The 72,089-nt window shown below is 34.5% G+C and overlaps 1 protein-coding gene across 2 annotated transcripts; it reads left to right on the forward strand.

Annotated features, from left to right (window-relative positions):
• The first annotated feature begins 13,369 nt into the window (after positions 1-13,369).
• PARP11 (poly(ADP-ribose) polymerase family member 11) lies at positions 13,370-46,504 on the forward strand. Of its 2 annotated transcripts, none has more exons than XM_052000221.1 (8): positions 13,370-14,203; positions 27,336-27,467; positions 28,008-28,128; positions 30,700-30,775; positions 34,323-34,395; positions 34,488-34,618; positions 39,053-39,204; positions 43,706-46,504. In XM_052000221.1, exons 1-8 carry the CDS (start codon positions 14,039-14,041, stop codon positions 44,020-44,022), a joined length of 1,167 nt encoding a protein of 388 aa, XP_051856181.1. In that variant the 5' UTR covers positions 13,370-14,038; the 3' UTR covers positions 44,023-46,504. The 2 variants fall into 2 exon arrangements, with proteins under 2 accessions (XP_051856181.1, XP_051856182.1); XM_052000222.1 differs by lacking the exon at positions 13,370-14,203 and adding an exon at positions 14,555-15,278.
• The last annotated feature ends 25,585 nt before the right edge of the window (positions 46,505-72,089 follow it).

The following is a 72,089-nucleotide window of genomic DNA, read 5'->3' on the forward strand; positions in this document are numbered from 1 at the left end:
ACCCTGATTAAAGTGTCTTAAAAGATAAAAACCTTATTTTTGCAGTTTTAGACACAGTGCCCTGATGTCAGATATGTTGGGGGGAAGGGCAAAGACAGTTCTCTAGATTTAATTTAAATTATAATCCAAGTGTATTTAAGTGGCTCATTAATTAACCTCACTTGAGATGATGGACTTACTCCTAAGAATTATCCCTTGCAGGCTACAGCCAAGCTATGAGTTGCTTGGTTTGAGATGATATCAGCTTGGAGTGTCTGTTAAAACTCTACCAAAGCAAAATTTGACATTTTTACTGGGGGCGGAGGGGGGCAGGGAGGGAGATTGAGAGACAGAGAGAGAGAGAAAGAGAGAGAGAGAGAGAGAGAGAGAGAGAGAGAGAGAGAGAGAGAGAGAGAGAGAGAGAGAGAGAGAAAGAGAGAGAGAGAGAAAGAGAGAGAGAGAGAGAGAAAGAGAGAGAGAGAGAGAGAGAGAAGAGAGAGAGAGAGAGGAGAGAGAGAGAGAGAGAGAGAGAGAGAGAGAGAGAGAGAGAGAGAGAAAGAGGCGGGGGGAGAGGTAGAGAAAAAGAAGGAGAAGGAGAGGGAGAGGGAGAAGGAGAAGGAGAGAAATAGAGAATGTTTTTCTGATTCCACCTCCCAAACTAACTTCTAGGAGATTCTCACTCTGCTTTTTCAATTCTCCCCACTTAATATAGGTCATATCCTAAAGACAAAACAGAGTACTTTCACAATTGCCTTAGTTCCAAAATCAAGCCCTCTTAAAGAGCCCCCCAAACTCTCTTTAACAGAACACTGTATCTCTTGCTAGAAATCTAGTGCTCTTTATTAAAAATCTTCCTGTAATCAACTTTGGATCACACTTGCTTAATAAAAGCAAGACTAAAATTGTTCAGGTCCCTATTTCAAAATGAATCCAAATTTCTCAAGTGGCACTTGAAGAATTTGTGTACAATATGTCTCTGAAACCTGTGTTAAGGAGACCCCTTCACTATTAAGAATAATAATTTAGACAGCTATAATTCACATCCTTAGAATAGACATATATACTCCTAGATAAATACCCAAAGATGATTGAAGGTTAATTTTAGATGTTTCAGATTGAGAAAGGAGTCAAAATATCAACTTAACAATTTCTCAGGAAAGGCCCTCATTCTCACCATGACAATTGAAAGGAAGAGAGGGTTTCCTGAGAAATTTTAAGTCAGATTTGTCTCTTTTCCTCAACTATCCCTTCATGGTTTGTCAAAACTGTGAGGATTAAAAAAATTAGTGGTAATTTTATAATTTTAATAATAAAGCCAGAACATTATTACTAAAAGGTTGCTCATTTGGTTATCTCTTTTAGAACAAAGACAATCATGGTGGTAGGCTCAGAGTTCATGGATTCTTTTGAAAGAGGAGAGGCAATCAAATCTGATTTTTAACACAATGGGATATAGACTATGTTAAAATGAGGGGCTAAGAGTGACCTCATGTCACCCTTGGACAGAGAAACTATCTCTTCTCCCTTCTCTCCTCTCCCCCTCCTCAGTCTTAGGCCATCTAGTTAAAGATTATATACCCCATCCAGGTCTGAGCAGAACACAAAGGCTTTTTCACCAGGGTGGGGCCTTGAATAAGAAAGTTAGTCCAATATCTTTATTATCAACGTCCTTCAAAAGATAGAAAATTTTAAAATCAAGACTTTAGAAGAAGGGGTATATTCCCTAGAGATATAAGGAAATTTCTCCTTGGACTCTCTTTTACTTGAGCTAATATATCTTATTCTAGTGGGAGAGGTCACTCTGTGTTTTATCTAATATAATCTTATTGATATAATTTCTTGGATTTTTATTTACTATCTGTGTGGATAATGGATTTATCTGTTATTAATTATCTATGATCTTTGTAAAACTGACATTTGTTGGGAAAGAAGTCAAGATTTCGATATATAGCTTGGAGCACTCCTCTATTAAGGGATAACAATTAAGAGTACAGCTTGAATCTAAAAATTATTTTCCATAGACTAATGATATTATTTCCTCCTATTTTCCTTCTTAGCTGAAATCTTAGACTCCTGTGGAGAAAGGTAGGCAAAGAAGATTCTAGCTATATCTATTCTAAAGATTTGTAGTATCTCCTTTCTAGTCATATCTAAAGAGACACTCATATACACCTATCACATACAAGGGCAACATTCACACTCACACCCTCATATTACCTTTACTTTCAGCTTGAAGGTATTCATTTTAGATAAAAAAAATTCTGAATTCATTCATAATTACTCTGAGTCTTCAGTTAGGAAAATTCTTGGCACCTAGGTAGAGCATTTTGGCTTTATATGAAACTATCTATCTTTCTATCTGTTTATATATCTATTTGTACAGTTTATATCTACCATCTATCTCTATCTGTATATAGTTATATAATTAAATATACAATTACATATGCATGTATATGTATGTCTATATTACAGTTATACATTTAAAATTGTATATATAGTGTTACATATACATATAAATGATTACATATATATAGTTATGTTTACAATTACAGTAATCTCTTCCTCTTTGTGGGGTTGAGGCTAAATTGCTTACTAGAAATGCTGAGTAACAAAATAGCAGGTATTATTGGATGTGTGCATATAGAAACTTTAGGAAGGGAAGTTGGCCATAGAGATAACCTTTTCTTGGGACTTCTCTCAGCCTGGGTCCTCTCCTCTGAGATGACTGTAGGACAAATGACATGTCTTGTTATCTCTTCTCTGCCAGAGTTTAGTCTGCCCTTTGTTCACAATGTAATAGTACAAATATTCAACCTTGACACTAATTTTTTTGAAAGGTTCTTCCCCATTGTAAATACTATCTTGATTTGAGATAGATACCACTTACCATATTAAAGAAAGATCCTTTTATTTGAATACTTTTCTAATGTTTTTCACTGAAAAACTTTATCAAAAGTTACTTTATCAAAAACTTTATTGATATAATCACATAATTTGTGTTGTTTATGTTACTGATATGATAAATTGTTTCTAATTTTCCTAATACTGAATCAATTTTGCATTCTTAGTATGAATCCAATCTGGTCATAGTATGCTATCTTTTTGATGAGTTGCTACAATAACCTTGTTAATATTTTATTAAAAAATTTTGAGTCAATATTCTATAATTTTCCTCTTCTTTTTTTTTTTACCCTCTCTGGTTTAGGTATCAATACCACAGTTATATAATAAAATTTGGTAGGATCCTTTCTTTTATTATTTTTGAAACATTTGTATGCTATTTGAATTAATTGGTTTTTGAATGTTCAATAGAATTAATTGGTAAATCTATCTAGACCTTGAATTTTTCCTTTGGGGGGGATTTGTTTATAGCTTGTTCTGTTTATTTTTCTGGGATAGAATTATTTAAATTCCCAATTTTTGTTTTATTAATCTGGGCATTCTATGTTTTTGTAAATATTATCCATTTCATTAAGGGTAGATAGATTCTAAAACTTTCACTCTTGATTGGCATATACATGGACAAAATAGTTTCTAAGACTTTCTTTTACTTCTCTTTTTTTGTTGTGCATTCTCATCATTTTTGATAATAGTGAATGACTTTATTTTTTCTCTTAAAATTTAACTAGCTAATTTAATTTTTTCCAAAAACATCTTGATTAATTCAATTTTTTTAGCTTTTAGTTTTATTATTCTTTTCTCTGATTTTCAGTATTTCTCTTTTGGTGATTTACTGAGATAATGTAATTTACTGGGGTTTTTAAAAGTTACATAGTGGATTCATTAATCTCTTTTATTGATAAAACTGTTTTAGAGATATAGAATTTCATCCAAAGACTGCTTTGTCAGCATCATCATGAAAATTTTGATATTATCCCATTGTTGTCATTATTATTAATGTAATTATCTACTATGTTTATAATTATAATTCTTTTGGATGAAGTCATTTCGTTTCCCGTTGAAGCTAATCTTTTTCTTAGTAGCTTTTTGAAGAATGAAAATGTTATTGCATTATGGTTTATAAAGAATATATTTAGTGTTTCTGCTTTTCTGAATTTTTGTGAAGTTTTTATGCCTGAGTACTAGAGTAAGCTTAGTAAATATCCCAGTCAGTGCTGGAAAAAAGGTACTCTTTTCTATTTCCATTCAGATCTCACCAGAGATCTAGCATATCAAACTTTTCTAAAATCTTATTTAGCTTCATTATTTGTCTGAGTGTTTTGGGTTTTTTTTAGGGGGGAGGATAAAATTAGCCTTGGCTTGAAAAGAGTAAATGAAGATACCCTATTATAGTTTTACTGTTTATCTTTCCCTATAAATCATTTAGCTTTTCCTTTAAATATTTATACATACATATGTGTTAAAAATTCATATTAATTCATCATCTATAATATTTGAAACAGTGTAATTTTTCTGGTCTCTTTTGAAATCAAATCTATTTTTTTGTTGCTTTATCTGAGATCATAATTGCTAGTGCTGAGTTCAGTTAAAGCATAATAGTTTGCTCCAGCCTTTTATTTTAATTCTGTGTAAATTTTTATATTTCAGGTGATTCTTACAAGCTACATATTGCTTTCGTCTCTTTACTTTTTTCTTCTCACCAAAAAAAGAGAGGTGATAAGAGGAATGTGTTGCATACTAGTGTTCTATCTTTGATATTATAAAACCTTAGCTAACCCAATTAAAAATAAATACCACTAAGTGATAATCAGTATCAAAAGTTGGTTTTTCCAAAGGACTAAAAATTTGACAAAACTTTAGCCAAGCTAATTAAAAAGAATAAAGTAAATAAGGTACTTCCTCAGTCTCATTTTATGAAACAAATATGGTAGTAATATATCATTTAATTTCAAAAATTCAGGTAAAATCTTGACAAAAACACTACTGCAATCTAAAAAACCACTAGTCATGATAAAGTTGTATTTAGAACAGAAATGCTAGAGCAGTTCAAGATAGGATTGGGAAAGATAGAGAGTAGGAAGAAGTAGTATAGCTTATTACTTTCTCACAACTACTTCAACAAAAACTTAGGAACAGTGACAAAAGTAGCTATTGGGAAAGGAGAGAAAATTAGTGGGTCTTTTTTATAGCTCAAGATCATGAATTTAACTCATAGGTACGTATCCAGGTCCAGATCAGGGGTAGATCTGCATTGCCATCACTTGGTTCCTGATATAGTATTTCACATTCATTCTGTAAGTATAAATTAGATGTATGCTTATTGTTGCTCTTAATGTAGAACAGGATCATAGACTTAAGATTAAGTGACTAACCATAACAATGATTGTGTATGGTGAGGCTCAGAGTACTATAGCCCTATTATTCTAAACTTGTAGGGCCTTTTAGTACCAGTTACCAGGAGGTAGGGCTAGCAGTTGCTTACTAGAACTCCATCTAGAAACAAGTCCATATCCAAGTTCAAGTACAATTGTGTTTCCCAGAATCAAGAGAAAGACAGAGAGACACAGACAGACAGACACAGAGAAAGAAAGAGAGAAAGAGACAGAGACACAGAGAAAGAGAGAGACAGACAGAGAGACAGAGAGACTGAGAGACAGAGACAGAGACAGACATACAGAGAAAGAGAGAGAGAGTGAGAGACAGAGACAGAGACAGCACTTGGTGTAGAAATGTATTTCTAAAACGAAATAAATAACGAAAAGAAAGGACAAGAACTTTTGTTTGGGATCTGTGTAAGGAGAAGAACACAGAGATAGGTACACTAATAACGTATTCAGTACTGAACACACTTCTTTCTCATCTCCCTCTTTGTAATAAGGCAGTCAGAGAAGAGGGAGAAGAAAATATATATGAATAAGGTAGAGGAAAATACACATTTAGTGATTATAACAGTGAATGGGAATAAAAGGAATATTCACATAAAATAAAAAAAAATAGCAGAATATATTACAATCCTATGTTTGAAGATTCTTGTTTGCAAGAATTATACCTGAAACAATGATTTGCACAGCATTTAAAAAGAGACATGGCAGTCATGATTTTATCCAAGACAACAGCAGTTTTATTTAATAAAAAAAAGTTAAACAAAAAAATCTACATAGGTAACAGGGAAAGATGCCACAGACAATTACACCATATTTATACTTATCAAAAATGCTTTGCATAGCATCTAAAAACTCAGAGGAAAAAAAACTAAGGAAGTTACAAGGAAAAATAGATAGTAAAACTATAACAGTGTACTCTAATGTATTCTTTTCAGACCTAGACAAATTTAACAAAATAAACAGATGAAACAGAAATCAAACAGAATTTTAGAAAAGTTGGATATGACAGCTCTTTTGCTGCAACTACTATTTGGGAATACATGTTGTTTTTTCCCCACTAAACGGCACATTTACAAAAATTTTAAAAATGTGACATTAAAAATCTCATACGCAAATGCAGAAAGACAAAAATGTTAAACAACTAGCCAGTACAATAAAAATTCTATTATATAAAGGTCCATTGAAGAAAGAATTAAAAATTAATTGGAAACTAAATAACTTAATTCTAGGAAATTGGTGAGTCAAAAAACAAATAATAGAAACAATATATAATTTAATCAAAAACAATGATGAAAATTATATACTAAAATTTAAGGGATAAAGTAAAAGCACCCAACAATTAGTGGGAAAATATTCATATCTAAATACTTTCATTAACAAAATAAAGAACAGATCCATAATTAATAATCCCAAGGAATGAAAACACCTCAAACTAAACCTCCAAAGTAGAAATTCCAAGAACAAAGAGATTAAAATAATTGAGATATTAAAATTTGGATTAAAAAATTAAATAAAAACTAAAAAGTAACATCATAGGAAATCACTAATTTGCTTTTTCAAACATCAAAATCAAATTGCTAATCAAAAATGAAAAAGAAAAATTCTCAACAAAAAATAAGAAAATAAAGCAGAAATAATTTTGCCCAACTATATGCCAAAATAACAAATAAAGCAATGATTCCTTTTCTGTCTCTTATAATTTAGTGAAGTAGAAATGTAAGCAATTCCTGCATATGTTTAACATATAGTGGATTACTTGCCATCTAGGGAGGAGGGCGGAGAAAAAAGGGAGGAAAAAAAAATGAAACACAAGATTTTACAAGGGTAAATGTTGACAATTATCTATGCATGTCTTTTGAAAATAAAAAACTTTATATATATATGTATATGTATACATACATATATATGTAAGCAATACCAATATGGCAAGATAAATAAGTGGTGGAAATATAGGCAGAAAAAAGATTAATCTTTCCCTATTTTCTATTGATATTAGAAAACTAGAGAATTGACAACAACAATAACAAATTGAAACAATACTTTTAGCAAACTTGTAGGCTACAGAATACATCACAAAAATCAACAGCATTTCTCAAAATTAAGAAGGCAATAGTAGAAAGAGGCACCTTATTCAAAATAGTTACAACATATATTTTGTAATCAATCTTTCAAAGTTTACTCAAAACAAAATTCTCCTTAGAGATAGGACAAATAATTTGGATGAGTAGATCATGGACATGATCATAGCCAGATCATACTATGACAACAATTATGTTACCAAGATTCTATACCAAGAATATATGAGATATTCAGGGAGAACTAGCATCTCTGGTGTGAGAGTTGCCAATCCCTTTCCAGGACTGCTCATATACCGTTGGTATTCATCTCTTATCTAGCTGTCACTTGTAGCTCCCAAAACTACAGCAGTCACACCTCAGCAAAACCACTTCAATTGAAGGGCTAACTCAGGTTGAGGGTAACCAACAGACCTCAGATTTGTTGGTGAACTAGGGAGATATTTACCTCAAGCAAATGAAACAATGCAACAAGTGAGTAAGAATAACTTGTTCCAGTGGCCATAAATGTAGCTAATGGTGCTGTGGAATGCTTAGAGCTTGATCAGATTTTGAAAACACCAAAGTTATGCTCTGTATCCTAGGACATTGGCACTGTTCTTACTTTTGTTTTGCTAATAGACTTTGATGATTCTGGAAAAAAGAGTTGAGGTTGTTGACTCTGTGCAATTGTGCCTCACTTAAATGCATTTCATGAATAACTCAAAAATCCCTCATGAAATCATTAGGTCTCTTCAAAAAGGAAGAATGAACAATCACCAAAGTTAATTTATAGATTTAATGCTATACCAATCAACCCACCAGAGATACTTTACAGAGCTGAATAAAATAACAAAATTTATTTCAAGAAACAAAAAGCCTAGAAAGTCAAGAGAAATGATAAAAAAATATCAGAATGAAGAAGGGAAAACACTTCTTGATCTCAAAATATATTATAAAGCATCAATCATAAAGATCATTTGATACTAGTTAAAAATACAAAAGTAGGTCAGTGGTTTAGTTGTTAGGGTTCCCCCCCCCCCTTTCAGGCTTTTAAAGATGCATGGCCAATTCATTTGTCTTTTTTCATTTATATAAACATTCAAATTTACCTGTATACCAAAAATATTGGTAGGCTTTTTTTATTTCTTTAATCTGACTACTGTTTCTATGATTTGTTCTTTGACTCACTTTTTAGTATAACATTATTAGTTTCTATTTGAATTCTATGTCCTTTTATATTTTCCTTATTGATTGCAATTTATATTGCATAAAGTTCTGCAAAGTTTGTATTTGAAACTTGTCTTACCAATTTTTAGAGGTGCTAAAAAGTTAATTTTAAAAATTCCTAATTAATAATCAGTAAGAATCTATTATGCTACTCTCCTAATATGATTTTCAGATTCTTAATGTTTTTTACTTCTTTTTGTGTTGTTTAACTTAGAAAGTTGTATATTGAAGTCTTCAATAATTATCTTACTAGTAAGTCTTCCTGTAATTAAACTAATGATTCACTTCAGTACTTTTAGTTTCAGTGATATTTGATGCAAACATATTAATTTTAATATTATTTTATACTTTTTAGACTTAATGCTTTTTTTACATGCATCTATTTTTCCTAACATCTTATGTGAAGTCTAGAATATAGTAAAATAGATTTAGATTTGAAGGTGGCCTTTGGGATTAGTCCAACTATCCTTATTTTGTTATTCTCATACTCACTACATTGAAGTACTACAATTTCTTTGATCTTTTATAATCAATAGGCATCTACTTGGTTTCCAGTTCTTTGCTACTACAAAAAGTGATTCTATGAACACTTTTGTTTATACAGGTCGTGAGTGCATAGTTTATATTTGACAAGTTTGGTTTTTATACACTACATATATATACATATATATATACACACACACACTATATATATATATATATAATGTGTGTGTGTATAAGAACATATACATGTATGTGCATATATATATATATATATATATATATATATATATATATATATATATATATATATATAAGTCGGATCTTGGATATGGGGATTTTAATCTCTTTTTAAAGTTTAATATAAAATTGCTTTCCAGAATTGTTTTATGAATATTTAAGTCCTTACTATGTATAAAGCACTGGGAATAAATAAAAATATTAAGATATTGCTTCTCTCAACTAACTCACATTCTAATGGAAGAGACAATATGCATAAAAGGTTTCACCTAGGAGTTAGATAGAAAGGTCCCATTGTCCATAGGGTTCAGGGGCAATGTAGCCTTTTTTTTAATATCATTTGCACTGATAAAATCATTATCAGATTTGACAGCATCGAGATCTTTAGTCACAAAAACCTTTTTTTTTGCTCTTTACTATTATTTATTCAGTCATTTCAGATCCATGAGATTCTATTTGGGGTTTTCTTGGCAAAGATACTGGAGAGGCTTGTCATTTCCTTCTCCAATTCATTTTACAGATAAACTGACACAACTAGTGTCCGAAGCTAGATTTGAACTCATGAAAACGAGCATTTCTGATTCCAAATCCAGTCATCTGTTCCTTGAGTCACCTATTTGATTCTCCTCTTTAGCAGCAGCAGCTAAAGAATCTACAGAAATAATTGCCATGCCTCACCCTCATTAACTCATCCCTGAATGATGGTTGTAGGACCTAGGCTGAAAGCACTATTACTCTCAAAGCTCTTGCATTCATGGTCCTGGGCTATTTCTACTGGGGTCTGAAGTGAGGGTGTAACTGAGGTATGGTTTTTCCAGTAGCAATGTATGGCTGAGTGTTGGACTATAAGAAAAAAACTGAATGCTGCAGAATTGTAGTGCTAGCAAAGAATTTTGAAAGTCCTTGGACAATTAGATCAAGTTCAGGCTATTCACTGGAAGGTCAGATATTGAAGCTTAAATATTTTGTCTGTGAACATCAGACTTATTGAAAAAGATTTTTATGTTGGAAAAGATTGAAAGCAAAAGGAAAAAAAGGACGGCAGAGGATGAGATGGATATTAAAGAAACAATGAACCTAGTAGATTGGCTAAAATGATAGAAGGGACAAATGACCCGTATTGGACTGGATGTTTAAAAACAGGAATGCTAATTCATTGCTGGTGGAATTGTGAACTGATCCACTCATTTTGGAAAGCAATCTGGAATAAAACCTATACCCTATTAAGCTAGCTATACCCTTTGACCCAACAATACAACTACTTGATCTGTTTCCAACGATGACTAGGGGAAAAAGAGGTGAATTTATATGTTCTAAAATGTTTATAGCAGTTCTCTTTGTGTTGCCAAAAAACTTGAAATTACAGGGATACCTATCAATTGGGACATAGTTGTGGTACATAATTGTGATGAAAAAAATGCTGTGCTATAAAAAATGATGAACTCAATGTTTTAAAAAATGGAAAGATTTGTATGAAATAATGAAGAGCAAAATCAGCAGAACCAAGAGAACATTATATACAATATAGCAAAATTGCTTCAAGAACAACTTTAGTGAATACATTATTTTGATTATTATAAATATCCAAATTAACTCATAAAGGACATATGAAGAAATACACTATCTGTATTCAGAGAAAGAACTTATAAATAGAAGTGTACATAGAATAATTTCACACATACACAGAAGCATACATATCTATTTGTGTCTAATGGTAGCCATGGGGGAGGAAGGGAAGAAAAAAGAAATTTACATGATAATTTTGTTGTATATTTGAAAGGAATAGCAAGTTGGGTATGTATATTGTGCAAGTTCTATATACATTTAAAAAATTGTTATGGAAATGCTTGTTTTATTTTATAAATTAAAAATAAAAAGAAACAATGAACATGAACTTGAATTTGGCATAAACTTAGAGATAATGAATAGAAGAACCTGGTAAGCTATGGTCCACTGCATCACAGAGAGTCAGGCTCAGTTGAATGGTTGAGCAAACTGAGGTAGTTTGTCATTTCCAACTTGCATGATAGAGGTTTCCTCCCATGTCTTTCTCAGGATGCCTTAATGCTTTAGCTAGACTGATTTGCATGCCTTGTAGGTGTCAGTTGGTAAGTAGTTGGTAGAAATGACTGGCCCTCTCTGGATAGGAATTGCCATCCCAATAATAGCTACAGAAACTAAAATAGGACAGGTGGTCAGAATGCTGCAATTTCCAGGACTCATGGGAGTACTTGCCTATCTGTGGAATTGGTGTTGGTTGTAGTAAGGAAGGTATGACCCTTTTCTACAATGATTGTTCCCTTCAGTGATTGTTGTAGGGATCAGACTGGGAGTTGGGAGTATGGGAACATTGTTAATTGTCAAGGTTTTGGGATTCAGAGTCCTAGATCATCTCCACAGTGGTCCAAAAGAAGGTGGTAGTAGTGGGCAGACTTGGTCAGCACATCCTGCCTCCTGTCTTTCCTTAGTGTGCCCAATTACCCCATAAGTGACAGTTGGTTGGTAGTGGATGGAGATGACTTGATTTTTCTCCACCCACAGCATTAATGTGTTTGTTTCTGTAGCCCTTTTAACTTCAAGCTTTCTCATCTTTTGTTATCTTCCCAAATTTGCTATGTATGAAGCAAAACCTCAATTTGCTTTAATTTGAATTTCCCTTTCATATGGTTTTTCATATTTTTCTGTTCTCTTTAACTATTCACATCCTTTGAGCATATGCATTGTGAACTGCTTTTGGTCTTTTATATGTTAATTTGCTTTGTATCTTATATATCAGAGATATTGAATGCAAAGATATATTTTTCCTTCTAATCCACAGTTTATCTATTTTTTTAGCTTCTTTGAGTTTGGTCATGGATAGACTGAGGTGAGAGTGGGAATGATAAATGGAAATTTTAAGTGTTAAAATTCTGTGGATCAAACATACTATTGTCACCTTTTTTTGGCGTTGTTTCTTTCTTATGTTCCCGCCTCCCCCATTTTGATCTGATTTTTTAATGCAGAATAATGAATATGGAAATATGCTTAGAAGAATTGCACATGTTTAACTTACAGTGGATTGCTTGCTGTCTAGGGAAGGAAGGGGGGAAGAGAAGGAGAAAAATCGGAACACAAAATTTTACAAAGATGAATGTTGAAAATTTTCTATGTGTGTATTTGAAAAAATAAAAAGCTATCAAAAATAAAATTTCTGAAATCATTTGATATTTTAATTGCTTATTTAGCATTTAAGGTAAATTATGCAGGATTATGCCTTCTGATCTTATGTTTTCAATTGGAATTATTCTTTATCTGGTAACATGGTAACATGCTCATTTTTTTGAGTTTTCAGGTTGCTATGTTTGGTAAACATACCTACTCTGTCATTTTGCTAGTCATGTGATTTCATTTTTTTTTTTTAAAAAAGCATCTAACTTAATAGACCAAAACACACCCTTAAAGGTACTATTTCAATAAGACTTCTACCATGCACATAAGCTTCCTTGTTACAAATACAGAGAAAATTGTATTCAATGACCTTCTGATATCAACATCAATTGAGGCATAAAATAGGGAAATGTTTCCTAAAATTGCTTATGACCTGTGAAGAGCTCAAATGGAATAGATATTTCCTGTACATGGTGAAGTCCCCAGATAATCAATAGATAGAATCAACAGATAGAATCAAGTACCAGTATTCTAGAATCTTCTCAATGAGATATAGGAGAAGAGAGACAAGAGGTTTTCTTCATTTATTTGGAAAACCAAAAGAATGAAGAAAGCCTATTTTCCAAATTGTGACATGCATTTAGATGAGCAGCCCACTGAATTAGACATATTAGCACATATATCTCGGATAGGCAATATAGTAAGACAATGAACTAGATACAAAATTCAGTTGGAGTGAGCTGCATTACATCTGGCAAATTCTGCAGCACTCTTAACAATCTCAGACTGATTGTTCCACGATACAAAAACTCATCCTTTTAACACCAATCTGAAGACAAAATAATATAAGCCTTCTTTGTGAGACTCAGATTTTTTTTGAATTCAGTATGCTTAAAGTGAGCCTTAATGCAATCAGGTTTTGTGTTGGTGATTTTGCCCTTTTTTTTTTTTTTTAACCACATGACCCACCTGGAACATGTAATTCAAAGATTCTCCCCCAAAATAAGCCTCTCTCTTGGCCTCAAGTATTGTGACAACGTGAAGCTCACAAATATTCCTTTACATGGTCATCATAAAAAAAAAATCCGTTAAAAAAAACAAACAAACCTTAAATTGTCAATTAAGCAGATGAGAAAATAAATTTTCTGTTATTTCTTTAGTACGTGTCAGGTAGAAATAAAGAAGGGGAGGGGGAAATCACCCCCTCAATTTAATTCAACGTATATTAAGTGCTTGCTTTGTATAGAGACTTATTAGGTGCTAGAAATCACCTAAAAATCAGAGGAGACATGAACCCTGCCTTCTTGGACATTGCAGCATAAAAAGAAGGGGGGAAAAACACAAATAACCGCAATACACACTATGACATCTCCCTTTCCCCCTCCTTTCCCCACATAACTGGGAAAATAAAATGTCAGCATCCCCAAAGGGATAGTCATGGCGATGAGTGGGGATGGTGACTTGTTGAGATTAAAGACGTGAGGAAGGTCGGTGGGCAGAGGCGATCCAATGAAAACCCTGGAAACAGCGTAGAGAGATCGAAGAAGCCTATAGATTTGCCCGTCTGGTTGGAGAACCTGGGGGGGATCGGATCGCGTAAGCTATTCGAAAAGGACCTGAGGAATGACAGGAAGGAGGAGGGGGGTGGGGAGAGGGAAAGGGAGGGAACGGGAGAGAGAAAGGCGCCACCACACTTCCCTGCTCCAGGCAGCAGGTAGCAAGAGACCCAGATCGGAGCGGGGTGAGGCGCCTTCCACACATCATCCGGGAGCCCTCCGACCTGGGACAGTAAGTGACCCCGGGGATGGACAGATTTCTTTGAAATGAAGGCTTGTCATTCTAGAATTTCCAGGCTTTTGTTTCCCTGCGTCTAACTTTCCTCAGGGACGTCGTGAAAGAGCCGTCAGCCTGCCTGGGCTAGATAGATTAAGGGTCTCCCAGATTGCACAATTCCCCAGAAACGGAGATGGAGGTGGGAAGGTAACGGGGGAGCTCAAACGCCCCTCCCGCGCTCTCCCCAAATTCATCCTCTGTAAAAATGAGGTGTTGCATTGGCTTGATGGCCTCGGAGACGTTTCTCTCGACTGCAAACCTCGATCCTAAAATGTAAACCCCAAATCCCATCAGTGAGAGCGGATCGCTTGGGTTGTGAGAGGATCTGACCTGAGGATCCCGCAGAGGGGACGTGGGGGGCGGGGAGGGAGATTCCCGGTCCCCCAGAGCTGGGAGGCCCAGATAGCAAGGTCTTCTCCAATCCGGGAAGGATCCTCCGAGACAGTGGGGTTAGAAATCGGCTTTTTACTGGACGAGATGGAATTCCTCTGAAGGGGGAAATGATTTGGGGAGTTTTACTTGAGGCGTCTTTCCCATCCTCCCCGGACCAAATTATTCATTATTGAAGGTTGCGGCCTCGGGCGGCCTTCTGGGATCTGAGGGCCTACCTCTCCCCCGGCCTGTCCTAAGCTGCCTGAGGGCAGGGATTGCTACCCTTCTGGAGGGTAGGAGGTGTCTGCAGAGGCCGGGCGGGCAGCCCGGCCGGGCGGGGCGGGGCGGCTGGGGTGAGGAGGCTCCCCGGGTCACCTCCCTCTCCTGCCCCGCCCCGCGGCCGCCCCCGGCAGGCGGGTGGGTTGGTGGAGGGGGGGCGTGGCTCTGGGGTGGCCGGAAGTCGGAAGTGTGGCCGGTAGGCGAAAGTGGTTGCCGTTGCCGCCGGGGTTAGCTGCAGTCGCGGGGGTGGGTTACCCCAGACCAGTCGCCTATCGATCCCTCCAAGGGCTCTCCGGAAAGCCGCCGCCGGCGTCCCTACCACGCTCCCCCTGGGGGCGGCTCTCCCGCTCTTGCCTCCATCATGTGGGAGGCGAATCCGGTGAGTGGCAGGGCGGGGCAGGGCGGGGCGGGGCGGGGCGGCGCTGTGACTGGGTACGAGAGGGGCGGGGGAGCCTTCGAATTCCCGCCCCCCCTCCTCTCCGAGCCGGGCTTCGAGTTCCGCGTGCGAAGGGCCCGAGCCCCCGGAGCGTCGCCAGCCGCGCCCCGCCAAGCGCTGTCACTGTCCTTGTCCCTCCGGCCCTGCAGCGTCGGGGTCAGTGAGGGGGGGTGGTGGTGGGGGTGGGAGAGGCGGGCTCGGGCTCCTCCTCTAGTGGCGATCTGTCGCAGAGGGGCTTCTTTCTCCCTTTGTTGTACCCGCTCCCCCAAACCCTCAGAGGCTCGGACCCTGAAAAAATCTGGGATGACATCCCGAATCTGCCTTTTTTTTTTTTTTTTTTTTTTGGCTGGCTACCGTGGGCGAGACGTGTTATCCCTGTGGGCTTCTATTTTTTCTCGTGTGTAAAGTGAGGTGTTGCGCTAAGTGGCTTTTAAAGAGGCCCTTTCTTGCTCTAAATTGGTGATTTAACCTCTGGTCTGTCTCCATCCTGAAGAAGGGACCCTCCCACAGCTGGTTTGAATCCACTTAGTTTCATCCACAGCTGAATTTGCAATTCCTGATCTTTTATCTGAATTTGTTACCTCTCTTCTCACTGCGGGTTTACAATCCAATTTGTTCCTCCCACAGTTGAATTTGCAATCCCCCTCCCCTCACTGCGGGATTTGCAGTCTCCCTCCTCTCACTGCTGAATTTGCAATCCCCCTCCTCTCACTGCGGGATTTGCTATCCACCTTGTTCCTCTCAGAGTTGAATTTGCAATCCCCCTTTCACTGCAGGATTTGCAGTCCCCCTTTTCTCACTGCTAGATTTACGATCCACCTCCTCTCTCAGCTGAATTTGCAAATTTACCCCCCCATACACTGCAGGATTTGCAATCCACCTTGTTCCTTCCACAGTTGAATTTGCAATCCCCTTTCTCTCACTGCAGGATTTACAGCCCCCCCCCCCCTTCTCTCACTGCTGCATTTGCAATCCCCCTCCTCTTACTGCTGCATTTGCAATCTCCCTCTTATCACTGCTGGATTTGCAATCCTCCCTCCCCCTTCCTGCTGAAGGATTTTCAATCCGCCTTGTTTCTTTCATAGTTGAATTTCCTATCTCCTCCCCGCCTCCTCAACACCGCCTCCCCCCCTACTCAAAAGCTCACGCAGTTCTTGTTCATTCGTTCCGTCTTCTAGACACTACAGACCATACCATCCTAGGCACGTAAGGAAAGCTAACACTCGCTTTACCAAGGAGGAAATGGGCTTCAAGAGATAAAGTCAGCTAGTGTTCTATTAAATGCCTACTGTGTGCCAGGTACTGTTTAAGTGACGATTTACCCAAGGTTACACATTAAGTAGCAAAATCAGGTCTGTCCACTCAGCCTAAGGCCCCCGAAAAGCCATTGCTCATCTCCACAATCAGTGACCTGAAAAAAAAAATTCCATTCGGATGTAATAAGATTTTTATTTGGTAGTAAAGAGAGACCATAAATTTGCTTTAAGGGAAAAAAAAATTTTTTTTGCAACAATTTTTATGGCACCCGAGGGAAATAATGGGAGAAAGGGAGAAGATACTTTTTATCTTTTAGATGAATTATTTCTGGGCTTTTTCTTATCTCATAGAAGACCTGCAAAGTACCATTTGCAAGTATCCTATTCTGGTCCTCTTGGTTTGGTTTATATGTCTTATACCTCCTGTATTTTTCTATAATTTTCTTTTCTTTTAACAATTATTTGAAGTGCTCTATTCAAAAAACAGATTTCCATAGGCTAAAAAAATTAAATAAAAAATGCAGTAATCTGTTATTCGTATAGAAATATGACATGACCAAAGTCAAGAAATACTGCTTCCTATGACAAGGCACCCTTAATTAAAATAAAATAAAAAAAAAGACTCACTAATAGGTATTTACTTTGATACTCTTGTTTATACACTATCATTAGCTTCTCCCGTACAACCTATTATATTTCCTCACACACCCACCCCCAGGTTTATATGATGTTTCTATTAAAGTGAGACAGCTGTATCAAGAAGTTCCACCTCCTTGTTAGCTTTATCAAATAGAGAATATCTTATGTGGTGGACAAGATTTGTAGATTTATTATTATGGCTCTAAATCACTGTGTTATCCTACTAGTCATTTTCTCAAATATTTTTAGCAATGTACTTATAATTCTGTTATAGCAAACCTTTTGTTATGCTATTTGTATGCTATTTTTATCAGTTATTATACCAATTAGATAAACTGCAGTAGATAGGCTAATCATGTATTCAGTTGTTCAGTAGTCACAATATATCTAAACCTGGCATTCTTATTTTTTTTATTATATACTTTCAATAATTGTAGTCAACAGTATCCAGACCTTCCATAAATCCTTCCTTCTCTAACAACATGCCTTCCTTTAGCCATTAATCAGACCTAGTTTTATCTTCATAATCTCTGCTTACTGATTTAAAATTGTGTCGGCTTTTCCTTTTCCAAATCTTAATTTTCCATAGGTAATTTTTATATTTCAGTATTTATAAAAACCCAGTGAATATCATATACATACACATACACATACACACACACACACACACACACACACAGAGATGCATATAACAGTTTTAGCCATTTATCCAGATTTTTAAAAACATCATTCTTTAGCAAATTCAATACCTGAAATCTTTGGTCTTCATCAGAAAAGTAATTATCTGGCCTTTTAATCTATTTTGTAGGCTGATCAGTCCTCTTTATTTATAATTCATGTAGTTTAAATTGACTTAAAAGGGGAACAATCATGCATAAATGCTCACATACCAACAATACAAAACAAAATCCGCCATTTTTTAAAAGCAGGGTCTCTATCTTGTAGCTCTAACCAGATTGCCAGATAGAATATGAAGTTGGCATTAACTCATGAAAAAAAATCATTAAGATATTGTTGGAGAAATGGGAAAAGGTGCAAAGAACTATAATTTGGGTGATGTTTTCAGTGTATTCAAAAGAAGAAAATCAAATAATTTGGGCAGGTTAGCAGTCATCAACTAATGTGTGCAACAATATAAAAATAATTCTCTACATCCCGTTTCTGATTTCAATGGCTTTAAAAAAAAGTAACTTAGGTTAATCTTAACTATTTGTGAAGCAAATCAGAATTGCAATATTGTCTCTTTTTCTACTCAGAATGTATGGTAGGGATGGGAGAGAGAAATGGGGAAAGAATGGAGGTTTTTAGTACATTTAAAATAAGAAATTTATCTGGATGTTTTGAAAGTCACCAGAAGAATAAGTGTTACTCTTTCTTCTTTACAAAGTGAAACTTTTGTAAGTGAATTGGAAGGCTAATAAGACTTTGCATTCTATTTGGTTTCTGTCAGGTATACTCAGAATAGTCCTACAGCATGAATGATGCTTGGTTATATAGCCTCTTCGTGGAGCTTTTTCTCCCTGCATATGTGGAACCAATGGTTTTCTCTAGTTCTTCAATGATAGCTAGGAATACCTTTTAAAGATATTTTATTTTCCCCTAAACACATAAAACAATTTAAATTGTTTTCTATAAAATAATTTTAATATTCATTTTTTAAAGTTTTGAGATTTCTTTCTCCCCTTCACTCCTACCCCCTTCCCCCAAGTAATCTGGCATAAATATACGTGTGCAATCTTGTAAAACATATTTCCTTATTAGTCATTTTGTGAAAGAAAACTCAAAAAGAAAGTGAAAAAAAATTTCTTTCTATATCCAGAATCTATTAGTTCTTTCTTTAAAGTGGATAGCATTTTTGTTTTTTTTTTTTCATCATGAGTCCTTGGTATTGTCTTAGATCACTATGTTGCTTAGGAAAGTTAAGCCATTCACAGTTGCTCTCATACAATTTTACTGTTCCTGTATACCATGATTTCTCAATTCTGCTCACTTCACTCAGCATCTATTCATGTAAGCCTTTCCAGGTTCTTCTGAAATCATCATGCTCTCATTTGTTCATAGCACACGAATATTCCATTATAAGAAAATATCACTCATTCAGCCGTTCCCCGGTTGATGGGGATACCCTCACTTAGCCATCACGAAGAGTTTCTAGAAACATTTTGGTACAAATGGATCCTTTGGAATACAGATCGAGTAGTAGTGTTGCTAGATCAGTAAATATATACAATTTTATAGCTTTTGGCATAGTTCCAAATTGCTCTCAACAATGGTTGGCTTAGTTCACAACTCTTACTAATACTAGGCTTTAGTATCGCAGCTTTCCCACATTCCCTCCAACATTTGCCATTTTCCTTTTCTTTTGTATTTGGTAACAAGACATTCTTCATATTTGCTTTGGGGGCACTGGCTGCTCCTTTACCCTAGGTCCATAGCCATTGATTAGCTGCCAATATTAGGTAGATCCCTAGTGCTTTCGTAAGGAGAATGTACAGTCCCTGCTCAGTTCCTGGGATTAGCGAGGCATATGGGTATTCAAGCTGGGTTTTTAAGATCTACCCTTGGAGCTGAGTGGATCTCGGGAAGCCGGTAATCTGCTAGCTCGCTTTTAAGACATATACCTAGAAGTGAGCCGATCCTGTGGAGCCTGTTGCCTGCTTGTCAGACATTCCGTGGAAGGTGAGTAAATTCTGGAGCCTGTGGACCTTACTGACCTTGCGGACCCTGCGAACCCCGCGAACCCCGGATCCTGCACATTGCGCGGATCCCGCGGATTCGGCGGATCGGGAGGATCTCGGAGCAAGAGTAGGTTGCCTGAAGAGGTGGAGAGCCGCTGTGCCTTGGCTTTTCGCTCACTTTTTAGTTTACCACTCCACTGGCACTGGCAAATATAACCATCACTTTTAACACCCACAATGCAATATAACTTCCGTAATGGGGAAGGGGGAAGAAGTGTGGAATTCAGTTGCCCTCTGAGACCCTACCTTGCACCCATCCGATCACTTTTAAAGATCCCTGTGAGAAAGCTACCTACATTTTCATCAATTAAACAAATATTTTCTTGCTATCTGTTGATTTCAAAATAAGTGCTTTATTAATGGTAGTGTTCCATCTTCAGACATATATTAATGTCTATTTCAGCATTACTGTAAAATCTGAATAATATGATTTAATGATTTCTGGCAGACTTAGATGTTTCTTCCTAAAAATTATACAAATATTCAAAACAAACATTAGATTTTATATTAAGTTATCCACATTTGTATTATCTATGATAAAACTTAAACGTTGAATTGCCCTTAACATATGGAGTTATACTTCTAGGCTGCTCCCTCTCTTCTACTTCAAGAATGCAACTTACTGTTCATATTAACCTAAGCCTAAGATAACATTTATTATTAAACAAAAAACAAAAAAAATAAACCAACACTACCCTAGAATATACAGTTGTCCTTCACAGTTCAGGGCACAGGACCCTGTGAATGTGAAAAACTACAAATAACTAGATAAATCTTTATTTTTAATAATTTTGATCATATTGAACACACAAAACAAAACATATAAACAAGTGAACGAATAAGTAAAACATTCATGAAAGTTGCAATTTCTATGAGAAATTAGTATCTTGCATAAAAAAATCTACTTCAAGAATTTCTTTTAGGAAAAGTGCAACATACAAAAGATCACTGCAGAGAAAATTGCCAGACTGAATCTGGATGGTAGATAAGGTTGGGTGTCCAAAGAGAGTATCTATTGCACTAAAACTTTTAATAAAATTTAACTGTTTATAATAAATTTATGTATGCATATTAATGGTAGTAAATGATAAAATAATAATATGCAGTATTTATGACTTTTTTTTTTACATACTCATATCACCGTTATTTTCTCAGTTCATTGCAAATCTCCAAAAATTTCAATTTAATTATCCATGGCCAGCCTGCAAATAACCAAAACCACAAATGTTAAGTCCACAAATGTCAAGGGATGGCTGTAATATATTCTAAAACCAAATAGAAATTCTGATTTGTGTTAGCTTTTCTACTAATCCAGATCATTGAGAGTTAAATATTTGCAAAATTTCACTTGTTCTTGGAACATTATATACACATAATTTAAGGATTCTCTTAGTTCTGTATTTGCCTCTTTAGTCCCAATAGTATGCATATACAATGTTGATTTAATATCAGTTGTGCTAATGTTACTTTAACCCTATCCATAGTTCCTGGTCTATGTTAAAAAGTCTTTGGAATAACTTTATGTGTGAAATCAAAATAGTTAAAGAGCAATCATTCAATTTTATTTTTTCACATTATTTTCTTTTATGAAATCTGTTGAGATTTTACAGTCATAAGGTGTTTTCAAATAAGCATAAGGCTAGGAATAAAAGAGTTACTAAGCTGTCCAAAGCAGCTAACATCACCAATTCTAAGGTGGGCATTTAGCTCCTTTCAAAATAGCTTAGGGACGGAAAAAAGCAGTCCTTACCTAACTGTGGCCAGTGTTCCTGCCATTAAATTAAAAAAAAAAAAAAAAAAAAAGCTAAATTTTCCGGGAAAAGCAAAAGCAGTTGCAATCTCTGATTTACTTGGCTTGGAGAAAGTAACGTCTTTTCATCTTGGCAATCATTCTCTTGTAGGGGTTGAAAGGAGAATAACAAAATCTCTGTTATCAGTGAAAGAAGATGCTATCCTTTTCTAAGAGGAGCCAATACTGCTATCTTTTTTGTAAATTAAATTTTATTTTAATTTTGAGCAGCCATGTAAGTATTCAGATATATGATGAACAAGAACAAAAATGAAAAGATACAAAAAGAAAACATATAAGTATAAACATTTTATTTGCATACTTCATTTATTGATGAAGTCATTCAACAAGCATTTATTAATGCTTGGTACTTTCTGTGCCAAGCAATGTTTTAAATGTTTGAAAATACACAATGAAATAGTCTCTATACTCAAATTTTACATTTTATTGTTTTCCTGTTCTTTCATAGATGTCTTTCAAAGGTTTTTTTTTTAATCTTCATAGTCATCATTTCTTATGACATAGTAATATTCTATTAATGTGCCACACTTTATTTTAACCATTCCTCAAATAAAAATTTAATACTTCACTATTACAAAAAATGGTGATATGAATATATTGAGGTATATAGAAACTTTCTGTCTTTAATCTCAGTATGTGCCTAGAATTGAAATCTCTGGGTCAAAGTATTTGAAGTTATTAGGCATATACCAGACATATTGAATGACATCACACAAAAAAGAATTATATTTTCTGTTGCAAATATTATTCCTGAATAGATTACCTATGTAATGTGAGATGAGAGATACGTTAGAGCAATTAATAAAAATTAGAAGAATGGATATGGAGAAAAAATGTGTGCAATTAAAACAAATCAAACCTGATCTATTTAAACAATTTATTGACTTAACCTGGAGGAAAAGACATCAGTACTGATTATAACAACTTCATAAGAAATTTGAACCATGCAAATAATTTGTCATGAGGGGGCCAAAAGAGTTCTAAAAGGTAAATTTGACTTCCTTTCTAAGGGGAAAATGACATTAGCCAAAAGCAACAAGCACCATTTAAAAGTACAAATTCATATGGGAAATTGTATACAGAAAGATGGTAGAAGATTAGGATCAGTACTACAACACTCTTCTCCCTCAAAACAAAAAAACAAAAAACCCAACCCAACAATAACAAAACTCAATCCTCCAGCAAGAAGCAATAGAGGGAAAAATTAATTTAAAGAAAAATTGGCATGATCAAATAAGATAAAATGTAATTAATGCTTTGCAAACTTTGAAGGCATTTACTTAAAGGATAGTTATTGTTATTATTGCTATGTCCTAATAAAGCAAAATTTTAACAAAGCCATTCACAGATAAAATTGAAAGGACAATAAATACAGAAATGATGGAAAAATCTCTTTAAGGATTTTTTAAATAACGAACTTCACTCTCAAAGACAATGGAGCTTATATTTGAACTCTTAATATCACAAACTTTTATATGTTTGTGGGAAAAGTGGAAGGGTCACTAAAGAATCAAATATGGGAAGAAAACCAAAACCAAAAAACAGATGAATTAGAGAATAAATATATGCAGAGAAGATCTATGCTATAGGCAACACAAATTTGAGGGTACTGAAAGATGCATTCTCAAGATTTCTTGAAAGTAGGGAAGATATCAAAAGCTTGGGAAACATCTTTTTTTGTTTTTTAAGGCAACCAACAAGATGCCAATGCCTAACAAACTGCCCCATTCCTATAAAATATGTATCAAAGTAGTCTCCCCAAATACCGAGATCCATTATCATGAGAGTATCAGAAGAAAATAGAAGGTTTTCCTGAATCAGATTCCTCATCAGATTATATCTTTATCATCATACAATTGCCTCAAAGATGTTAGGAAACCAAGATCCTGTGCTTATTTTTCTATTGTAAAAATACATAAAATATAATACAAAAAAAATAAAAAAAAAACATTTAAAGCATCTATTCTTTTTCTGTACATCCTAGAAAACTTAGAAATACAAATGAACCAACATGTACAAATGATTAGGTGATGAACATCACTCATCTCTTTTCGTGTGCCTTAGAATTGTCATTACCTAATGAATTAATGAGCTTTACATTATGACATCTATTCCAAGTTACTTTTCTATCTTAATTCTTTCATTTTTTTTTTAAACCACATTTCCACTATTATTTATAGATGGAATATTGGGCAGCTACACTTCAGAGGAAAGTCGCTAATTATTTTTATTAGCTCTTTGCATGAATAATTGCTGAATTAAGAATTGAAATATATAAAAACCTAATTTTAAAATAAATTTTAATTCACCATATGTAATTTTTTTTGAAATTGTAAGTAGAGTCAGTTTAAAGATTTTGAAAAAATCTATAATTTATAGAAAGACTCTGACAAATGGAAATATGTATAAACTAATTTTACAAATATACACTTATTTTACAAATATATACCTTCTTGTGACCATCTTTAGGGTAGGGAGGAAGGAAGGGAAGAAAAAAATTTACATGATAACTTTGCTGTATATTTAAAAGGAATAGCAAGTTTTACATAGATTTGTGTTTCATATGCCAATTGTCTTTTATTTTAATGTTACGAAAATGCTTGTTTCATTCCACAAATTAAAAATTTTAAAATGTTAATACAGCAGGAATTAGTCTTCGAAAGTTGGTTTATGATTTGAATGAAAATCACTGGAGGGAGAGGAAAGAATAAGCATTTGTTATATGTAGAATGTACTGTGCTCCGGACTTAACAAATATTTCATCCTACAACAACTCTTTGAGGTAAATGCTATTATATTACCTCCATTTTTACAGTTAAGGAAACTGTAATAAACTTAATAACGTAAAGGTTATGTGACTTACTTCCCCAGAGTCCCAATACTAGTAAATATCCAAGGTTGGAATTGAACTCATGTTTTTCTGACTCCAGGTCCCATCACTCTATTCCTTATACTACCTAATTGGTGTGTGAGTATTTTTGTAATTCTTATTATACAATTCCATATTTTTTTTTTAAAAGAGTGAACCAATCAAAGTTCCACTAACAATATATTAGCAGGCTAATTTTTCTAGGGTAATACCAGTATTGAATTTTAGCGTCTTTTACTATGTTTGCCAATTGGTATATCAAATGGCCTCCCTTTAAAAACAAAAACAAAAACAAAAAACCAAAACTGCATTTCTTTGAACACTTTTTCATATAGTTTAGCAGAGAATTTATGGGGTATGAACCATATGTAAGGCTTGAGAGACCCTTAATATTTATCAAAATAGGTACAAATATATATGTTTTATGCCTAATTCTGCAACTATGGACAAAATAATTTTATTACCTCGTAGCTTGGTTTTCCCATCATTAAGTTGAGAACTGTGACTTCTGATACTTTGAGTGGCAGGAAAAAACATAATATAAACTAGCAAAAGCATTTTGCAAACTTTCAGTAGTAATGGTAAATACAATTGAATCTTTATTTTACAATTCACTCTGGAATAGATTTTGCTATAAGATGAGTAATTTTTGGAATATTTCTGAGGGCATTTCATGGAATCCAAGAAGTTTAAGAGAGGAAACTTGAAGATGATTTTGTCCCATTTTCTCCATCATTTTTAATGAATGGTTATACAGCTTCATTTTAAGGCTCACAATGATGGATACAAGCCAGTATATTTCATTATTGGATAGTCCTAATGTTAGAAGATATTATCTTTATATTCAGCTTAAATGTAACTCTTTGTCTTTCAACAAATATTCCACCCACCGATTTTACACCTTGCCATTTGGAGTTGCATAGCATAAATTTTTATCCATCAGATATTTGAAGACAGCAGCCATGTGACCCATAGTTTTTTTCTTCTCAGGGGTATCCAAAAAAAGCAAGAAAATTTTGTATCCCCACAAAAATCCAGAGGTTTAGAACTAAGCCTGAGTAGTCTAGGAAAGCGACTGAATAGAGATACTTCTCTATTCCATTTTCTCTGGTAATGGATAGAAGAAGAACTCCAAAAAACCAAGTATCTAAATTTTTAGAAAGTTGACACTAATCCAAAAGTTTTGTAGTAATTTTGTGTGTAGAACAAATTACATATTCAATTTTATTCCTTTTCCTTTCCTCCTTTATTTTTAATCCTATTCTTCCCTTTCCTTTTTTCATCCTTCTGAACCATAAGATCACTAAAAAGATGAATTTCAATAGAAAAGTAGATACAGAAAAATCCTATAAGATTACTATCCTAAATAGTCTTACCATTTAATGTACTGTGATAAATCTTGTTTACATTGAGCAAAATGGATCTAAATCTTAAATCCTTTAGCCCTCCTTGGTTGCGATGTTTTATCTCTTGATACCTTAATTTTAATTAATATCAATTTAAAATTATAAAATAGGAAGAAAACTCCTCCCAAACTTCTGTTTCTCTTCTTCTCTTACTCCTTTCTTGAATGATAAATCCTTGGATTTTTGTAAAGAAAATTTCATTCAAAAAATAATGATGGGTACTTTTTTTTTTTTTTTTGCATTGTTCAGATGGAATTGGTCTTAATTTATAATTGTTGATTCTTTTGGCAAAAGAGATGTTAAAATGGAAATTTTCTGGCAAGTATACCACTTATGTTTTTTTTTTTAATAACTTTTTATTGATAGAACGCATGCCAGGGTAATTTTTTTACAGCATTATCCCTTGCATTCACTTCTGTTCCGATTTTTCCCCTCCCTCCCTCTACCCCCTCCCCCAGATGGCAAGCAGTCCTTTACATGTTGAATGGGTTACAGTATATCCTAGATACAATATATGTGTGCAGAACCGGACAGTTTTCTTATTGCACAGGGAGAATTGAATTCAGAAGGTATAAATAACCCGGGAAGAAAAACAAAAATGCAAACAGTTTATATTCATTTCCCAGTGTTCTTTCTCTGGGTGTAGCTGCTTCTGTCCATCTTTGATCAATTAAAGCTCTCTTTATCGAAGAGATCCACTTCCATCAGAATACATTCTCAAACAGTATCGTTGTTGAGGTATATAATGATCTCCTAGTTCTGCTCATTTCACTTAGTATCAGTTCATGTAAGTCTCGCCAGTCCTCTCTGTATTCATCCTGCTGGTCATTCCTTACAGAACAATAATATTCCATAACATTCATATACCACAATTTACTCAACCATTTTCCAATTGATGCACATCCTTTCATTTTCCAGCTTCTAGCCACTACAAACAGGGCTGCCATAAACATTTTGGCACATACAGGTCCCTTTCCTTTCTTTAGTATCTCTTTGGGGTATAAGCCCAGTAGAAACACTGCTGGATCAAAGGTATACCACTTCTGTTATATATTTGATTTAAAAAATTCACATACCTGATTCCTAAATGCAACAATGAAATTTTAACATTTTTTAAATGTTGTTTTAATTAGATAGACTAAATTAATAGGTACAAAAGCCTGAGCAGAAAAGACCCTTGAAATGAAATTTATTGGAAAGAAAAACATTGTCTTGACATGGCATTTTTCAAATCATTGGTTACTAAGGAAATTTCTTTCTCCCTTTCTCTCTGACATTTCAGGCAATGTTTCATAGAACCACAGAAGAATTCTGTTCAAAACCAAACACCAATGGAATGAATGAGATGGACACATCAGATACTCAGTGGGGCTGGTTTTACTTGGCAGAATGTGGGAAGTGGCACATGTTTCAGGTATCTCCACTTCTTTTGTTTAGCACAAGGGTTTTAAATTAGATATCAAAAGAATTTTTGATTGAAGGACTTCTAGGAAAATTAGTATGAATGCTAAGAAAAATTTAAAAATTAATGAAAGAGTAATTTACTTAAAATAAATTTGATCAATGCTAACATGATTTTTTTTTTCCATTAGAATTTTGTTTGGGAAGTATAATAATAAATTTGATCAGTAAATGTGATCAATTTTGCCCTCAACAGGTTTAGATTTTGTGGACGAGTAAAATTTTTTGCAAACCTAAATATAAGTAGTTACTAAGATATGGTGATTTTAAAGATTGTAAGATGCTGAACAAAGTTAGGGTGATTATAAAGCTTTCGTCCTTGAAATTAAAAAAGACAGTAGACAGTTTTATTTTTTGTTAATGTTCTATGCTCCTAAAAATATGAGGTGCTTGAAACCTTTGATATTTGCTTTATCTCTAAGTTTATAGTCTTTCTGACTAAATTATTGATTTGTACATCAAGTAAAATACAATTTTCTGATTTATTTTAAAGCCGGACACCAATATTCAGTGTTCCGTTAGCAGTGAAGATATTGAAAAAAGCTTCAAAGAAAACCCCATTGGTTCTATTTCTTTCACTACTTCCAAATACAGCTACAAGCTAGATTTTGCAGGTATGTTTCTTCCTTAATACTTGTCTTTATATATAATTCGTGTTGATGAGGTAGAATCTGCAACAATTAGCTAGCCTAATTGTAAAATAGTGAGGAGTAATATGCAAAATATGAGGAAAAACTGTTGTGTTTAATAGTACTTAGGACAGCAATATAATTTCTTGCTGATTGATAGAATAATAAAATCCAGGAGTTCAAAGAGACTTCAGAGATTACTTAATCCAAACACTAAAATGAAGAATGAATACCCTATATAATATTTCTGACATGTAGTCATCCATTCTTTCTTTGCATCCCTCTAGTATTCAGGAACCTCCCAAGGCAGTTTATTCCATTTTGGACAGCTGTGTCATTTCTCCTTCTCTTAAGTTGAAATCTGCCTTCCTATTGATCTAAAATCAGTTGAGTATATAGACATTTTATATATGGATATACGGATAATAATATATCTTGGATTCATGTAGTGCTGCTCTTTCACTCATTTTCCCACCGTCCTTCAGGAGCAGGAGGAAAACCAGAAGCAAATTTACCTTTATCCTTGTCGAGAAGAAATGAAAGGACTTAAGTGACTTGTCAATAACATAATATCACACCAAATCAAATATAACTCTATGTTTTTCTTTGATGTAAAACTATACTAGAATTATTTTATTTTATTTTTTTTACCATTATCTTTTTCTTTTGGGTCTTCCACACATTTACTTGCTAATCTAGAAACCATTTATATTTTGTATTTTATTCATGACACATAGCCATTCTCAGATACAATGTGAAAATTTGAGTTGATTCCTTTTAGTATAAGTTTTTAGATTAAGCCAGCTGTTTGCTGCCTAGACTAAAACAAGAGTATATTTTGATTGTTATGCAATTCAGTTTTATACCTATTCTTTCCATGTTATTGTAAGTAGTGACTTATATGACTGTGTTAGTAGTGTTTCATGGTGTTGTCAGTAGTGGAACTTGCTTAAACAGATAAATATCTAAAATACAAATACCTAAAAAGTTGCCCTTATATTTAAGTATTTTTACTACCACCTTTTCTAACAGGCTATTTTTTTCAAGAATTATGACCACATTCTCCACATTCAAAGCTCTCCATAAGTTGTTGACACGTTTAGGAAAAAATAAACAAGAAGTTGGTTGCCAAAATTGTGAGTTGTTTTGCTGCTGAATATTCAGAAGGAAGATGTCAGGTGGACTCAGTCTTCTGTGTAGATTCTTTTTTTGGAATTACTGACATAGTATAACTTATATAGATATCATTCATCAGAGAATATAGCACATTTATTAGTGCTTTTCCCATCAGTTTCAGTAGTATATATCTTTATCAAAGAGTAGAAATTCTTTATGGTGATAAAAGTACCATCAACTCTTATTTTTTTTTTTTTTAAGGGCACATAAACCCCATGAGGGACAGTCACATCCCTCTTACCCTCCTGCTACTAACTTACTGAGGTTCTCTTCCATAAACTTGACAGCATTATAGAAAGATCAAAAAATAATTGTAATTCAGGAAGAAGGCATATTGAATTAGAGTTACACGTGTGGATTGTCTGTCTTAGCACCTGTATAATTTTGTTGCCAATATAGCACAACTAGAATTCAGCAAGAAGGTACCTTTTTAATTCAATACTTCATGGTGATTCATAAGATTTTGACTTGGAAATGATATTAGAATTCATTAATCTCAGCACCTCTCCAATATTTTACTGATGGTCAAGAGATTAGGTAATTTGGTCCAGATCTCATAGATCCAAACCAAGTCTAGCTCCACATTATTTGTCTGCTATATGGACTACTTCATCTTGGAATAACTAAGTGATTCCATTCAGAATGTAAGTTGGCCAAGATCTTGCAGTCTCTCAGATTCACTTCTCAGCTTTGGTAGCCATGTATAGAAAGACTTAAAAAATATAGGGAGAGGGGGCAAGAAGGGGTGAGAAGAAGGATGAGAAAGGGAGAAATATAAGTGCTTTTAATTGTTTTTTTATTTTAATAAGTTTGTATATAATATTTATGGTCATGACTACGTTCTGTTATTTCTCTGGTTTTAATTTAAAATATATGGACTATAAAGCAAACTATTATCTCTAAAAAAGTCTCTGAGTTTTGAAAGTGAACTCTGGTCTTATCATCTTTTTATTTTTTAGTAAAATTTTCTAAAGTATTGAGAGAACTTTCCCCCCCCACACAAACCAGGTTTGCCATTGTAGTTTCTTTCTCATTTCATTTCTCTAAATTTTCCCAAAGTTAAGAGTTATTACACCCTATAGTCGCTTTTGTGTCTTAAGTATGATGGAAAAATGAAGGACCTAGCATCATGGGTATTGTGTGAAATTAACCTCTATTATATTAGCCTAATTTAGCAGTAAAGATACAGTCCTTTGAGTAATCATTTTATGAGATAATTAATGGGCATGAGGTGAAGTTCTCTGCACCTCCCCCTCCCCCAAGTACTTATTCTGAGATTTCTCAAAGCATCATAATTCCTTGTTAAGTTATAATGCTTAAATGTCTTTGTGGGAATATTTTAGTTTTGCATTTCGTTTTGTTTTGTGGCTCTGTATTCAGTGATGAAGCAAATGAATCTGACGACTGGAAAACAGCGCTCAATAAAGAGAGCTCCCTTTTCCATCACTGCATTCAGGTAAGAGTAAAGAGAATCAGAATATAATGCCCCTCCTTCCCCTTGACCCCACCTGGGGGAACAGTTCCTAACCTTGTCTGACAGTTCTCTAACTTTTAACACCTACCTTAACTTTTCTGTTGAGTACAGTGCTCCGTTTCTAGCCCAGGGGGCCTCTCAGTGGCTTTCTTCCATTCCCCACCCACCTCCCTCCCCCCCTCCACTTCCCCCCCCAACCAAAAAAAAAAAAAAAAAAAAAACCTAGTAAAAAGGACCCTAAAAGAGCCCTTCAAGTAAAATCCGAATAACTGAGAAGCGGTCTGCCGCCGCCGCTGCCACTTTTGCAGACCTCCGTAGTGGGACCTCCATCGGAGCCGCTGCCGACATCGGTGCAGCTCGCGCAGCCATGGCAGCCGTGGGAATCGCAGCCGAGAGAGCTCGGCTGTTTGGCTGCGTTCAGGAGCTCTCGGCTAGCACCCGCCTGCGTTTCTGTCTCATCCATCAGTGCTTGGTTAGGCGTGTCTGTCCCTGATCCCCACTTGTCCTCAGTCGTGTGCCAGCTCCCTGCTGAGGACTAAGGGGGGAGGGGGTGGTGGTGGTGGTAGTGGTAGCGCTTCTACTCAGCGCTAGTCTGTGCTTGACTGCGGTTGACCGCAGCGGTTACCTGTGGTTACTGGCGGAAAAAAAAACTAAAGTATGGAGTAGGGGATGGGGGGAATTACTGCATAGTTTGTGGGGAGGATGAATGTAAAAATATTTTTTCCCACTTCTTTTTTTCATTAAACTCACAAAACATATTATAGAACTCTGTTTAATGATAAGATCTGTTAGTAATCAGTATACTATTACGAGTGCACCGACTAGAGTCAACAACTCGTGTGTTCAAATCCGGCTCCAGACACTTGAATATATTGGGTGATCTTGGGCAAGTCATTTAATCTAGTTTGCCTCAGTTTCCTCATATGCAAAATGAGCTGGAAAAGGAATTGATAAACCACTCCAGTATCTTTGCTAAGGAAACCCCAAGTGATGTCAGGAGAAGTTGAATACGACTGAAGAAAAACAACTTATGTACTTATTATGTGTGCAGTAAAATCATGATATGTGCTAGCAGTATTCTTTTTTCATGTGATAATCATCTTTTCTGCCTTAAAACAATTCTAGAACAAATCATATAGTAGTTAAAAACCGGTTGTTAATCACGTTAAAGCCTGTAAGGTAAGTTTCAGGAATGGGGATGGAAAAAGACCTTTTGAAAACCTGTAATAACAATTCACTTATATAATGCTTTGTAGTTCCCAAATGCCTTTCATTATTTCGTTTGCTCTTAACAACAGTAGCACTGTGTTAGATAAAGCAAATGTTGTTTTCATGATTTCAAAAATGAGAAGTTTAAACAATAGAACTTTCCCAATTGTCATAGCTTGAACCTAGGACTTGAATTGAAGTACTCCGATTCCATATCCTTTCTTCCTTTTCAGCCTTGTAGTTGCTAATCTAAACCCTTAAGTGAATTGTTTGTGTTACTTCTAATTCCATTTACTTAAGGAATAAAATATACATATGGAAGGACTTCTAGGAAATATGGCTGTTTAGTCAAGTAATTTTCATTGTGGTATAGCAGCAGCACAGTTTTCTATTTTCAGGTGTTGCATTTCAGAAACATTTTTCTTTTTTGCCTAATTATTCTTAGAGAGATCTTTTCTGGACCCCAAAAGGAAGATAATAAATCCTAGAGAAGGAAGATAAATATTTTTGGTTATTTACATTAAATAAGATTGAGAAGAAAATCTGCTATTTTTCTCCTGTTCTCAAATGACTCATCACGCAAGTATTGAAACCCCTCTTCTTTCCCAGAGCATTTAAAATTAAGCTGAATGTCATGTTACAGAATGATCTGTAGAAAAATAGCTATGTGCTCTTTTTTCTCTCCTTAATTTTTTTCAATTGATAAACATATCTTCTACTTCACACTTCTCCACTGGATTTTTGTTTGTATTTTACTATAATTACTTATTAAATGTTATTGAGTATACCTCCAAATACATGATCGAATAATAGTGATTATAGAGATTGTACAGTATATAGAATGTTGTTATCTTTTCTTCAAAGAATTTGTAATCTGGAAGTAAAATGTGAACTAAGAATAGAAAATATGATATTTATGGAAATAGCATTTTTGGGGTATGGAAAACTTGTCAGTGGAGTCAGGAACTTTTTCTTTATTTCATTAAAGACAATTTGGAAAAAATCCAAAGGTAGGATTGGGATGGAATGGGTTGAGTACTAACAAGGAGAATGTATGATGGGTTTAGAATGCTGTAGTGGAGAGATTCTTAATCTAAGGGACAGGAACTGGCTTTTAAAAAAATATGCATATGTATGTATGTTTATCCATGTATGTATGTAAATATATGTATTTCAACATAATTGGTTTCCTTTGCAATCCCATGCATTATATACACTTAAAAATATTATCCTCAGAAAAGGGACTTTTCTTTACCAGACTTGCTAGAGGAATCCAAAAAAAGATCAAGAATCTTTGTTATAAAGTATTACAGTTTAAAATTAAAAGCTGATTATTCTTAGAGTTAAATAAAGGGCTTTGGAGATTTTTCTTTTTTTTTTTTTTTCATCTTTTAACAGATATTTGAATGGTATATGATAGTCACTTGTTCAGGGGATACAATGATAAGTAAGAGACAATCATTGTCTTTTGCTATCTATTTAGTAGACTGATCTAAGCAGAAAAAAAAGAGATGAATATAACATGTCAGGGATTTTTTAATTTTTATAGTTATTAATGCCAAACGTGATATATAAAGTGCTCTGGAGGTTCAGAAGAAACAGAGATTACTTACAATAGAGATCATCAGCAAAGGATTCCTCTAAGAAGCAGAATATGAATTGGGCCTTGAAGGACAAATACGATTTAATAAGTAGAGATGGGTAAGGAGAAAAAGCCTTTCCAGGTGGAGAGTTTGAATACTGTAGAAGTCAAAAACACAAAATGTTTTTGGAGAATGGCCAATAGTCTGCTCTTGATAAAGTAAGAGAAATATGAAATCAGAGGTGGCAGATAAGGCTAGGATGATCCGGTGAGGTTGGATTATGACTAACCTTGAATGCTAGCCAAAGCTTTAGGATTTTATTAACTAGACAATGGGGAAGCCTGGAGGCTTTTTAAACCAAGAAGATTCTTAGTTAAATTTGTCTTTCTCTTTCCTTGTAATCTCATTTCTGTCGTAGAAAAAACCCGGGCAGTTATAACCAAATATTGGTTTAAAATAGATTATAAACTCCTTGAAGACAAAGAGCATTTTGTTTTTGTCTTTGTATCTCTTATGCCAAACAAAATGATCTGCACATAGTAGATGTTTAATATTTGTTGAATTGTAACTTGCAAGTTGGATTAGAAACGTTTCACTAAATTCTTACTCTGAGGCCTCACATTTTCCCCAAACCCCAAAACCAGAATTTACTGTCATAAGAAAGTTGGAAGATAGTTACAGAGAGTTTCTAATATGTGGTGTTTTGTTTTGTTTGTTTTTTGTCCTTATATTTGAAGTTACATCTGTGAAAACGAGGCTATTCCTGTACCATCCCACTGGGAGAATGTGAATACTGAAGAACCCTATCAGGTGAGAACAGAAACTTCAGGGCTTACTATGCATAATAGAATTTGTAAAAGAATAAAAATATACCACCAAAATTATGCAAACCTCTTTTGCAGCTTATTCCTTTGCACAAGCAAACGAATGAATACAATGAGGTTGCTAATCTCTTTGGGAAAACTGTGGATAGCAACCGAATTAAAAGAATTCAGAGGATTCAAAATCTGGACTTGTGGGAGTTTTTTTGCAGGTGAGATAATTTCTTAGCTAAATCTTCTGAACATAATAATGGACTACATGGTTTAAGGGTATGCAAATGCAACTTTAAAATATACTTTCATGTTTAAAACTAACCAAAAAAAAAAAAAAAAAAAAAAAAAGGAAATCCTGTTATATGACTGTGTAGCTTTGCCATCATCTTGTTTTTTCCCTTGCTGCTGGATACTCAGGTTTGTATTTACCTAACAATGGATAGAAGTTTTTTAAAAAATATATTTTATATGTTTATTTATATTTAATATATTTTTATATATTATAATATATATTATATATACTGCTTGGAGTACCATTAATCAATTTTCATGATGTGATAGTAAAAACTCTAAACTTAGTTAAAACTTCCCCCTTTGCAGAAGAAGTTAATGCAATGAAAATGAAATCCATCTTGTTTGAAATTTGGTATTGAAAAAGAAATTAGAATACCATTGTAGCTTTGTTGACATGATTTTGGGTCTGATTTTTTTTTTTTAAATCAGTAAATTTTGTTTTGACACAAGACAAAACTAAATTTGTAACTAAATCAGAATGTAATCCTGCAATACAGTTAAGCAAAAGAACATGAAAGCGTAACTGTAACTGATAGGTGGTTCATACAATCTTATACTTTTATAATTTTTTACACTTTTAAAAGCAGAGAAAGGTCTATGTTTTAACATTAATAAGTTTGTCCAATATTATCTACTATAGTTAATTTTGAATTTTATTTAGCAAATTCATTCAGTAATGGTAACCAATGTATGTATTTTTTATTTGGTTCTACTTTTTTCATTATGCTTTACTTCATAAAAGTCTTCCCATATTTCTTTGAATATAGAGTCATTTTTATGGTACAGTACTGATTAATTTATTTCCAGTTTATAGCTACCAAAATAATGATACTATGAATATTTTTATGAGGTAGTATGAATTTCTTGTTATCAGTAACCTTGGGCAATAAAATCTAGTGGTAAAATCAACAACATTTTCTAATTCTAAATTATTGAAAACAGTCATCTGCGTGTTTAAATCTATTTTGTTTGTAAAAGTGTTTAAAAATAGAGGGCAGAATTTTTTTTTGTTAAAAATTTTTATTTTCTTTTGGAGAACATTCTAAATAATTTCCTATTAGTTATTTAAGATTTGGATTTGGGGAGGATATAAATAAGACTGATTCCTGATTAGCAAAAGGCAGAAATGTCTTGAAGCTTAGTACTAAATTACAATTAATTACTTTTAGAGTGTTCTTAGGCTTTTTTACATAAGAATAAAAGTCAAATATTGCAAATTATTTCAAGAAATAAATGATTAACATTCATTTTAGAACACAATATTGAAATCTTAGTGATAGTAACCTAATTAACGAATTTCTAGGTTTCAGTGTCTTCATTTGTAAATGAAAAGTCTGAACTAGCCATAACAACTGAGAATTGGAAGCAATCTCAGTAACCATCTAATCTAACTCATGCTTGTAAGGAATATCAGTTAATTATTGCATTCATTATAAGTGGACATACAACCTGTACTTGAAGACCTAGAAGGTCTTCCCAAAGCAGTCCATCCTTTTGGGATAGCTCCAATTGTTAGGAAGCTTTATCTAAGCTAAATCTGTGTTTCTGCAACTTCTATCAATTCCTCTTGGTTCTACCAAAAAACCAAACAGACTAAGTCTTACTTCCCTTTCACATGAAAACTTTCAAATATACGAACAGACTCATCATATACTATGTAGCTTGTCATTCAGATAATCTGATTAATTTTATTATTTTCATACTAAGGTTGTTGAAAATCTAAAATGTGAAAAACTGGGATTTGGGTAATGACAAAGCTTTCTTATTGGCAATAGAATTTGATTTGTAAGAACTTGGATATGGGTTTGCTTCTTTTTGAAAATTTCATATGTCTAAGATGACCTGAATTGATGTAGATCACAGATCTTATTGTCACAACAGTTTATGTGAAATAAGTCATTTTTCAGTTTGTTTTCCATATTTATTTTCCTTTTTTTCTGGCGATAGCTGACCATACCAGCTACCATATCCATTAGACCAAATCATTCGAAATTTACCCAACTATTTATTATAGAAATCCTCTTACCTGTACAATAGAATTGAAAGCCTTTTCCCCCTTCCACTTTGTATTATCTATGGATAAGTTAAAGATTTATGTAAGATGAGATAATGAATCCTTAATTCAAATTTAGCAAACACTTACTAAGTGCCTACACTTACCAGAGCCATTTTATATATTTTTTGTGTTTTTTTATGGCAATCGTGACTAAAAAAAAAATCATCTTGTAACAATCCATAGGATAAAAATTAGAATGGTTTGCATTGGAATAAACTGTCTTGCAAAACTGTGAGTTTCCTACACTGGAAAGCTGAATATTAGCAGAGATTGGGTGACCATTTCAGGGGACTGCCATAGAAGAAATTTTTACATATGAATAAAAAATTCTTTAAAGATAATTATAGATTATTAATAACCATATGAAACATTGCTCAAAATTGCTTATAATATAAGAAATGCCAGTCAAAACAACTCTGAGGTTTCACATTATACTTACCAAATTGGCAAATATAATAAAAAATAATAAGTGTTAGAAAGGCTATGTCTGTAGTCCGATAGCCTTTATAACACTTATTACTTTTTACACTGTTAGCCCAACATTTTGTAAATCAGTTAGAATTATTCAGAAAAAAAAGGGAAATTAAAATGACCATACTCTTTGACCCAGAGTCCTCACATATACCTCAAGAAGGTCAAAGATTAAATAAAAAGTTTCATGTTTGTGAATATTTTGTTCATAGTAGAAATTTCTATAATAGCTAAGTACTTGAAATAAAATAGATACCTATTCAGTAAAGAATGATACATGAATGTAATGAATTGCAAATATGAAGAATTAAAATAAAGATAGGGCAAATCATATAAACTATTATAAATCGAGGGAAGCAAGAACCAAACAATTTATACAACTGCTAGAACTTTCTAAACAGAAAGAACAAGAAAATGAAACTAAATAGAGTATAATTACAATGACCATACTCAGTCATAGAGAAAAAGTAAGAAAACATACTTCCCTACCTGTGTTGATGTTTGTAAAACATAGTCTCAGACATGCAGTTTATTGCCCACAACATTCCCGAGAGTGGTTTGAAGCAGGTTGAAATGTAAACAGGAAGTTTTTTTTTTTTTTTTTCTTGAGGCAATTGGGGTTAAGTGATTTGCCTAGGGTCGCATAGCTAAGAAGTGTTAAGAGTCTGAGCCCAAATTTGAACTCAGGTCCTCTTGACTTCAGGGCTGGTACTCTGTCCACCACACCACTGGCTGCCCCCGGGAAGTATTTTAAAAATAAAATATAGTAAAACATAGATAATATTGATATGAGGTTTTTTATGAGTCAATATGCACCTAGAGATCTTTATATGTGGGTTAGAAGTCCCCACTTGTATTTGAGTTCAACAGTACTGGTATGGAACATAGAATATACTGTCAGATGCAGTAAATATGGTAGTTGGTGTTGCTGAATTTTTTTGTTTTTATTTTAATTGTCATCATAAGGGTTGGTTTTCTGGGTAAGGATGCAGTTTTGTGTGTTGACAAGGAGGTTGTTCTACAGCAGTGGGATCAACCTCAAATAGAAAAACATATGTAAGCATCCCTGTGGGCCATATATTGACTTAGTTTTAAATAATGTAATTTTTTTCTGTTTTATTTAAAATTTTAATATTTAGTGTACATATATATTATATTTATTTTTTGTTTTTAATTTAATTTTATATTTATATTTATTTATTCTTTTAAGTATTTTCCAATTCAGGCTACCCTCAGGAATGTTATAGGCTGCATGTTAGAGATTTCTACTCTAGAAGTCTTCCCATGGCATTTTGTGAATCTTAGTTCATAGAATCATAATATATAGCTCTTTTTTTTTTTAAATTAAAAAAACCCACATAGCTAAACTGAACTCTCACTTAATGAGGAATGACATTTAAAGGATTATTTCACTTAAAGTTATTGTATTTGTATATATTCCTGTCATAGATGATGGATATAGCAAAGCAAAATACAAGGCAAATAATTATCTTTATATGACTCAGTGGTATCCAGTTTTTTGTATGAAATATTCACTCTTAGGAATATGTAGATGCATATACTTTTTATGTGTCTTAAGAGGAGCATATGCATTTTCTTAAATATTATCTGTCCATTTATGAATTGTACTAAACATGAAGAATTAAAATAAAAATAGGACAAATCATATAAACTATTATAAATTGAGGCAAAGAAGAACCAGACAAATAATTTATATTCATTTCTTTAACATTTTTCTGTTACATTTTACTCAAGAAAAATTACTTAAATAATATATGTATTATGCTTCTATTTGGTGGGCTTTGTTTGTTTGTTTGTTTTATACTTTTAGGAAAAAGGCTCAGCTCAAGAAGAAGAGGGGTGTGCCTAAGATTAATGAACAGATGCTATTCCATGGTACCAGCAGTGAATTTGTGGAGGCAATCTGCATTCATAACTTTGATTGGAGGATAAACGGTATCCATGCTGCCGTTTTTGGAAAAGGTAATTATTTAATTATCAAGATTTCAGTTTTATTTTGATTCCCAAACGATAGTTCTTTCCTATTTTACATTGTAACCAAGTATTTTGTTTTAAGATCAAACAAAAAAATGTAGCTAAGCACTTTACATAGCTTAAAATGCTATATAAATATTAGCTATTGCTGTTTTTATTCAAGGTTTTGGTTATTGTGCTCAAAGTAACTGTCTTGAGCTACTGATTCTGCCTAGAAGCTTTAGATACGCTTAGAAACATTATTGAGGTATAGAAGGTTATTTGCTCCAGGCATGAATTAGAAGTAAAACTTGTACTCTTTAACCTGATTCAGAAACTTCTGATCCTAGTTATCTTGTTGAAAATAGTCATCAAGATCAATTCTGATGGATGTGGCTCTCTTCAACAATGAGATGATTCAAACCAATTTCTTTGTTCAGTGATGAAGAGAGCCATCTATACCCAGAAAGAGGACCATGGGAACTGAATGTGGACCACAACATAGCATTCTCACTCTTTCTATTGTTTGCTTGAATTTTGTTTTCTTTCTCAGTTTATTTTTCTTCTTGATCCAATTTTTCTTGTACACAAGATAACTGTGTAAATATATATATATATGTATATACATATATATATATATATTTGGTTTTAACATATTTAACATGTATTAGACTACCTGCCATCAAGAGGAGGGGGTGGGGGGAAGGAGGAGATAATTTGGAACAGAAGGCTTTGCAAGGGTCAACGTTGAAAAATTACCCATGCATATATTTTGTAAATAAAAGTGTTAATAAAAAATTTTTTAAAAAAAGAAAAAATAGTCATCAAAAAGTATTAGTCAGGCATTACATGATTTTGTATCATTCTTAGCACAGTGCAAATAGACATAGTCAACATTTCATATAAAGTATATATTAAAATTGCCCAATTGTAGAGACAGAGAGCATTCTACATGAGTATAAATGTAAATGTTATAGGAAGATTGTGTGGAACAAAACAAGTGATTTGCATGGTGGTAAGGAATGGTGATAAATGTCGGGAAAGAATCATTCCTTTCCTTGTGTTTGGTTTTGAAAGTCTGGCTTCTCTCTAGTATGCGAGTAAGTCAGAGAGAGATGAGGAGAAAAGTAAGGACCTGACAACAGCATTTCTGATCTCTTACTTCTTAATTCTAACTTTAATGTATATTTTTTGTTTGTGAAAAAAAGATTGTGTGTTGTGGTGGTCTGCATGCTCTGCATAAATCAATAAAGTGACATGGCAGACCAAAGAGTCCCCCTAAACCTCATGTTGTTTTCTAGGCCTTTTGTTGAGTCTTCTTCCTTCTTCAGACCACATTTGTAGTATTGCTTTCAGTTCTGAGCATCACATTTTAAGGACAAGTCATTATGTTTCCAGAAGAATGTGACCAGAGTGAATAGAAGAGTGGAGAGCTAGTTACATGAGGATTAGCTGAAAGACTGGAGAAGACTTAATTTGAATAAGATTTAAAGAGGGAAGAAAGGAGAAGGTTGCTGTCTTCAAGTATTTAAAGGGTTTTCATGAAGAAGAGAGAGTAGCATGGGTAGAAGTAGGAGCAGTGGAGGAATGTTGAAGGAAACATATAGACTATGTTACTTTCTTTCTCCAGAGTGCTTCTAGGACCAAAAGTCATCTCACTTTTCATTAAATACAGTCAGGCTCTACGCGACCCTTTCAGGCTTATTTTCCTACTTCTGTGTTTTAGCTCACTTGGCCTATTGACTGTTTCAGAACTTATATCCCACCCATTGCTTCCATGCTTTTGCAAAGGTTGTTTTCAATAACTGAACTTCATTCCTTCCTCCTCTCTAACTTGAAGAATTCTTAGCTTTCTTATAATGGGGCAGCTAGTTATATGGTGGATAGAGTGCTAGCCCTGGAGTTAGGAGAACTTGAGTTAAAATCTGACTTCAGACACTTAACTAGTTTTTGTGATTCTTGGGCAAGTCACTTAACTCTATTTACCTTAGTTTCCTCCTCTGTACAATGAGTCCAAGAAGGAAATGGTAAATCACTCCTGAAGGATGCCAAGAAAATGCCAAATGGAGTTGCAAAGAATCGGACAAGACTGAATGTCAACAGCAAAAAGCTTTCTTTATGGATCAGCTCAAGTGCCACCTCCTATGGGAAGCCTTTTTCTGATACTCCTAGTGTATAGCACTCTCTCTTGTCTCAAATTACCTTTTTCTTATGTCTCTTTTTATGTTACTTCTGTAGAATGTAAGGTACTTGGCAGAAAAATATTTTTTATTGTTTCTAGTTTTTTATCCCCAGTGTCTAGGACAGTGCCTGGTATGTGGTGGGTTTATTGAAAGACATTGATTTGAACTGAATGTAAGGAAAAACATCATAATAATTAAGTAATGACTAATTACTTAATTCATAATAATTAAGTTCAAAAGTAGAATTGGGGGGTGAATTCCTCCACTTTAAGCTGTGCATGGATAACCAATTGCTGATGTAGTTGTAGATGAGGATTGCCTCGTGAACTGTGACAAGTCACTACATCTCTTTTGTATTCTCAGTTTATTCATTTATAAAATGAAAATATTGAATTCAATCTCAACTCCTTTTCAATTCTTATTTTTTTGTTTCTGTAATTATTCTTTATGTATATTGTAAACAACATGGTCTCTTAGGTCATTTCCATCTCTGATATTATGCAAAGATAATTAGTTGCAAAGCATTCCAGTTCAAATCTGAAAGATTTTTAGAATCTTTGGATGTGTGAAGCTGGGGAAGGAAGGAGAAAACCAACTCGGAGGGTTCATTCCATTTACTTAATAATAAGGGTCAAAAGATAAGCCCAGTGCTGTGGGGCTTCAAAAATCTTAAAATATTTTCAAAATAGACATCATCTTAGCAATATTATTTTTTCATACCCTTTGTACTAGAGGAAATTTTTTTCACTTCTTGAATTTAAGAGGCATAGCAGATGAAATATTGGACTGTCACTAGATGAGAGTTTGAATTCCATCTTAGACACTTACTAGTGTGATTATAATTAAGTTACTTAACCTCTCAGATACTCTATTCTATCACTATAAAATGGGCATAGGAATTCTTACACTATCTACTTCTCAGAATTCTTGTGACAAAAATACTGCAAATCCTTAAAGTAAGAGACAAATAGGTAGGAAAGAGGAAGGAAGGAAGGAGGGAAGAAAAGAAGGAAGAAAGAAAGGAAAAAAGGTAAAGAGGAAAGAAAGAAGCATGTCCTAAGTGTTTACTGTGGGCCAAGCACTACCAAGCATAAACAAATTAGTCCCTGCCTTTAAGAAGCTTACATTCTAATGAAGGAAGACAGACCATTAAGAAGAGTTGAAAAGGCAGGAAAGGGAGGAGAGACTAATAATGGATATGGCAAGAAAAACCTGGGCCCAGCAAGATTAGAGCCAGGGAACCCGTGAGTGAAGACCAAAGTTCCAGGGTAGAGAAGATAGAGATAATGCAAGTGGAGAGAAAAGGAAATTCCATAATTGCTCTATAATGTTATTTCTTCAGCATTGTTGGCTTTTGAAATTATTTTAGCAGGTAAAATATTTTAGCAGTGCATAAAGCACTGGTTCTGGAATCAGGAAATCCTGAGTTGAAATCAGGTACCTGATTTGGACAAGTCATTTTGCGTCTGTTTGCCTCAGTTTCCTCCTATATAAAATGAGGATAATAATAGCATCTACATTACAGAGTTGACTGAGTATAAAAGCAGATAGAGCACTTTATTAACCTTAAAGGGCTATGAAAATACTAAATTTCTTCTTCTTCTTTTTCTTTTTTTTGGCCAAGTACAAAATCTTATTCTTGATAGATACACTGTTGATAGGTATCATCATGGGATGGTAGGACTTTGGAAGAGGTATCTTATCCATCTTCCTCATTTTACATCTGAGAACAAAAGGCCCTGGGAAGTTAAATGACACAACTAATAAATAACCTACCCCGCATTCAGACCCTGGTTCTCTGGTTCCAAACTCTGTCTCTTTATAGCAGACACTCTCTCTCCATAGCACAGCAGTGAGTACCTCTTACTGCAGGATCCCCAGCAGGTGGTAGAAGGTACTGTCCCCGGAGAGCAGGAGCAGCAGGAAACAAGATCATTAGAGACATAAACACTTCACAGCATCATGACTCCAAGAAAATGATTTCACCCCCCACTTGCCCATGCCTCAAGCCGCACTTGCCTCGTTTATGGAAGAGTAATAATAACAGCTGCCTGACCTACCCTGTGTGGCTGCTGCGGGGCCCCACGGGAGGGTACCAGCACAGACACTGTGAGCCTTAAAGGAATGGGATGGAGCTGAGTTAATGTTTCCTCCCTGGTACACGGCTGCGATGGGTCCTTTGGAAAGGTCCGCAAGTCATGAGAATTGACATCTGACCTTAGTCTGTTTTGCTGTCTATTTTACTCCTTTGCCAATCAGAAAATGGTTTTCCTCCTGTTCACTCAGTCTCTGGAATAATGATGGCTTTTTTGTCCTTTTCCCTTAAGGGACCTATTTTGCCAGAGACGCCGCTTACTCCAGTCGCTTCTGCAAAGACGACATGAAGCACGGGTCCACTTTCCAGATTCATGGTGTCAACTTGCAGCAGCGACACTTGTTCAGAACATATAAATCCATGTTTCTTGCTCGAGTGTTAATTGGAGATTACATAAATGGAGACTCCAAATACATGCGCCCTCCTTCCAAAGATGGAAGCTTTGTCAATTTATATGACAGCTGTGTAGATAATACCTGGAATCCAAAGATCTTTGTCGTTTTCGATGCCAATCAGATCTATCCTGAGTATTTAATAGAATTCCATTGATCTGTTGTCTAAGTGGTAATTCTGGATGGTTTTTGCCTCTTTGTCAAAGGAATTGATATATCTGTTATACAGTCCCTAAGTGTTTAGTAATCTGACCAACTTTTGAAACAGATGTGAAGAGTGGCTTCTACCTTAAAGACTCACTGGGCCTTATGTATTTCTTTCAAAGGACTAGTTAGGAAATTAATGATACTGTTGCCTTTTAAGAAATAAGGTAGCAAAGAAGCTTATTCAGAGCTGAAATAAGAGCTCACTTAACTTAAGCATTCAAAAGTTTTGAAAGTTTACTCGACTGTTAAAAGAATGTGATGTTTCAATTTAAAGGCTAACAAATTCCTACACTAAGTCTTTGGAAGAAATACAGATCTTGGCATAAATGTACTGTGCTGTAATTTCCAAACTTTTGTAAGAATTTATCCTTTTTAATGTAACTCTCATGTTGTGCTGCTTTGTGTGCTTTCTGGAGAGTGAAATTTCAAACTCTGTAGATTAAACAGATGAGAAATAGCCACAGTCCTATCACACAAGTTGATAGAGCAAAGCTAAGGTGCAGTGCACTACTGTTTCAGATTTCCTTGGGAAAGCATGCTGCAAGGCCCAGACTTGCTTATATTGTTCAGTGTTCTCTCCTCCAGCTGAATTGACTAAGACTGTAGGCCACTGAGCCTACGATCCATTCACAGCTCCTCAGGAGCTGTCTGCACCAAATCCTGCTGCACAAGATGTATATCCTGTTCTGAAAAGTGTGACTTTTTAATTTATTGCTCTGAAACCCCTTTTCCCTATTTGTTTATTGGAGTGTCTTCTGTGAACTTCTGAGATTTATCTCTTTCCTAATATTCCCTTGTGATTTACGTAACTTAGTTACATTTCGATTCTGTGTGTCTCCATGTTGTATTAATACAAAGTTTGTAGCACTTTGGAAGGTTTGCTATGTACTTGTAAGTAGCAGTGGACAATCTTTTGAAAACTTAGGTACAATTCACAAATCCACTTTATGGAGGCCTTTTCTACATTCCATCTATTTTGATATTTCATTATAAGGAAGAGCTGGTGCCAAACTTTTCCTTGAAAACTTTTCTCAGCTTATATAAACACTTTGAGGTGTTGTTTCTACATTAGCATCATTAGACATTTTCAGCCTGAGGTTAAAACTCACTTCCCAGCAAGATCTGATCTAATATCCTATGGTCTGTCCCTATGTCATAGTGTGGGCTGGTAAGGTTGTTGTAATGAAATATGTGAAAAGCAACATTAACATTGACTGATCTTCAGGAGTCATATTTTCCCCAACTTTTTCTAATAACTGACTGGATGTGTATGCAACACCTAAAGGAAATACTCTATATGATACCTACTTTGAAACATGTGTCGTCTTGCCTCAAGCTTGTAGACCAATCAGCCAGTATAGATGAAACGAGCTAAGAATTATAAAGGTAATTGTGATAGAGGAAAACAATGAGCAAACAAACTGTAAATGAATTGTTGGGCAGTCATTCTGTGTTGACAAGGTGATGGCTAGTCGAGGGAAGGAAGAAATAATATTACTGACGTTAGGAATTCAGGGTAAGATTGTTTTGCAAAAGGAGCAGTTATTTGTCCCTTGAAAAATTTTCTCATTTTCCTCTCTCCAGCAAGGCATATCTTTCAACCTCAGGATGAATGCTTTTCCCATTGCTTCCATAACCATCATAATGGTGTAAATAAGGTGGAAGGTTGAGGTCTCCCTTTTCAAAATTGTGTTCAAACCAGGTTATCTGTGAGGCCAGTGTGGGGTCCCAACAAAGCAGTGTATAGTAATTCTGAGCTTAACCAGTTGACTTATATAAAGTAACCATTTCAAAAGAAGGCAAGGAAAGATATGTTTTATCTTGCCTAAATTTGCTGAGAATACACTGCTATTTTTTTCGTTGGTACATTCTGTTTTGACATGACAGATATTTCCCAGTAAATACATAACTCTCACTACAAAGTACATTCCTCAAAACATGCTATCCAGAACAGGATAAGCCTGATAGCAAGATTATGTCATGTTACATAATAATTTTTATGTTTGTAGTTGTGAACAGACCCAATTAAGCCTGAATACAGAATTAGAGGCTTTTACTAGTGTTACTTCTTGATTGTTTTTTTCTTCAAAAAAGTTGAATTGGGAATATCATCCACAATCAATGAATAAAACGATGCCTGGACTCATCCATTTACTGTCCTTTTAGTGAAGAAAAGATTGTCCTAAGTTAACAGAATATTTTAAATGTACTTAGTTGAATGGTGTGAATTCCTGTTTTTTGTAATTTTCCTTCTTGGAATGTGATGAGATAGAAAGCAAACGAGTTTGTAGGAAAACATCATTTGATGAAGCTTTTGGTGATGAAATGAGCAGTTTTTCAGAAAATGAGCACATTTCATGTTCAGAATGTAGATGTTGCTAGTAAGGAATTTGGAGACATTTTGATAGACTAAATAAAGTGGTTTTACGCAATTTGTTGAAGTATTCTTTATTTTTGAGTTATGTATGTGTGCTGAATTTGTGACTGTGCATGTATTGTCCCTTTCTTCACCATGCAGTATATAATCTTACCCTTTTAGTTCAAACTTAATATGTTTCCGGGGAATTTTTAGTTTTAACTTTCACATTCATCCTTAAAGGTGATGAATTTGACTTATCTTTACTTGATCCCTTCTGAGTAACAGCTTATCTCAAATAACTTGTGCAAAGAACCTTTCTCCTTTTTGAAAATCTCCAAACAGATCCATGCCTGTTAATTACAGTCACCTTGACTATCTCAGAGCAGCAATCTTACAGATGTGCTTTCATCCTACTACATAGCCTACTTCCTCTCTGAGATTGTAACAGGATTAGATAAAAGGAACATTCAAATAATCCTCTGGACATACCTACTATGTATTTAGTACTAATTTTTGAAATCTTTTCAGGACTGTTTGACATTTACTACCTCTATACCATGATGAGGAACTAAAATGGAAAGTAGTGGAGGATCTGTTCTTCAGCTGAGAAAAAGGGCATTTAAAAATTGAATTAAAATTATATCTAAGCCCTTGTACCCATTTATCTAGCTGTTAAGACATAATGTTCCCCCTCCCTCTTCCCCCTACCCCCCCCCCCCCACACACACACCCTGAGCTTTATTAGGTGTGGTATCCTTTCAAATTTGTCTAGGTAGTTGAACTAAGGCGCTTACCAAGTAGCACTTGGAAGCATACAGAAAGAAATCATTGAAACATCATGCAGTCACAGGATCACAAAATAAAGCTTCCACATTAAATAAGCAGAAGGTTTAGAACATGATATTCTGGAAGCCAAAGGAGTGAGGATTACAATCAAGAATAACCTACCCAGCAAAACTAAGTATAATCATTCATGGGAAAAAAGTGGATATTTAATGAAATGGAGGACTTCTGATAAGGAGAGCAGAGCCAAATAGAAATTTTGAAATTTCTTGAAATTCTAAATATAAGACTCACAAGAAACATAAAAAGGTAAACATGAAAGAGAAATCACAAGGGAGTCAAAAAGGTTAAATTTCATATCTGAAGATATGTGGAACTTTTAAGAACTTTATTATTAGGGTGGTTAGAAGAATTCAGTATAGACAACACCAGAATGAAGTGATTATGTTGGGATGATATTTATTTTAATTGGATGGGCAAGCAGGAAGGATGTTTTGGGACAAAGAGGAAGGAAGAAGAAGAAAGAAGAAAATTATCTCACATCAATTCCATGCATTCCTTTATAGTGGAAGGGAAAACAGTGGGGGGAGAAGCATTGCTTGATCCTCACTCTGATCAAAATTGATTTAAAGAGAGGGAAACAAATATATATATACTCACCTGAATATAGGAATGTGACTCAACCAAACAGGGAAATATGAGGAAGACATAAGAGAAAGGGAAAGGGATTTTAAAAAGGGGCACATGGATAAAGGAAGGCTGATAGTGGAGAAGCAAAAAAGACTTTAGAAGAGAGAATGTCAAAAGTGAGAGGGAAGGATAAATTGAAGAAAATAAAATGGAAATGCACAATTAGTAATCATAATTGTGAATGGGAATTATAAATATTTGCCTATAATGCAGAAGCTGATAGCAAAATGCATTAGAAAACAGAGTCCAACTATAGATTATTTACAAGAAACATACTTGAAACAGAAATACACAGATAGTTAAATTAAGGGGTAGAGCAGAAACTATTATGCTTTAACTGAAATAGAAAAGACAGTGGTAACAATTGTATCTTAGACAAAATAAAAGCAAAAATAAATCTGATTATAAGATATAAGCCGGGAAACTATACCTGTAGGGCCCAAAATTGTCCAATCTATAAGAAAAACCACTGAGGCAGAGATATGAGCTAATAACATTTTATTAAAGGATCCATGGCTTCCTCTAAGGAGATGGACCTTAAATCTTTCTCATGATCTGAGATGCCTCTGGTTCCCAGAACTTTTTTTTTTTTTTCTTATATAGGAATATAGGAGAATCAGTTCACAGTTTGGTAAAATTTAGTATATCTCTGTCATAAGATGGATAGGTTTCTCTTGTTGGGCAAGAGGAGATAGTATAAATACAAACATACCAAAAACAAATTAAGGGACTTTCCATACTATGCCTCCTACTCTAGGCTTGGATATGGAACTTGAGCAAAACAGGATAAAGATGTCTCTGCAAGTATTCTTGTGATTGTGCAAGTGGACTTTATAACTGATAAACAAATAGTGAACATTGGATTAAAGTTTGAGACCTCTTAAAAGAACCTGTCTTATCTAACTATTGCCATATAATTTATGTAAAATATCAAACTAGTTTATACTAATTAATTAAATAGAGTAGGGGTCCAGATGAATCTTTTCTCATACATCTTGCTAAAAGGCATTATAGATGATAAAGTAAAATCAATATTAAGCATCTATTCACCAAATGGCAAAACATCTAAATTATTAAAGTAAAAGTTAAGTGAATTATCAAAGGAAATAGTAAAACAATACTATTGGGAGACCTCAACTTTCTCCTCAGAACTAGACAAATTTAACCTTAAAATAAATAAGAAATTAAAGGGATGAATACATTTTTTAAAAAGTTAAATGTAATCATTTTCTAGAGGAAACTGAATGGGAATAAAAGGAGTATGCCTTTTTTCTCAGCTGTATATGGCATCTTGGCAAAAATCGGCTGTGTACTAGGAAATAACCATACAACAAAATGCAGAAAAGCAGAGATATTAAATTCACCCTTTCCAAACCACAGTACACCAAAGTTTACTTTCAATAAATACCCATGGAAGCACAGATTAAAAATTAATTGGGAAGGCAGCTAGGTAGTATGATGGCTAGAGAACCAATCCTAGGGTCAAGAGGTCCTGAGTTCAAATCCAGCCTCAGACACTTATCTCTGTGTCCTTGAGTAGTCATTTAACCCTGATTGCCAAAAAAAAAAAGAAATGTAATTAGAAACTAAATGTAATCCTAAAAAATGAGTGGGTCAAAGAACAAATCATATAAACAATCAATTCATTAAAGAGAACAATAATAATGAAAAAAATTCCAAAATTTTGTGATACAGCTAAAGCACAATATATGGGGAAATTTATCTCTAAACATGTACATCAATAAAACAGAGAAAGAACAGATCAATGAATTGGACATGTAGCTAAAAAAAAAAATAATCTTAGAAAAAAATTGAAAATTCTCAAACACCAAAATGAAAATCCTGAAAATCTAAGGGGAGATTTTAAAAAATTGAAAATAAAAAAGCCTAGAGGATGGTTTTACTTTTTTTTTTTTAAAGCCATTGGTTAATTCAATTTTAAAAGAAAGAAGAAAACCAAATTACCAGTATCAAAAATTAAAAGGGTGAATATACTAACTATAATGAAGATGAAATTGAATTATTTTGCTCCATTATATTCCAATGCAATGGATAATCTTAGTGAAGTAAATAAGTACTCTCAAATTAACAGAAGAAGAAATAGAAGACTTTTAATAATCCTATTTTAGATAAAGTTAATTTGACAAATTCCCTAAGAAAAATGATTCCCTAAGAAAACAAATCTCTAGGATTAGATGAATTTACAAGTGAATTCTCCTAAATGTTTAAGGAACTGTTAAATCCAATATTATGTAAACTATTTGAAAAAAATAGGTAAAGAAGGAGTCCTACCAAATTCTTTTTATGATACAAATATGGTGTTGATGTCAAAACTAGGGAGGGCAAAAAGAGAGAAAGAAAACCAATTTCCTTAATGAATATATTTACAAAAATGCTAGCAAGGAGATTATAGCACCATGTCATAAAGATCATACATTATAACTATGTAGGATTTATACCAGGAAAGCAAGGCTGATTCAATATTAGGAAAACTATGAGCACAATTAACCACATAAATAACAAAAACAACAAAATTCATATGATTATATCAATAGATACAGAAAAAGGTTTTGACAAAAATACAATATCTATTCCTATTAAAAACAATAGAAAATATGGGACTTAATGGAACCTTTCTTAAAATAAGTAGTATCTACCTAAAAAGCATTATTTGTAATGGGGGATACACTTGAAGCCTGCATAATAAGATCAGGAGTAAAACAAGGATGCTATTATCCCCACTAGTATCAATATTATATTGGAAATGCTATCTGTAATTATAAAACAAGGAAAAGAAATTGGAAGAACAAAAATAGGCAATGAGAAAATAAAGCTGTCACTCTTTGCAGATAATATGCTAATATCATATACTTAGAGAACCAACTAAGAAACTACGTGAAATAATCAACAACTTTAGCAAAGTTGCAGAATATAAAAGAAACCTCCATAAATCATCAGTATTTGATATGCTATCAACAAAATTCAACAGGAAGAGTTAGAGAAATTCCATATGAAATAATTGTAGACAATATAAAATACTTAGGAATTTACCCAGGGATTATATGTACACAGTTCATTAAAAAATATTTTTTCACACAAGTAAAGGCAGATCCAAACAATTGGAGAAATATTAATTGATCATGGGTAAGATGAACCAAGTTTAAAAAATGGTAATTTTGCCTAAGTTAACTTACATATTCAGTGCCATACCAATCAAACCATCAAAGAATTTAAAGCTAAAAAAAAAAAAAAATAACAAATTTATCTGGAAGAACAAAAAGTCAAGACTATTTAGGGAGTCAATGAAAAAAACATGTGAAGGAGAAAAGCCTTACAATACCAGATATCAAACTATGTTACATAGTAGTAATCATGAAAACAATCTGGTACTGGCAAAGAAATGAGCTTTTGGATCAGTGGAATAGATACACCATATATGTGTGTATGTATATGTGTGTGTGTGTGTGTGTGTGTGTGTGTGTGTGTGTCTATTAGCAAACATAGTAATCTAGTATTTGATAAACTCAAAGATCCAAGCTTTGGGGTAAACTCATCATTTCGCAAAAATTTCTAGGAAAACTGGAAATCAGTTTGGAAAAACTAGGCATAGACCAACTGGATAGTACAGCAGATAGAGTTCCAGGCCTGGAGTCAAGAAGACTTATCTTCCTGAATTCACATCTGGCTTTAGATACTTCCCTTGCTGTGTGATCCTGGGTAAATCATTTAACCCTATTTGCCTCATTTTTCTCATTTGTAAAAGAGACTGGATAAAGAAATGGAAAATTATTCTAGTATTTTTGTTAAAATAACCCTAAATGGGCTCACAAAGAGTTAGACACAGGTTAACTCAACAGCGGTACGTATAGACCAACATCTCACACCACTGACCAAAATAAATTTAAAATGGATAATAGACACAAAAGATTGATATAAATAAATTAGGGGAGCATAGGAAAAAAATGCCTGTCTGATTTATGGATAAGGGATAAACAAGGATAGAGAAGATCATGGGAAATAATAATTTTGATTACATGAAAATAAGTTTTTGCACAAACAAATCTAATGCTGCTAAATTTAGAAGAAGAATGGGGATGGGGCAGCTAGGTGGTGCAGTGAATAGAGCACTAGCCCTGAAGTTAGAAGGACCTGAGTTCAAATCTGACTTTACACACTTAACACTTCCTAGCTTTGTGACCCTGGGCAAGTCACTTAATCCCATTTGCCTCAGCAAAAAAAAAAAAAAAAAAAAAAAAAAAAAGAAGAAGAAGAAGAAGAATGGGGAAATGGGAGAGTAATTTAGAGCTAACTTGCCTAATAAAGACCTCATTTTTCAAATATAGGGAATCAAAATTTATAAAAATATGATCCATTCTCCAATTGATAAATGGTTAAAAGACATAAACAGATACTTTTCACAAGAAGAAATCAAAGCTATCAGTTATCATATAAAAATTCTCTAAAACATTATTGATTATGGAAATACAAATTTTAAAACTCTGAGATTCCACCCCATAGCTGTCATATAGGCTAACATGACAGAAAAAGAAAACAATAAATGCTGGACAATATGTGGAAAAATAGGGACGCTGTTTTACTGTTGATAGAGTTAACTGATCCAACTGTCATAGAGAACAATTTGGAACTATGCCTAAAGAACTAGAAAACTGTTCATACCTTTGACTCACCAATACCACTACCAGGTTTATATACCAAAAAGATAAATGAAAAAAGAAAAGGAGCTATATGTAAATATATATATATATATATATATATTTATAGCAGTTCTTTTTATGATGGCAAAGAATTGGGAATAAAGAACAGACCTATCAGCTGCGGAATGACTGAATACATTGTGGTATGTAGTTGTGATTTAATCCTATTGTACTATAATAAATGATGAGAGGTTGGAAGGAAGAGGTTGAAATGAATACCAGCAGAAAAGCTATCTCATTATGTCATCATTCTGTCAAGTTCTGTTGTACTCCCTAGTTCATTCTTGCCTTTTCTCATTTCATTTCCCTCTCTTTGTTTCCTGTTTCTTTCACTCTATGTCATATCATAGACCTAAGATTGAGAAGAAATCACAGAAGTTCCTTCAATGTGTCAAGTTCTGAGATAAATCAAAGCCATGAATTGAGGAATAAAACATTTTTACATGAGATAAAAGGATAGCAAAACTGCCACCTTAGGGGATGTCCAGTGGATTTTCCAAACTAGAGGTCCAAGGAAAAATCTTTTATGCCCTTCAAAAGGAAGGAGGAGAAAGCAGCAGCATGAAATGAAGTAGCAAGACCTACTTACAAGGTAACAATGCCTGATCATGAGATCCCAACCATCACTGGAAATCTGAGTAAGGAAAACCACTTCATTCTGAATGTTTTGCCCCTTATGTCATGAATTCCAATGGAAAGGAGCAAGGACATCAAAGGCCTAGATCCAGCTTGAGCCAAGTTCCTTAACAAGGCAACATCTCAAAATGGGAAGTAAGGTGAGACTCAACTCAGCTTAATCTCATTATCTTATAGATCTACAATGACATTGTTGGAATTTTGACATTGTTAGAATAACCAAGAAGTTGTGATACTCCATATTTCAGTTGGTATTAACAATTTTCTGAACAATTTTATCATTACACCTTTTGATTCTGAGAATGTAGAATCTTCTCAGTAAATCACTAACCAGTTTGACATTCAATAGTATGGGAAAGGGGAAAGAGACTGATCAATATATTAACAAGAATTTGTTGGGGACAATCTTCAGCAAGCAAGCAGGCATTGTACAAAACAGAGGAGCATAAGGAAGAAGTAAAGGGAATGGTCCATTCCATTGGAAGCAAAAAGAGCACCCATCTCTTACCGCATCCTCTAATGTGGATGGGGATTCAGAGTAGTTTCTAGTGACTTCTGTGGTTCAAATGATCCTCAGATTTTCCTTTTCTATTAAAATCTCTTACAAAATAGATAGTATAAATTCCAGTTTGCTTTATTGGTATCCAAATCAGGTAGTGAGAGCTTAAACCTAATAAGAATATTAGATTAGAAACTTCTAGACCAGAGAGTTTATATTTTGCCATAACCTTTGCTGTTCCCATTTTATCTAACCAGATATTTGGACATTTCCAACTGACTGAAAGGAGAATCTAAAAAGAATACTATGTGTCAACTGCTTAATTAACATTCTCTGGTTTCAGCCAGAAGCAGCTGCAAAGTGAAAAATAAAACAAAATAAATTAAAAAGAATCTGTGGGGATCTGATGTGTAGAATGCCTATTTTAGTTATGAATTTGATAATTGCCAACATAGTTATGAAGGCTAAGACTAAAAAGTTTCTTTTAAATTGACATAGACTCTACCATCACTTAACTTCTAGTATTCATTTATTTCATTCTTCACTTCAGATTCAAGTTCTAGAAAAGAGAGGAATTTCAGTTTATCACCTATATTTGTCTTGTAATGTGGGTTAGCACATCATCATGTTGACATATTTAGGAAATTCAAATACAAACTGAAAAAACAGAAACTTCTGAACCCAATTCTTATATTTGACATATATAAATGTCTGATCATATTATTATTTAATTTTCACCAAACCAAAATCTAGTTGTTTAATCATCTCCTTTTCACAAAGATGAGGTTCTCCTCAGGAACTAATAACATAAGCGTTTTTTATAAGAAGATGACCTCAGAGATTGCCAGATTAACTTCAATAGTAACAAATGGTTCTGGGATAAGATGTATAAGTGTATTGAGTAATCAGTTGCAAAAAAGTGCATATCAAATAAGTTGTTTGTAATAAAACATGTTTGTATTTCAAGGCATGCTCAATACCCAGGTGGTAATTCCAAACTAAATAATAAACTCACATAAGCTTGACTTTTCCCATTTGGGTTGCACAAGATATTCCATAAATTACTTCCCTCTAAGGAAACGGATTGTATAAAAATCCTTTCCTTCAAACAAAACTGAAGATGTTTCTTATGTAGTCTTTGATTATTATTTTTCCCACTTAATAGTATCTTATTTTTTCCCCAACTACATGTAAAGATGGTTTTTGACATTTACTTTTATGAGATTTTGATTTCTATCTTTTCCCTTTCTCCCTTTCCCCCTATTCAAGATTGTAAGCAATCTGATATAGATTATACATGTACAATCATATTTTAATTTTAATTTAATTTAATGTAATTTTTTTCCTAAGGCAATTGGGATTAAGTAACATGTCCAGGGCCACACAGCTAGGAAGTGTTAAGTGTCTGAGACTAAATTTGAACTCAGGTCCTCCTGACTTCAGGGCTGTTGCTCTATCCATTGTGCCACCTAACTGCCCCCATATACAATCATATTAAACATATTTCTACATTAGTCATGTTGTGAAAGAAACATCAGAACAAAAAGAGGAAAAAACCATGAGAAACAAAAAACAATAACACAATAAAAAGTGAAAATAGTATGTTTTGCAAGCATCATATGTAATGTAAATTAGAACCATTCTCAATAAGATCAGGGGTGAAAGAAAGTTGTCCATTATCACCATTGCTCTTCAATATTGTATTAGAAATGTTAGTTTTGATAATAAGAAAAGAAAAGGAGATTAAAGGAATTAAAGGAGAAAAGGAAATTAAAGGAATTAGAGTAGGTAATGAAGAAACCAAATTGCCATTCTTTGTAGATGATATAGTGGGATTTTTAGAAAACCCTAAAGAATCAACTGAAAAACTACTAGAAGGGGCAGTTAGGTGGCACAGTGGATAGAGCATCAGCCCTGAAATCAGGAGGACATTAGTTCAAATCTGGTCTCAGACACTTTACACTTCCTAGATGTGTGACCCTAGGCAAATCACTTAACCCCAATTGCCTCAGCCCCCCCCAAAAAAAGAAAAAGAAAAAAAAAGAAAAACTACTAGAAACAATTCACAACTTTAGCAAAGTTGCAGGATACAAAATAAATCCACATAAATCAACAGCATTTTTATATATTACTAACAAAATACAGCATCAAAAGATACAAAGAGAAATTCCATTTAAAATAACTGTTGATAGTATAAAATATTTGGGAATCTATTTGCCAAGGGAAAATCAGGACCTATATGAACACTTTCCACACAACAGTTTCCACACAAATAAAATCAGATTTAATCAGTTGGAAAAAAATCAAGTACTCATTGATAGACTGAGCAAATATAATAAAAATGACAATACTACCTAAATTAATCTATTTATTTAGTGCTATACCAATCAAACTCCCAAGAAATTATTTTACAGATCTAGAAAAAATAATAACAAAGTTCATCTGGAAGAACAAAAGGTCAAGAATTTCAAGGGAATTAATAATTTAAAAAAACCCTGCAAATGAAGGTGCCTAGCTGTGCCAAACCTAAAACTATATTATAAAGTAGCAGTCACCAAAACCATTTAGTACAGGCTAAGAAATAGAATAGTCGATCAGTGGAATAGGTTAGGTTCACAGGACAAAATAGTCAATGACTATAGCAATCTAATATTTGACAAACCTAAAGCTTCTGGAATAAGAACTCACTACTTGACAAAATCTGCTGGGAAAATTGGAAACTAGTATGGCAGAAAGTAAGCATAGACCCACACATAATACCCTATGCCAAGATAAGGTTGAAATTAGTTTGTGATTTAAATATAAAGAGTGATATTATAAGCAGATTAGAAGAACAAAGAATAGTTTACCTCTCAGATCTGAGAAGGAAGGAATTTGTGACCAATGAAGAATTGGAGTTCATTATTGAACATGAAATTGATAATTTTGATTATATTAAGTTAAAAAGTTTTTGTACAAACAAAACTAATGCAAACAAGTGTAAAGTCCGGGCTAACTCTCTGGAGGAATCACAACTTCAGGTCTTTAGGGGAAGAAGTGAAAGAAGCAAGCAAACTTGCCACAGGCTCGCCAATGATGTATCTCACCAATGATGTATCCTGGATTCTCAACCTCCAAGTCACCAACTTCTCTCTTCCTGGTCCTGCCACAAAGTGAGTCTGGCCTTTCTCACCCCACCCTCTAATCCTTGCCTATGATTATCTTAACACCAAACATTCACCCCCCCTCAACTGGGAGAAGAGCCATTTATCCAAACATGTGCTAATAGAGTCATTGTCTCATATTGAATAGGTAATTAGCCTTAAGTGCTTAGTTATCTGATTCAAGCAAACCTTTTTGGAGTTTCAGTCCTCTACAGACAAGATTAGAAGGGAAGTAATAGATTGGGAAAATATTTTTACATTTAAGAGTTCTGATAAAGGTCTCATTTCTAAAATATAGAGAGAATTGACTCAAATTTATAAGAATCCAAGCCGTTCTCCAATTGATAGTCAAAGGACATGAACAGACAATTTTCAGATGAAGAAATTGAAACCATTTCTAATTATATGAAAAGGTGCTGAAAATCACTTTTGATCAGAGAAATGCTAATTAAGACAATTCTGAGATACCACTACACATCTCTCAGATTGGCTAAGAAGACAGGAAAAGATACTGACTAATGTTGGAGCAGATATGGAAAAACTGGGATACTGATACATTATTGCTGGAATTGTGAATGAATCCAACCATTCTGGAGAGCGATTTGGAACTATGCTCAAAAAGTTATCAAACTGTGCATCCCTTTGATCCAGCAGTGTTACTACTGGGCTTATATCTCAAAGAGATACTACTAAAGAAGGGAAAGGGACCTGCATATGCAAGAATGTTTGTGGCAGCCCTGTTTGTAGTGGCTAGAAACTGGAAACTGAGTGGATGCCGATCAATTGGAGAATGGCTGGATAAGTTATGATATATGAATATTATGGAATATTATTGTCCTGTAAGTAATGACCAGCAGGATGATTTCAGAAAGGCCTGGAGAGACTTAAATGAACTGATGCTAAGTGAAGTAAGCAGAACCAGGATTTCCTTGTACAAAGCAATAGCAAGATTATACTATGATCAATTCAGATGGATGTGACTCTTCTCAACAATGAGATGATTCAGGCCATTTCCAATAATCATGTGATGATAAGAACCATCTACACCCAGAGAGAGAGGACTGTGGGAAATGAGTGTGGATCTCAACATTGCATTTTCACTTCTTTTGTTGTTGTTTGCTTGAATTTTATTTTCTTTCTCATTTTTTTTCCCTTTTTGATCTAATTCTTTTTGTGCATTAAGATAATTATATAAATACATCTGCCTATATTGGATTTACATATATTTTACCATATTTAACATATATTGGATTATTTGGTCTCTAGGAGAAGGAGTAGCAAGAAGGGAAGGAAACTGGAACACAAGATTTTGCATGGGTCAATGGTGAAAAATTATCCTTGTATATATTTTGAAAATAAAAAGCTTCAATTAAAAAAAAAAAAAGAAAATAGTATGCTTTGAACTGCATTCAAATTCCATAGTTCTTTCTCCGAATGTGGATAGCCTTTTCCATCATGAGTCTTTTGGAATTGTCTTAGATCATTGTTTTACTGAGAGGAGCTAAGTCTATCAAAGTTGATCAATGTACAATCTTATTGTTACTATGTACAATGTTCTCCTGGTTTTGCTCTCTTCACTATCAGTTCATGTAAATATTTCCAGGTTTTCCTGAAATCAGCCTGCTCATCATTTCTTACAGAACAATAGAATTCCTTTACATATAACCCATATTGTTTAGCCATTTTGTATTTGATGGATATCCTTTCAATTTCCAATTTTTTATCAATACAAAGAATTTTTGTACATGTGGGTCCTTTTTTTTTTCTTTTTTATGATCTCTTTGGCATTTAGACCTAATAGTGATATTGGTGGATCAAAGGGTGTGCACAATTTTATAGCCTTTTGGGCATAGTTCTAAATTGGTCCCCAGAAGTGGTTGGAGCACTCCATCAAAAATGCACTAGTGTTCCACTTTTCTAACATTCTCTCCAACACTTATCATTTTCCTATTCAGTCATATTAGCCAGTCTGATCTAGTCTTAATAATTAATAGAATAGCTTGGTTCCATAAAGTGTCACATCAATTCCCAATCATTCTAACATATTTAGAAATATTTTAGAAATTTATATATACCTATATAACTAATAACAGATAACAAGTCTAAATACTCATCTACTTAGTTGATTAGAATGTAGAAAGCTAAGTAGCTCAAATCTCATACTTGCATCTTATTATAGTAACTCAGATGTGCTCCAAAATTAGCTTTAAGATAAAGATCTGATATATTCATACAGATCATCTGACATGATTATAGAAATTTGCCATAAAAGAAGAATAAACACATAGCTATTCAGTAAGGAGAAAATGTTCTCTTATCTTGATGTAAACTCCAGACTAGAATTACATAGCTAGTCAATTGGATTGAGCCAGGTTTAAATGGTGAGATATATTTATTCTGTGGAAATTGAGTCAGGAGAGTACTATTTTAGTCCATGCCAAGAGTCATTCTCTCAGCTTTCTCCATGAGAACTCCACCTGAAGTTCATGGATGTCAACCAGCAACTGCTGGCCTCATAGTACTCCTTGATGATCATACCTGAAATCAAAATCTGATTTTGATAGTATCGTTAGAGTCCCATACAGTCTTAAATATCAGGTTCCAATAATCATAACTTTGGGTGGATTTAGTTTTCAAGGATCACATATCCTTTATAACAAGTATTGACTATGCTTTCACATTTGTAATAGTGATATTCATCATAGAAATAAAATCACAATTTATAAAGCCTTAAAAAGATTTGGTATGTGAGGAAGAAGGAAATTAATTTAACACATCAATGTTATTCCTAAAAGCCTATGCCCAAGTTTCAGAATGACTAGAAACAATCAAGTATATAAAGCTAGATGGGAAGATGTCTTGGATAGGAAAATGAGTTGAGAGTCTAATCTCAGCCTTTGTAAGATCACTCTCCTAACCTTATTTCAAGGGACAGAAAGGTATCTACCAGTCTGAGATCTCAGATGTTACTCTCATTGAGTTATTGGCATTTTTCTTGAAGCCTTATTTAAGATTGGTCCAAGGGCACAACAAACCTATGAATGAAACTCAAAAAGATTTAAGGTTTCAAAATGATTTTATCTTAACAAAGTATTATTAATCACAATAGAGCTAGCTATCAGGCCTATTTCTCTTTCTCAAAAATAGGTTAAATTTTATCCAGATGTAAAAAAGTCAGTTATTAAAAATGCATGAAATAAATTAGTTGGAAACTTTTAAAATGCCAGATATTTATTCTTATTCAACCTTTAATGTTAAGACTGGGGTTGGTATAAAATGTAACTAAAGTATAGACTAGTCCAGATATAAATTTATGAATTCACAATAATGGTACACTATAAATTCCTAATTGCCACTCCCTCATCAAAAAAGCATTTGCAAAAGGGAAGGAGATTCAGTTTTCTATGTGAAGCAATGCCAAAAATATAGCCAATTAGATTAGCCTTGTTATAATAACCTTTAATAACTCAACCATTAATCTTACAATTTTCCATAAGTGATAGCAAAATAATTTTAGCTAAAACTTCCCCTTTGCTATAGGAAAGTACTTCAGGAGATTAATAGTTTGTAAACCTTTTCGTTTTCTTTTTTTTTTTTTAAACACTTAAGCTTATAATGTAGCATTATCTAGATTAGAAAGAAGTTGTGATCCTAACAATATCTCTGCACAATATCATAAATAATATTGTGGATTTGAAACAAAACCAAACCCATTTCTAGTCAAGATATCTCAATTAAATCGAATAAATCTCTAAATTACTTTATGCCGAAAGTCATTCTGAACAAATTTAAGTAACACATAAAACTGAGATAAAAATTTCCTCAACTTAATTAGGTATATTAGATATTTCCATATCTATAACTCATTCATAACACGTCACCAGAAGAATTGAAACAAACTTATAACTACGTCAATAGTTATTATAATCCAAATAAAATAGTCTTTACTCTAATAGTGTAATGTAACAATATTTAAATTAAAAGAGATTTTATTTTTTCATTTTAGTGTTACCAAATGTACTTAATTTAACATTACCAATACCAAGAAATACATGAAAAGCTTTATCAATTTGAATTTACACTTAAATGTTTTCTAGATGGGATCACATAGAACCTCAATTTATAGTATCAGTTATTTAGGATTATATTTTCACAAGGGCTATTTATCCAAAACATTCCATATTATGGGATTTACTTGCAAAGATTTAAAAAACTGACAGTATATAAGGATTTTTAATTATCCCACTTGGGAACACTTTGCTTATCAAAATTCTTCTAACCTATATTGGTTTTCAAATCAAGTTACAAAATTTTCATTCTCTGAAAAAAAAAAGACAATGTTAAATATCTCACTGGAAAAACAACTGACCTGGAAAATAAATACAGGAGAGGTAATTTTAAAATTATTGGCCTAACAATAGTCATTGGTTTATCAAAAACCATAATCAAAAAAAAAAATCCTAAACACCATCTTTCAAGAAGTTATCAAAGAAAACTGCCTTTATATTGTAGAAACAAAGGGTAAAATAGAAATTGAAAAAATATACTAATCACCCCCTGACATTTCAAAATGAAAAACTCCCAAGAATATTATAGCCAAATTCTGGAACTCCAGGTCAAGGAGAAAATATTGCAAACATCCAGAAAGAAACAATTCAAGTACTATGAAGCCACAGTCAGTATAACAAAAGATTTAGGAGCTTTTACATTAAAAAATCAGAGGACATGGAAAATGATAATTTAGAGGACAAAAGGAACTAGGATTACAACCAAGAATTATCTATCTAGCAAAACTGAGTATGATCCTTCAGGGGAAAAATGCAATAGAGGACTTTCAAGCATTCATAATGAAAAGACTAGAACTGAATAGAAAATTTGGCTTTCAAATACAAAACTTAAGAAAAGCATACAAAAGTAAATAGGAAAGGGAAATCACAAGAGACTTAAAAGGTTAAACTGTTTACATTCCTACATGGGAGAACAATACTTGTAATTCATGAGAACTTTATCATTATTAGGGAAGTGAAGAGTATGTACAGAGGACACAAGTGTGAGTTGAATATTGAGGGTTGATATTTAAAAAAAATAAAATTGAGAGGTGGGAGAGGAATGTTTTGGGAGAAAAGGAAAGGGAGAGGTAGAATGAGTACATTATCTCCCAAAAAGAGGGCAAGAAAAAGCTTTTTTAATGAATGAAGGAAAAGAGAAGAGTAATGAGGGGGAGTAAGTAAACATTAATTTTATCACAATTGGTTCAAAGAGAGAATAATATACATACTCAATTGGGTATAGAAATCTCTCTTAAGGGAAGTAAATAAGAGAAAAGAGGGAGGGCCTCATCTCCCCCACCCCTCACATACATTGAGAAGATACATGTGAAGTTATGTAAAACATTTTCATAAAAGTCATGTTTTGAAAGAAAGCATAGATCTCCATGCCCCACCCCCAAAGCCTCTCAAGAAAAAAAAAAGTATGCTTCAATCTGTATTCAGCTGTAAAGAACTTAAGTGTGAAACGGGGAAACTGAGGACTTCTCAGAATAATAACTGGGTAATTCGACTCAGCACCAAGCATCTGTTGATCATTAAGGCTCCAGGAAGAAGAGCAAAAGACTTGCTCTTCTAGCAGAAATACCTGAGATAACCCCTTTGACCTTTACTTAACTGCTTAAAGAAGAACCTGACTAATAATTTAATGTCTTGGAGATATTCAAGAAGTCTCCAAACTAGCTATCTCTATTTGTTGATTGAGGAAGCCTGAGGTATACTAAGTCTGCTTGGTTATTCTAGGAAACCCTCTGGCTTAATCAATTATTTACCTCTAAATAAATCTCCTTATTGTAAGGGATTGTGTGGTTTCTCATGAAATCATTAACTAAGGTAGATTGAACCTATAACCTAAATTTTAGTTATGAAGATCTGATGGATTTGGGAAAAATGAAATTTTTTGTATAAACTTTATAATAGAGTGCTCATACTAGCTCAAACACACCTGCAAGCATTTGCAAAACTGACCACCATAAATTTAGGCAAATACACCTGCAATAAGTAAACTATATTGACTTGACTAGAATTTAGCAAACCTTTGCTACTTCCATCTAAGCAGGCAGTGAAAATTAACCAGATGAGGAGAGAGAGTCATGGGTTCCTATGGTTTTTGACTATTTAAATCATCTCTTGGCCTTTGTAGAATAGGCTCTCCTCTTTCTGAGACTCCCACTGCCCCCTTCTTGCAAGATTCTAATAAAGCTCTTCATTTTGAGAAATCTGAGTAGCCATTTTGAGTTAGGGGTTGCAATCCCACAGAGACACAATCAATTCTTTCTTTAGCTTGGATAGCACTTTTCATCATAAGTCCTTCAGAGGATTCTTGGATCATTGTATTATTGAGAATATCAAAGTCATTCATAGCTGATCATCCCACAACATTGCTATTACTTTGTACACAGTACATTTCACTTTGCTTGAGTTCATGATATTATTAGATCAAAGGATATGCATGATTTTATAGCCCTTTGTGCATAGCTAATATCTTTTGATCATTTGTCAATTGGGAAATGATTCTTTTTTAAAATAAATTTTACTTAGTTCCACATACATTTGAGAAAGGAGGAAAGGTCTTATTTTTTAAACTTATAGAGAAGTGAGTCAAATTTATAGAAGAACCATTTCCCAATTGATAAATGACCAAAAGATATGAACAGTTTTCAGATGAAGTAATTATATAGCCATTTGGAAAAAAAAAAAAAAAAAAAAGACTTGTTCACTTTTGACTGGAGAAATGCAAATTAAAATAATTCTAAGTAATTAGATCAGTTAATAGGACAGAAAAAGAGAATGACAAATGTTGAAGAGGATGTGGGAAAAATGAAACAATGCACTGTTGGTAGACTTGTGAATCATTCTGTAAAGTAATTTGGAAACATACCCAAAGGACTATAAAACCACGCATGTCCTTTGATCTTACAATATCACTACTAGGTCTGTATCCCCAAAGAGATTTTTTTTTTTAAAGGAAAAGGACCTTTATGTACAAGTATATGTAAAACAGCTCTTTTCTCGGGGCAAAAAATTGGAAATTGAAGGGATGTCCACCAATTAGGCGATGACTGAACAAATTGTCATATGTGATTATGATGGAATCCTGTTGTACTATAAGAAATGATGAGCAAGATGCACTCAGAAAAATCTAGAAGGACTTCCATGAGCTGATGCAAAGTGAAATGTACTGTGTACAAAATATGAACAGCTGTGAACAACTTAGCTATTCTAATTAATACAATGATCCAAGATAACTCTTTAGGACTTTTGATGAAAAATGTGATTCATCTCCAGGGAAAAAAAATTGGATTGTTTCTAAATATTTGAAGCATGCTTTCTTATTTTTCTTTTTTCTATGTTTTCTTTTACAACTTTTCTAAGTAATATGGAAATGTTTTTCATGATTACACATGTATAACATATAGCACATTGCTTGCCTTCTCAAATGTGGATGGGTTGGAGAGGAAGAAAGGGAGAGAATTTGTAACTCAAAATTTTAAAAAAGAATGTTAAAATTTGTTTTTACATGTAACTGGAAAAATAAAATGCTAAATAAATTTTAAAAAGGGAAAAAATGAAATTACAACTAAGAAGATTGCAAAAAATGAATTTATTCTCTATCTACTTACATGAATGGCACACTTGTTCATACCTTCTCAGCATGCTTAGAGCATCTGAAACTAGCACAGGGGTATTCAGACAAATTGTTAAGGACAAGACGGGCTTTTCCCCAATTTATATCCAAATCTCTCCCCCTATTATAGTTTCCCTCCAGTTTCTATTTCTTTTTCCAAATCTTTCAAGTCTATTACTCAGAGTATACAAATTTCTTTTTCATTTCAACCAAAACTCATTGTTTACTAGATCTTACTTTCCCAAGGTATAGAGTTAATTTAAAAATAAAATGCTGAAATACTAAGTTGGTCAAGGGCATTATAGAAAAGTCGTTTTCAAAGTGTATCTTAAAGAGCAAAAACTTATTTTGCAATTTAAAAAACACATTTCCCTGATGTGGATAAAGGCAGTTCCCCAGGTTTAAATGGAATATGATGTACAAACTTTAATTTTGGGATCCAATTAAATCTGAATTTGTAAACTTTTAGTATTCAAGATCATTTTCTGTAATGGGCTGAGGCTTGAGTTGATACACTGAAGTCCCAAGCACGTAAGGCTAAATAGTAATTGGACCATTCTCTATTAATATATATGCTTGGAGAAAGAATGGTCCCCGCCCACTCTTTGTGCAAGTCCTGATGTGTTGTATACGAAATGATGTTTTTGGTGGGTGAAAGCAAGGGAGTGGAAAGGGAAGTGGAAGGAGAGACTGCTGGCTGGCGTCTTGACACAGCTGCTCACATTGCTGTCGCGCTGGCCCTTCACCTCCGATCCCCCTCTGCTAGCTGGCTTCCTGTCACAGCTGCCCATATTGCTATCGCAATCCTTCTTGCCCATATTGCTATCGCAATCCTTTTTCACCTCTTCACTTCAATAAAGATTGAAGATTTTTCCCTTAACCTGAATTCCTGACTCCAGCTGATTTTAAATACGTGGTCATCACATTTGGCGTCCAAGCATGGGAACCAAGGACCCTACTTTCACTGAAGAAGTCTCCAGTGACTAGGAACTTAGGTGAGTATAATAGACTAAACTAGTAGCCTTTTTTGGCTGAAATGGGACAGATCCTAGCTAAAGATTCTCCATCCCCCACCTCAACCCCCTTACCCCCAGCCCCACCCAGGAGTGGCACTATAGAAACCTGCTTAAGCTGATAGAAGATCAAGGGCTACTTATAACTTGGGAACAGACAGCTAGACTTCTTGGTACATTAAAATGTATCTCCCCTTGGTTCTTAGAGGAAGAGCAAATCTCTCCAGATAATTGGACATTGATTGGGCAACAGCTCTCTGTATATTACAACAAAACCGGTTCTCATTCAATTTCCATCGAGGCATTCTATTTTTACAATATGATACAGTTGGCCTTAAGATACCGTATAAGTTATAGAAGAAAAGGAAAAAAACTCTAGGAATAACCAAATGGGGAAGCCTGAGATAAAGGAGGAAGACAAAGAATAGATTAATAACCATATCTCCACAGGGCATGGAGACTTAAGTGAGGCTCAAGGGTGGGGTGAATCTGAGGCAGCTTCAGCCCAACCTAAGGAGCAGGTAATTGACTCCCCTCCATCAACTTCACCCTCTGGAATGAAGGGAGGAGGGGTAGTGGGGGGGGGGGAGTGACAGCACCACCCCCTCCCCACCAGCATTCAATCGCTCCTATGACTACATTGCAAAAGGGACTAATTAAGGCCAAAGAAGAAGGGAGAAATGTATTGGAATTTCAACACCACATTTTTCCTGTAATTCAACAGTTTAATTCTTCAGGTCAAGAAAGTAGAAAATACGCCCCTTTTGATATAGAAATCCTCAAAGACCTGAAAAGGGTTTGCACTCTTTATGGGGCAACATCAGCTTATGTTAAAATGTTATTACAGAATTTGGCTTTTGAAATCTTGACCCCTAATGACTGGAAATCTAAAGCAAGGATATGCCTAGAACCTGGACAAAACTACTTGTGGCTTTCTGAATATAGTGAGCTCTGTAGGATACAAGTCCAACAAAACAGTCAAAGTGGAGTTCATGCTGCAATCACCTGTGACCTACTAACAGATGTTATGCAGATGTTGCAGTACAGATTAATTATTCTATAGCAGCATATGAGCAAATTGCTGCTAATGCTATCAAAGCGTGGGCTTCTCTCCACAATAAAGATGACAAGGCTGGGGCCTTCACCAAAATAACACAAGGGCCAAATGAACCCTTTGCTGACTTTGTGGGATGTTTGCAGACAGCTACCACAAGAACAAATGGAGAAAATGCACTAATAGACATTTTGATCAGGCAACTTGCTAAGGAAAATGCTAATGAGATTTGCAGAAGAATTATATTAGGACTGCACAAGGATGCTCCTTTAGAGGATATCATAAGGTGCTGTGCCACAGTGGGCACAAATGCCTTTTATAGCCAGGCTATGATGAAGACTTCCCAAAATCCAAACATGGGAAGACAGAGTCCCTCCTGGCAAGGGACTTCCAGAGAGACTCGTAGATGCTTTCAGTGTGGAAAAGTAGGACATCTGAAAGCTCAATGTTGGTATAGAGACAGAATGGGAAAACAGGGCGGGAGAATAAGACCCAATACCCCATGTCCAAACTGCAGCAGAGGCTTCCATTGGGCCTCAGAATGTAGACAGATTCAGGGAAAGGGGATGAGGGGCCCAAGGCAAAAAACACTTGAGGCATGATGGCAGCCAATGGTCACCCAGAGAGTGCCTAGAAGTCCAGTACCCAGACATGGTCAGTCAGCCAGAAAGCCATATGATGGGAGAAGGGGATTGCACAGTCAACAAGCCAGGAAGCAACCTGATGGCAGAAAGGAATTACAACTGGGGAGAATAGAGTTGTATGCAGCTGGGACAACTGAATACCCCCTGGAGAGGTGAAATCTGTTCCTCTCCAGCCTATGAATCCCTTACCTCCAGGCACAGTAGGCTTGACCATTTCACCTCCTTTTTATATGTACAAAACAGTGTCCATCCACACACTGATGTGGGAAACTGGGGAATGTGTAGATAATATTATCCCAGTCACTAATACAGGTAGACAATGTGTGACTTATTATCACCCAGAAGAAGTAGTAGCATCAGGTTTTCTCATACAGAATCCTAATAAGCAACCTGGTGATAGTCACCCAGATTCTGACTCCAGACCACAAAATCCAGGAATATACTGGACAGCAGCTGTAACAGCTGACCGACCTATGCTCACAATCTATATAAATGGCCTACCATTGGAAGGATTGGTAGAGACAGGTACAGATCGTACAGTTATTAGAGGTGCCAGTTGACCCAGTCACTGGCCAAAGATTAAAGCAGACACCTACGTGTCTGGCGTAGGAGGATCAATAGCAGCTGAAGTTAGTGCTGTTCCTATGAGATGGACTTTTGAAGGCAAAACAGGAGTTTTTACTCCTTTTATAGTTGAAAAAATTCCCATCAATCTGTGGGGAAGAGATGTTTTACAACAATTAGGGTTAAAAATGAGTACTTTGGTTTTTTAAGCAGGGCTGCTGTTGAAGGCCTGCCAACACTTTTACCTGTTCCTATCCAATGGAAAACTGATACACCGGTGTGGATAGAACAGTGGCCCTTAGGTCGTGATAAAATTCGGGTCTTATTAGATATAATACAGGAACAACTTGACCAAGGACACTTACAACCTTCTCTAAGTCCTTGGAATTCCCCAGTGTTTGTTGTAAAAAAAGAAATCTGGAAAAATGGAGGATGTTGACTGATTTAAGAAAAGTAAATGAACAGATGGATACTATGGGAGCTCTTCAGCCTGGACTTCCATCTCCTACTCAATTGCCTAGAGAATAGCCTCTTTGGGTTATAGATAGTAAGGATTGTTTCTATTCTATCCCTCTGGATAAGGAGGATATGAAAAGATTTGCCTTTTTAGTGCCCAGTGTTAACTTAGCTGAGCCTTATAAAAGATATGAATGGATAGTTTTACCACAGGCAATGAAAAACAGCCCCACTCTGTGTCAAATGTATGTTGCTGCTGCTCTTGCTCCAGTAAGAAAAGCATTTCCAAAAGTTATGCTATTCCATTATATGGATGATATATTGGGATGTGCACCTGAGGAACAAATGCTAGAAGCATGTCTACAAAAGACCATAGAGACACTAAGATACTACAAATTGTACGTAGCTGAAGAGAAAATTCAAAGACATGCTCCTTTTCAATATTTAGGATATGAAGTATACCTTAAGGTGCTTACAGTACAAAAACTGTCCTTAAGTACAGAGAAGCTAAACACCTTAAATGATTTTCAGAAATTGATAGGAGATATCCAATGGATGCGACCAGTGTTAGGCTTGACTACCTATCAGTTACAACCATTATATAACATTTTAAGGGGAGACAGTGCTTTAAATTCACCACGCCAGCTTACAAAAGAAGCTCAAGAAGCTTTGAGAAAAGTTGAACTGGCTTTATCCAATGTGGTTGAAAGAGTCACTCAGAAACCCTTGGAAATATCAGTTTTTGCCACACAAGAGGCACCCACAGCAGTCCTTCATCAAGGAATCAGTGTGATAGAGTGGGTGAACCTCCCAGCACAACCAGAACAAAGCCTTACTCCTTACCCAAGCTTACACTACCTTGTGGTTAGAATTTTATTAAAGGTCATTAAGCAAGCAGTACAATTATCTGGGAGAAGACCTGATAAGATATACACCTTTTACACAAATACACAAATTAATGTGTGCTGTGAGATCATCCCAGAGTGGCAAATTTTATTAGCCATGGCTCCAAATTTTATACATGAGTCTCCATTAAAGATAAAGAAAAAGACTTTTACAAAATTGGCGATGGATTCTTGAAGAAAAAGTTTCTAAAGTTCCTCTTAAAGGACCAACTATCTTTACAGGTGCATCCAAACACAATATTTGTGCTGTATATTCTTATGACTTAACTATAAAGAGAGTAGTCAGAACTCCTTTTCAGTCCACTCAGCAGAATGAATTATATGCGATCATGCTAGCTCTCACTTATTACCCAGGAGACCTAAATATAATATCTGATCCAGCCTATTCAGTAGGTGTGGTACAAAGAATTGCCACAGCCAAAATAAAATTTGCAGCTTCTAATATATATCAGCTCTTTTTTTTTTAATTTTTATTTAATAATTACTTTATATTGACACTCGTTTCTGTTCCAAATTTTTTTTTCCCTCCCTCCCTCCACCCCCTCCCCTAGATGGCAAGCAGTCCTTTATATGTTGGATATGTTGCAGTATATCCTAGATACAATATATGTTTGCAGAACCGAACAGTTCTCTTGTTGCATAGGGAGAATTGGATTCAGAAGGTATAAATAACCGGGAAGAAAAACAAAAATGCAGATAGTTCACATTTGTTTCCCAGTGTTCTTTCTTTGGGTGTAGCTGCTTTTGTCCGTCATTTATCAATTGAAACTCAGGTCTCTTTGTCAAAGAAATCCACTTCCATCAAAATATGTCCTCATACAATATCGTTGTCTAAGTGTATAATGATCTCCTGGTTCTGCTCATTTCACTTAGCATCAGATCATGTAAGTCTCGCCAGTCCTCTCTGTATTCATCCTGCTGGTCATTTCTTACAGAACAATAATATTCCATAACATTCATACACCACAATTTACCCAGCCATTCTCCAATTGATGGGCATCCATTCATTTTCCAGTTTCTAGCCACTACAAACAGGGCTGCTACAAACATTTTGGCACATACAGGTCCCTTTCCCTTCTTTAGTATTTCTTTGGGATATAAGCCCAATAGAAACACTGCTGGATCAAAGGGTATGCACAATTTGATAATTTTTTGGGCATAATTCCAGATTGCTCTCCAGAATGGTTGGATTCGTTCACAGCTCCACCAACAATGCATTAGTGTCCCAGTTTTCCCGCATCCCCTCCAAAATTCATCATTATTTTTTCCTGTCATCTTAGCCAATCTGACAGGTGTGTAGTGGTATCTCAGAGTTGTCTTAATTTGCATTTCTCTGATCAGTAATGATTTGGAACACTCTTTCATATGAGTGGTAATAGTTTCAATTTCATCCTCTGAAAATTGTCTGTTCATATCCTTTGACCATTTATCAATTGGAGAATGGCTTGATTTCTTATAAATTTGAGTCAGTTCTCTATATATTTTGGAAATGAGGCCTTTATCAGAACCTTTAACTGTGAAAATGTTTTCCCAGTTTGTTGCTTCCCTTCTAATCTTGTTTGCATTAGTTTTATTTGTACAAAGGCTTTTTAATTTGATGTAATCAAAATTTTCTATTTTGTGATCAGTAATGGTCTCTAGTTCATCTTTGGTCACAAATTTCTTTCTCCTCCACAAGTCTGAGAGATAAACTATTCTATGTTCCTCTAATTTATTTATTATCTCGTTCTTTATGCCTAGGTCATAGACCCATTTTGATCTTATCTTGGTATATGGTGTTAAGTGTGGGTCCATGCCTAATTTCTGCCATACTAATTTCCAATTATCCCAGCAGTTTTTATCAAATAATGAATTCTTTTCCCAGAAGTTAGGGGCTTTGGGTTTGTCAAACACTAGATTGCTATAGTTGACTATTCTGTCTTGTGAACCTAGCCTTTTCCACTGATCCACTAATCTATTTCTTAGCCAATACCAAATGGTTTTGGTGACTGCTGCTTTATAATATAATTTTAGATCAGGTACAGCTAGGCCACCTTCATTTGATTTTTTTTTTTCATTAATTCCCTTGAGATTCTCGACTTTTTATTGTTCCATATGAATTTTGTTGTTATTTTTTCTAGATCAATAAAATATTTTCTTGGAAGTCTGATTGGTATAGCACTAAATAAATAGATTAGTTTAGGGAGTATTGTCATCTTTATTATGTTCGCTTGGCCAATCCAAGAGCACTTAATATTTTTCCAATTATTTAAGTCTGACTTTATTTGTGTGGAGACTTTTTTATAATTTTGCTCATATAATTCCTGACTTTCCTTTGGTAGATAGATTCCCAAATATTTTATGGTATTAACAGTTATTCTGAATGGAATTTCTCTTTGTATCTCTTGCTGTTGGGTTTTGTTGGTGATGTATATATATCAGCTCTTTAAGGAACTTCAGGAGCAAGTGAGAAAGCATCCAGGAAAGATTTATACCTTGCATGTCCACTCACATAGTGGACTTCCAGGTCCTATTTTTGATGGAAATTCAAAGGCAGATAGCCTTTTAACTATGTTGGCCAGTATGCCTTTATTTCAGGAGGCCCAGGAATCCCATTCTAAATACCATCAGGCTGCTCGAGTTTTGCGTTTACAATTTGAGATAACAAAAGAGGAAGCTAGGAGCATAGTAAAAAGCTGTACAGTTTGCCTTCCTTTCCACGCTCCTACACCACCTCCAGGGAAGAATCCTTGTGGTTTGAGACCCAATGAAATCTGGCAAATGGATGTGACCCATTATAAATCTTTCGGTCGTCTGTCTTTTATCCATGTTGTGGTAGACACCTTTTCAGACTTCACTTTTGCAATATCAGCAGCAAAAGAGACAGCCCGAGTGGTCACTGA

This window comes from Antechinus flavipes, chromosome 5 (assembly GCF_016432865.1).
Source record: "Antechinus flavipes isolate AdamAnt ecotype Samford, QLD, Australia chromosome 5, AdamAnt_v2, whole genome shotgun sequence".
Classification (NCBI taxonomy): Eukaryota; Metazoa; Chordata; class Mammalia; order Dasyuromorphia; family Dasyuridae; genus Antechinus; species Antechinus flavipes.

Excerpts from the sequence above, each read along its gene's own strand:
- PARP11 (XM_052000221.1), top strand. The coding sequence starts at position 14,039 with ATGACAGGAAGGAGGAGGGGGGTGGGGAGAGGGAAAGGGAGGGAACGG. Across the intron at positions 30,776-34,322 it reads TTTTCCATCACTGCATTCAG|TTACATCTGTGAAAACGAGG; the intron begins GTAAGAGTAAAG and ends TTATATTTGAAG. Across the intron at positions 34,396-34,487 it reads ATACTGAAGAACCCTATCAG|CTTATTCCTTTGCACAAGCA; the intron begins GTGAGAACAGAA and ends CCTCTTTTGCAG.